Here is a 72089-nt window from a genome sequence, read left to right on the forward strand (position 1 = left end):
TATTGAAGAAAAGTTTTAGAAACCAACCTGTGGATGTGAGGTATGCCCTTTGCTGCTACTGAAGTGTCCTTCTAAGTCCTCTTAACTGACAGGTAAGGGAATCAATAGGTGTGGATTAACTCATGCATGTGCACATAAATATTTCTGTATGTAACCATCTGTATCTATGTTAATATAATATAGCTAAACATGAGTTCACAATGATGTCTCCAACTCTAATCCATTACTACTGGATTTTTCTAGCATTTTCCACTTATTGTGTGTTACTTCCTGCTCCAAGACTGAGACACTTGACCCCATTATCAGTGGTCCATTTCTTTATTTGGCCAGTTCCCATACACATATATAATGATCTAAGAATTGTAAACATGTAGCCCTTGGGCGGACTTCATCAGTTTGAATACAGTACTTATGTCCAGTTCCTCTGCCTTTAATCTTGTAGAGTTCACTCATTTCCAAAGTCACTTAGGTCAGCACCTTTTACACCTACACTGTTCAACAAGGTACTTTTTGTTTTCAACAAGGTACTTTTATATATTTATAATACACTTAATATTTTCTTGCCACATTCTCTCCTAAAATTTCCTGATCTTGAAATTATTTTCCTTAAATTTGCACATATTAAGATTAACTCTTCATGCTACAAAGTTATGTGGATTTGGGCAATTCATAGTGTCATACATCTACCATTGCAATATCATACAGAAAGTTTCACCGCCCTAAAACTTCCTCTGTGCATCACCTATTTAACCCCCTCCTTTCCTCCTACAGACACGGCCAGAACTCCCCTGTTTACTTTCTCTGTAGTTTTGCTTTTCCATATATAGTCAAGTCTTAACATTAATGGTAGTTAATGTCTCTATAAATCACTGGAGACAGTAGACTTATGAGTACTGGACCACTGTGCCTAGGGGACAAGGAGAGTTAGATTCTTGCAAGCCCCTTGTCACAACACTTTGGTCTCCCAGTCTATACATAACCTGTGTTCTGTGCATTTCAGTTTATAAAGAGTCTTTATTTAATACCAAACAGCACATCAGTGCTATATCGGAGGGCCATTTTAAATAGTAAAATTGTGAACAAAAAGCACAAAAATATATTTTAAAAATAAAGTGGCACCAAATGGATGTGGTCAGGATACTTATGAGAGCTAAACAGGAAAGCAGAATGTGGCCCCATCCAACATCAGCTGGGAACATGCATGTCGAGTGACTAAGTTTTTTACTGAACATGCACATATGTTTGAATAACTGCAGAATTACCACAACTGTTGATTTTGGAGTTACAAGTAAATTTTAGCAAGTTGGTGAATTCATAAATAGGGAATCTTTGAATAATAACGAAAAACTGTAATTGAAATCATATAGTATATTACTTTTTCAGACTGACTTCTTTCATGTAGAAATATTCATTTAAGATTATTTGTTATTTATTTATTTAAATTCAAGTTAGTTAACATACAGTGTAGTATTAGTTTCAGGAGTAGATGCCACTGATTCATCACTTACATATAACACCCAGTGCTCATCCCAACAAGTGCCCTTCTTAACACCCTTCACCCATTTAACTTATCTCCCCCCCCCAGCAATCCCCTCCAGCAACCATCAGTTTGTTCTCTGTATTTAAGAGTCTCTTATGGTTTTCCTTCCTCTCTGTTTTTATTTTAGTTTTTCTTCCTGTCCCCTATGTTCATCTGTTTTGCTTCTTAAATTCCAGATATGAGTGAAATGACGTGGTATTTGTCTTTCTCTGACTGATTTGCTGAGCATAATAGACTCTGGTTCCATCTACATTGTTGCAAATAGCAATGTTTTATTCTTTTTGATTGCCCAGTAATATTCCATTGTGTGTGTGTGTATGCGCGTGTGTGTGTATATGTGTGTATGAGTGTGTTTATGTATGTATGTATATATGTATGTATGTGTGTATGTATGTATACAACATCTTCTTTATCCATTCATCAGTTGGTGGACATTTGGGCTCTTTCTATAATTTGGCTATTGTTGATAGTGCTGCTATAAACTTTGGGGTGCATGTGCCCCTTCAAATCAGCATTTCTGTATCCTTTGGATAAATACATAGTAGTGCAATTGCTGAGTCATAGGGTAGTTGTATCTTTAATTTTTGGGGGAACCCCCATACTGTTTTCCAGAATGGCTGCACCAGTTTGCATTTAAGATTCTTTAATTCATTCGTGTTTTTTTTAATGGGTTGAGGGATCTTTTTTTTTTTTAATCACTGAATAATATTTCATTGTATGGGTATACCATAGTTTGTCCATTTAGCTATTAAAGACATCTTTGTTGTTTCCAGGTATGGCAGGTGTATATAAAGCTACTATGACTATTCATACACAGGTTTTGTGTGCACATACATTTTCATATAAGTTGGGTAAATTTGTAGGAGCATGATTGCCGAATCATGTGGTAAGACTGTTTAACTTTGTAAGTGTGATGGTTAAAATGTATGTGTAAACATGGCTAGACTACTATGCCTAGTTGTTTGGTCAAACACTAATAAAGGTATTGTGAAACTATTTTGTAGATGTGATTGATGTCTACAATCTGTTAACTTTAAGCAAAGAGGATGAACCTTGATAATGTAGGTGGACCTCATCCAATCAGTTGAAGTTCTTCTGATCAAAAACTAGTTCCTTGGAGAAGGAATTTTGCCTTAAGACTAACATAAAAATCCTTCTTGACTTTTCAATCCACTGGCCTGCTTACAGATTTCAGACTTATCAGACCCCACAACAGCCTGAACCACTTGCTTAAAGCAAATCTCATAATTTGTACACACAAACATACACACACATACACACGCACACACAATTTTAAAACTTTACCCATCTTTTTTATTTCTTCTTGTTGCCTTTGTTATTATGCACAATAATCTCATTTGCCTTTATCACCTTTTATTGAAGCACAATTTGAATGCTACATATTTCTAATTTTAAATGTTTATCATTCAATTGTTTTCAAAACTATGGCATTTATTATGGTATTCTAGGGCCTGTTATCTTTCTTTTGTTCCACATTACAATGGTCCCTATCTGTAGTTTTCCCTGTCTTTATATATCTTTGATTAACTGGGGTAAGATTCTGTATTGAGTTCACTGGACAGACAGTATCTTAAATTAGAAGACTCCTTAGAAAATAGAGCAAGGAGGATGAACAAACCAGAATCCACCCAAAACAAGGTCACTGCATTTTGAAGTAACTGTTATTTGTGGCATCTGATGAGTTGTTATAAATCTGACAGTTGTTTAGTTGGGAGAAGAAAGATGTTCAAAAGATGTAGCTGTCTAAATGTTGGCAGGGCTGTGGTTAGGGAAAATAATATTTCTGGATATACCAAAGTGCAGATTTCATCCCATAGTACAAGAAAACTGTGTTACAAAAAGAGCTAATGTACACTCATTTAAATTGCTGAAGAAGTTAGTTCCCCACAATAGGGGTTCCTATATAGCCAAATGTTCTATTGCCAAAGGGCCTTTTGAAACTGATTCCTCATTTTGATGGATATTTGCTTAGATGGCTTTTCCTACTATGAGATTATATGTAAAAGGCAAAAGGAAAATTAAGCAAAACTTGATTTTGTAATTTATATAGGCTTACTATTTGAAAAGAGAGGCGTTTAAAAATTTATTTTTCTTTATTTAAAAACCCACATTTCCAAAATGCTAGAGTTTGAGCCTAATGATACAGTTGATGAATGCAAATTGGATTCTGAAGTAATTATGCTTTCCAATCCAATAATCATAAACAGCTTTAACAACTTTCCTTTTCCTCTAGATCAAAGTAAACTATATTTAAGTCAGCTATTTAGAAGTAAAAGGCATGCATAAAGAATATATGTAGAAGAAAATAATGTCTTAAAAATTGAAATTTTATTTATTAGGCAGAGGCAGATCATTTCGCATGAGGAAAATGTGTGGCTGTCAGAATATTTATAAAAGTATTAACTATGCTTTTCCTTGTTTTTCAGTCATGCTTTTCTAATATATGAATTTTAAATTGCTACCTAAATTTCTACTCTAACCTAGTGTATTATCCTTCTCTTTTAGTTATAATATTGTCACCAATCCATTTTCTAAGATAAGAAGTATAATGTTTATTTTAATGACTGGCTTAAAGTAAATAAAAATTATATATATTAATGAACAATTATTAGCAAAATATAGTGAGATTTTGTGTGCTGTACTTCCTTCCAATTTAAAAAGCATTCACAAAATGTGTCTCATTTGAGATTATCCTGTGAGATATTACTTCCAGGTGCCTCAGAATAATTTTCCTTTCAAGTCAGTACCAAAGAGGCATTTTGGCTGTTCTTACAGCCAAAGAAGCTTCCTCCTTCCTTGCTGTAATTTCTACGTGTACATGGTTTCAAAAAATGCTTCGGCAATGCTCTCATTGCCCTGTGTCTGCAGGCAATGAAAACTACCCACGCAATTTTCCACTAAAGACTACAAAATTTAGATAAGATTGAAGTGGAATCTGGACTATTCAGTTTATGGGTAATTAAAGCTACATCTGAACATATGTGTGGTGTTTTCATTTAGCTTTAAGTGTATATATATTTATGTCCATTTTTATTTCTTTTTTATTTCTTGAATAGTGAATTAAATATACAGTGCTATTTGATATAAATGCAAATAAAAATTTAGTTTAATTTGATTAGATGTAGTTTCATATGTTTTCAAGTCAAGCTATTCAACATGTTTTATTAGCTGTTGAAGTTATTTTGACACAAAACATACAGATGAGGAAATTTTAGGTTTCCATTATGCATGTATCACATGGACACTTTTCCAAATCCCACTGCTGAATAAGAGAAAATGCTAGCATCTGAAGCATAGTGGGCACTTAACAAACATATTCCTTTATGAATAAGCCAGAATGGAGATAATAAACCCCTTAATTAGCAAATTTAATGTCATTAATTCCGTATACTAATATTCTGTACGTTTTTCATAGGATCGTCCCTCAAGTCCTGAATTACAGCTTACATGCTATCAGTGGGAAATTAACAAATGTAAATGACAAGTGTTAGGGTTTGGGAGTTTAGGTGGACCATAAATTATAAAAGGGCTATGTGGTCAAGGTCTCAAAAGGGAGGGCAGCTGTAGGCAGACACCTAACAATCCTGAAGGGTAGAAGCTGATATGGTTGAAAGAGATAGAAAACCTACAAGATGGTTACTAATACTAGTAAAACTTGGCATCATTGGGTGGGAGGTGGGGGACACTGTAGTGTCCTATGTATCTCTAGAGCTCCAGATTATTTCATTCATTACATTAATGCTTAAATTTAATAATATTTATCAAACTGCATTAAAGTTCAACATACTAAGTTTCTGAATGTAGAAACATGCCTGGCAATTTATAAAAATATATCTTTTAAAATCCTTTAAAATATTTACAAGGGATGAGTATAGCTCCTTTTGCCTTTGAAGTTTTCACATGAAAGATACCTCATTTTTTATAATGCTAAGCATGACAGATATGTATGTTTTATCACCTGTAAAGTGTTCTTTATCCTTTCTTTTTTCCCCAGTGTTCAAGAATAATGATGTCTGTCCTAAATACATATTAGTGATGCAAGCAGTTAAAGACAAAGTAGGCAATTTGCATTTATTATTCTCCTCCAGTTCTGGATACAAAATTATTTTGGCTTTGGGGAGTTTCACTAATGTTCATGATTTCATAGTCATTAAATAAGCCAGAAGATATTATTTTTTAATCATTTAAATTTTTTTTGAAGTCTGAGTACTTGAGATATCTGTCTCCTAAACGAATTTACTCTTTTCTTCTATACCACTGAATATAGTAACTTTGTACACATACTTCCACTTTTCATATTATTTTATATTAGTACACTGGTAAATGTTTCTTTTTGGACACCTTTCTTAAGTACAGTTTACACACCATAAAATTCACCAGTGTTAATCATAAATATCATAATTTTATACAATGATGATAATTTGCCAAAAACCAATTTAGGACATATCCATTACCCCCAAATTCCTTCATGTCTGTTGCAATCAATCACTGTTCACAGTCCGTTCCCAGTTATAATGTTGAGTGTGTGTGTGTGTGTGAATGCTACATTTTTTTTTCTTTTTCAGAAATTTTACATGAATGAAATTATCTTTTCTAACATTGTATTTTTTGAGATGCATTGATGTTTTTGTGTGTTCAGAAGTACTTGTGAGTACACATATGTATTTTATTTTGCTCATTCTCTAGTTGAAACAAATTAATTTTGTTGTAATTCTGAACTATTATGAATAATGTTGCTTTGAGCATTCACATACAGGTCTTTCTGTGGACATATGTTTTTATGTCCAGGACATATGTTTTTATAGGACCAGGAGTTGTCTGGTCCTATATAAGTGCATGCTTTGCTTTAAACACACACACACACACACACACACACACACACACACACTACCACACTATCCATTTTATATCCCCAATAGCAATGTTTTAGAGATTCAGTTTTTCCATGTGCTCCATTCCACTTGGTAAAATCAGTCCTCTTTATCTTAGCCATTTTAGTGGGTGTGTATTGATATCACATTGTGATTTTAATTTGAATTTTCCTAATAACTAGTGCTTCTGAGCATCTTTTTAATGTTCTTATGGGCACAATACTTGAAGTATCTCTTTTGATTATGTGTAGGTCTAAATCATCTGCCTATTTATTTATTGTTTTTTTGTCTTATCATTGAGTTGTAAGAATTTTAATGTATTTTTGATACAAGTACTTTATGAAATTTGTATTATGAAAACATATTCTCTGAGTCTGTGGCTTGCATCTTCATTTTATTAATCGTGTCTTTCTAACTTCAAGCATTGTTAATTTTTGATGGTTATTATTTTAACATGTAGTTATCCAATTTTTTAACGCTTTCATTATTTTTTATTATTTGAACAATTTATCAGTATTTCCATTTATAGTTCCAGATTTTGTTTCTATTTAAGAAAGTTCTGCATAACCCCAAAACAGAAAATAATTCTCGTGTTTTGTTCTAGAAGCTTTATATTTTTAGTTAATACATTTTACGGCTATGATCCATTATGAGGTAATTATTTTATATAGTGTGTGAAGAGCTAAGACTTTTTCTTTTTCTTTCTTTCTTTCTTTCTTTCTTTCTTTCTTTCTTTCTTTCTTCCTTTTTTTGCCATTTGTGGAGCCTATTGTTTAACACTGCTTATTAAAAATATTTCCCTATTAAATTGCCTTTGTACTTTTGTGGATAATCAATTGACCATATGTCTTTGGGTCAATATCTGACTCTTTTAATGTGTTCTTTTCACCTATCTTATCGTGTATAAGAATACATGTCTATCACACTGTCTTGAGCATTACAGAGCCCTAAAGCTTTATAATACATTTTGAAATCATGTAATATAAATTTTCCAACTTTGTACTACTTTTCCAAATTTGTTTTGGCTACTGTAGATTTTTTAGATTTTCATATAAATAGGAAATCAGCGTGTCACTTTGTGGCCCCTGGGTGGCTCATTCAGTTAAGTGACAGGCTCTTGACTTCCGTTCAGGTCATGATCTCATGGTTCCTGAGTTCAAGCCCCGAGTCAGACTGTGCTGACAGCGCAGAGCCTGCTTAGGATTATCTCTCTCTCTCTCCTTCTCTATCTTCTCCTCCCCCGTTCATGCTCGCTCTCTCTCTCTCTCTCTCTCTCTCCCTCAAAATAAATAAATAAACTTAATAGAAATAATAATAAAAAAAACCAGGATTTTGATAGGGAAAATTTTTAACCTGTATATAAATTTGGAGAAAATTGCTTTTTTAACAAGATTGAGTATTCCAGTACATGAAAAAGATATTATTGGCCACTTAGATTTTCTTTACTTTCTCTTAGCAAAGTTTTATTAATTTCTTATAATTTTTAAATAGAATTTTTTGTAAAATTTCATTTTTGAGTTAACAGTACATGAAAATATAATTGAATCCACATATTAATAGTGACTTCACTAAGTTCACCTTTAATTTAAGGAGCTCTTTTGTAAAGTGCTTAGGATTTTCTACATACAATATTATACCAACTGTGAACGAAGACATTGTCCCTTCTTCTTTTTCAATTGTATGACTTTTAATTATTTTCTTTGTTTATTTTATTGGCTAGAACCTCCTTTCAAATGTTGAAAAGTAGCATAAGAGCAGATTTCCTTCTCTTGTTCCTAGTTTTAGCTTTCTAGTGGTTGCCATAATGTTTGCAAATATATCTTTAAATTATCATAACCTATTTCTTGTTATTGACTTACATTGGTTAAAATACGACAGCTTTTTCTCAGAATAGCTCCATTTCCTTGCCTGCTCTTTCTGCTGACATGTGTGTGTGTATGGATGTGCAAACGCACATTTCTGTGTGTGTGTGTGTGTGTGTGTGTGCATGCGTGCATGCATGTGCACTTTTTGGCTTAAACAGTTATATGGATTTTAGAAGTCAAGAGAAAAATAAAATAATATATATCAATATTTGAGCATTTCCCTTATATTTACCCTTCCTAGTGCTCTTTATTTCTTCCTGTCTAGCTGATTACACCTAGTGTCATTTTCCCTCAGTCTAAACAGCTTTCTTTTCTAATTTCTGTAGAACAGGTCTTCTATAATTCACTCAGTTTATTACCTTTAAAATCAAGAACTATCTGTATTGTATCTTCATTTATGAAAAGTAATTTTGCTGAATATAGAAGTATTAGTTGACAGTTGGTATTATTCTGTGTGTGTGTGTGTGTGTGTGTGTGTGTGTGAGAGAGAGAGAGAGAGAGAGAGAGAGAGAGAATCATTTCACCTTGTCATTTCACTACTTTCTGTTATTTGTTTTATTGATTGATTGACTGATTGGGGGGGTGAGATAGTGAATATACAAGTGAATATACACTTTTCATCCAATATTTTTTTCTCTCTGATTTTATATTAAATAATTAATGTTAATATATCTTCCAATTCAGGGATTCTTTCTTCTGCCACCTCCAAAATGCTATTTAAAATATGTAGGGAAGTTTTGTTTTAATTATTATTATTCATTTTGACTCTAGGATGTTGTTTCATCATTCTTAGTGTATTTCCATTAGTATTAAAATATTCTTCCTTTAATTATTTAAAATATTTAAAACAGTCGATTTAAAGAACTTACTTGTGTGCTCAGTCCTATTTATGTGCTCACATTGGATCTGTTTCTAATGACTTGTTTTTCTTCTTGAGTATGAGTGACCTCATATTTTTTTGTTTGTTTTTGCTTTTTTAATAATTTTTTGTGAAAACTATGTTGTAGGTCATGCTTTGTAAAGACTCTGCCTTCTCTTTAAGTTTTTTTTAAGTTTATTGATTTTTGTTTGCAAGGACTCCAACAGCAGAATATCTCTCTCACTCTGTGTAGTCACTGATGTCCCTGTTCAGTTTTTTTCAAGTCTGATTCCCTAAAGTCTCCTCTTTTCTGTGCACCGTAGTCAGCCAACATAAGTCCATAAGATCTGATGATGGAGCTGAATCTGAATTTGAGGAACCTGCTCGAATTTGAGCAAATTTTGTGGTTCCACTTGAATTATATTTCAACAGGGCTCTCCAGCCCTTCTCATAAGGCAAGAATGACACAGATTTGCGTTAATTCCTGCCTGATGAAGTAACAGCTCTTCTGGAGTAAACACTTCTAGATTTGTTGTTTACTTTCCCCCCGACCCCAGTGCTCTGAATAGTCACTTGTGGACAGTTTAGTCTAGTTTTATATTTGATTTCTGTAGAAGAAAATTGGTCAGCTATCTTTATGCTACTATTAGAAGAAGTAGGTTACTAATTAAAGTTTTTAATCAATGCACTGAAAATATTTTGAACAGAGTAGCAACATATTTTTATTTATAGATCTTCTAGGCTAAAAAATGTATGATGTTCACAAATACTAAATAATACAGAATTAATCAATGTTTTGTTTTGATACAAAAAAAAATATAGAATTTAAGTGTATCCTCCAAAAAGCATTTCAAAATTACTTCATTCAGGACTATGAAATCTTTGTTTCAGGAGTGCTGTCTTGAAACTATCTGAATGTTATTCTTTTGAAGTTGGTTTTGTAATATTGTAGTATGTTTAGATTTCTTCAATTTTCTAAAATATCGTAGCAAAAATATCCTCATTATTTTCACATAAGAAAATGTGTTTTAATCTATAATTTATCTACAGAGATTCCTTGATTTGTTGGTCCAGTGGGTGTGGGATATAGAGATTATTTATATATATATATATATATATATATATATATATATATATATTTTTTTTTTCCTACCGTGTGTTTATAGCCAGGAACATACAAAGGAAATGTAAATCAGTCTATTTCCTAAGTTTTCTGAAGAAGTTTCCATAATTATTCTTAATATTTCACTTCTTGGTAACTTGAGAATTTCCCCTCAATCTTAAATAAATCTCTTAAATTTTAGGTTTACTTCCTTTTGCCATAATATCAATCTATATGTTAGGTGGTTTCTATATTTGAATTCAAATTAATGCATTACAAGTCAATTTTGCTTTATTCCAATAAGGAGTTATTGCTCTAAAATATTTTTTGGAAACAAAATGCTCACTATATACTTTTCAAGCTATCTGTGTGTGTGTGTGTGTGTGTGTGTGTGTGTGTGTGTGTGTGTGTTTTAAGGTACGCAATGCAAGGGATATTTGAAACTGTTTCAAAAAGAGGGGCATAGAACTAGTATTAAAATTAAAACTACCCTTGATTCTCCCATGAAAGCATCTTTCCAGTGAAATAATAACTTGTGTGTATTGAGCCAATATTGGTCTATGAGAAATAGTTTCTCAGATGCCATGTTTCCGCTGTGATTAGATCATATCCCCCAAGGAATTTGACTATATTTTTCTTCCACCAGCATAGAGAGAAGAATAGTTATAATCTTAGTAGAGATCTATGAGACATTAAGAGCTTAATCTTAGAGAACTAAAAGCAATCTGGGACCCCAGGGTTATCTAAAGATACATTCTCAGAGAAAATATTACACTTTTACTGTTAAAGAAGCTGTTATTCAGATAACTTTGTATTTTTATGTATTAACTTTATTTCGGGATTGACTTAAACATTTATTTATCATTCATCTTAAGCTTAGAAATTAATTGCATATAAGACATCTCCCCCAAATCCATTTTTAAAAAGTGTATGTATTTCTTATTCTAACTTGTGATTCCCCAAATGCTGGATTGATCGATTTAATCAAAATGCTAGTAATGGATCAATTTTTAAGCCATCCTTTCAATTGATCTTTAAATATAGATGTAAATCAGCTCACTAGATATCTTTTTCTCAGTGTCCTGTGGGAATCTCAAGCTCGTGATATAAAATGCCTCTTTCATGAACTATTAATGGCTAAGCTTGCAAACCAATGACCATTCTCAGATTCTCACTTCCAGTTTATTTTCCCCATCCACTTCAGAATTCTCTATTTAAAGCACAAATCTGAGCAGCCCTAGCACAATCAGGCTGGTCACAATTCCTTGGACATTGTATGCTCTTTTGTGTCCCCATTCCTTTATGGTGCTACTTCTATCTCTATATCCCTTATTTGTCCTTTGTGTACCAGAAAACATCTGTTATTCAAGACCCAGTTCAAATGTCACCTCATCTGAGATACTGTATTATTTATGGTCTTTAAATTTGCAGGAAAGAGACATTCTTTCAACAAAGTTAGTTTATGGTAAGCTTATGTGGAATGTTGGGGACATTGTTAATTTATCTGTACAATTACTGTAAATCTTCCTCTTTCCACATAAAAAGTGTATGGTTAATTAATGGCGTTATTAGCTTTTTTATAACCATAAAACATTTTGATATTTTTATTATGTATCAATTTCTGTAAATCCCACTCTAGATAAACCCAGGGTAGTTTATATGGCCAAAAAATATTAGAGAACAGTAACATTCTTATGGAATATATATTTCAGGATGTTTGAAGAATGATATGTCCATATTTAATTAATTTCCCCACATATGTCCTCATCCAGTAACTATTTCTTGAATTTCTCATTAAGATTAAAGAAAGCTGTTTTGGGGAGGAAAACATGGAAAATCTTACATAAAAGACTATCAAAACACAGTATTGGAGCCCTGACTTTATGTAGAGTAAGCACGTTCTAAAACCTGATTTAACTGGCTTGCCTGATGTATTGGTTAGGGTTTGACCAGAGAAGTATACAAACGTGAGTAATATGAAATATAGGGTTTACTTAGTAAAAGAATCGTATAATCGTGGAAGCTACTGAATAATCCTAGGGAAGACTTAACACTGCTGTGTCTGCTGGTGAGCATAAAGTTGCTGTAGGTCTGAACAGATGACAGGTTGGAAAAAGCTTGACCTGCTTTTACAGCAAATACAGATTTGAACTGAGAGGGACAAACTGAAGCATGTGCATGCCTTTAACTGCCTCCAACCTGAGTAAGGCAAGACTCTTGGGCCCCTCATGGCTCAGTCGGTGAAGCCTCTGACTCTATTTCGGCTCAGGTCATGATCTCAGAGTTCAGAAGTTCAAGTCCTGTGTTGGGCTTTGTGCTGACAGTGTGGAAGATGCTTGGGATTCAGTCTCTCCCTCTCTCTGTCCTTCCCCCGCTCATGCTCTCCCCCACCCTCTCAAAATAAATAACTAAACATTTAAAAAGAGCTTTAAAAAAATGCTGGTGTCTATCACCATGGGGCTATGTGTGTGCCTGACCCATGATTTGGAGCAGGTGATGTAGGAGAGTTGACGAGAGTTAGCATAGCTTCCAAGCCAGTAGGCAGTCAGTGTATGAACTGGCAATTTGTGCAAGTTCTAGCAGAGTGCAGATCGTCATAAGAACCTTCTGGATGAGTGGTTCACGCTTCTTGTCCATCTTCAGACTCGCAAAAAAATGTTGCTGTCCCCAACCGTAACATGGAATCACAGAGGGAAGGGAATTCTGGGAAAAGTGGTTTGGGCATAGATAAGCTGTCACTATAAAATCATGTCAACTGAGAAAAATCACGTCCTTTCTCTAGTAAAACATAATAAGCTTATTATACATGACATATCTTATGGTTTCTAGTGTTTGAATTTTTCACCAAATATTTCAAAACATAAGTGTGAAAAAGTGGTGTTTTAAAAACAGATACTTAATTTTCGAGTTATGATTACTTTGTTAATCATTTTTTTATCAGTGAGCTACAATAAAAAGCCTTTTCTCATATCAGGTTACATTGTTTTTCTTATATATCAATTTCTCTGCCTGTTAGAAGCATTATGTGACCTAGACATATTGAACATTATGAAGCTTAACTTCATAAAAATAAGTACCTGTTCTGTTCAGAATCACATGATGGTTTCAAATATATGCAGAGTTTAATCAGTGTTTAGTGCCACTTTAACTGTGGCATTAAATTCCATACTTATGTTTTGTAATACAAATAAGCAAATGCATCATTTATATTTATGTAGCCAAGTCAGGAGAATTATATATGTGTTTTTAATAAAGGTGCTACATTATTTAAGCATGGAGGGGTGCCTGGGTGGCTCAGTGGGTTGAGCATGAGACTCTTGATTTTTGCTCAGGTCATTATCTCACAGTTTTTGAGTTCGAGCCCATCATCAGTCTCTATACTGACAGCACAGAGCGAGTCTGAGTATGATTCTGTCTCCCTCTCTCTGCCGCTCCCCCTCATGCTCTCTAGGTTTCTCTCTCAAAAATAAATAAACATGAAAAAAAAAAAAGAATGGAACAAACTGAGCATAATCTGATTATGACTTTCTTCTGCCAGTTGCTGATATAAAATGTAATTCTGTATGAAAAACAACCCAGCTGTGCCATCTTTTGTTCCCATTCCAAGAATCCTTTATTTTGTTATCATGTTAAGTGAATTACTAAGCTTAACTGTTTAAGATTGACTTTGTTTTAAAATCAAGTCATGAAAGGAAATTAAATATTTCTTAATATTATACATTCTACTAACAGCCATTTATAATCAGCGGGATCAGTTAATTGCCGTATTTATTTCCACTTTGGTACAATAATTAAGATAATTTTCATTTATTGATATATTTTGTGGGAATGTGTAAGGCACTTATTTTCTCAAAAACTAAAATCAAAATTTTGATTCCTCCTGTAGCCCAAAGAAACAACAACAACAACAAAACAAACTTCACGTCTCTATGTTGAATAATGTATCTTTTTCTGGGGCACCTGGGTGGCTCAGTCAGTTAAGTGTCTGACTTCAGCTCAGGTCATGATCTCGCAGTTCGTGAGTTCAAGCCCCACATCGGGCTGTGTACTGACAGCTCGGAGCCTGGAGCCTGCTATGGATTTGGACTCTCTCTCTCTCTCTCTCTCTCTCTCTCTCTCTCTCTCTCTCTCTCCCCCTAGCTCTCTCTCTCTCTCTCAAAAATAAACATTAAAAACAAACAAAATATTAAATATATCTTTTCCTAAGTTTACTTGTTTGGTACTATAAGCTTAAACTGGACACAAAACAAAGGCATTTAGATTTCCCTCTAATTAAAATGTACTAGGGGCGCCTGGGTGGCTCAGTCAGTTAAGCATCCGACTTCGGCTTAAGTCATAATCTCATAGTTTGTGGGTTTGAGGCCCACATCAGGCTCTGTGCTAACAGCTCCCCAACTCATGCTCTCTCTCTCAAAAATAAATAAACATTAAATTAAAAAGTAAGTAAAATGTAGTAAAATTCATATAATAATTGTATAGATGAAGATAAAAATCTTAATATCTTAATCGATTGTTCATGCATATATATGTATGTATATATGTACATATGTATATTTTGTATACATCAGATGTAATACACATGTTCTTTTTTTCCCTTCTTCTTCTACAAGGATGGAATAGTAGAGTGGCTTAATAGTTTGCATTTTTCAAAGATGGGTAAAACAGTTTCCCCAATTGTATATTTTCTTCTTCTAATACAGTTTTGACACGTTTGTTATTGTGTAGTGCAGAGTATGTTATATCCTCCTGGATCTGGATAGGTGTGTGAATATGGCAAAAATGATGCTTTGTGACTTCCAAAGCTGGGTCATCAAAGACAAAATGGTTTCTATTTGACTCTCTTGAGAAACCTTTTCTTGTAGCAGAGTTACTGTGTTGGGTGAAATTTCAAATAGCCTGTGAAAAGTTTCACATGGAGAGAAACTCCATGAGGCTCTCCTCCCCCTACACCCCTCCAACCCCATGCACACAATGGCCTGGTTGAGTTTCTAAGCTGTAGCCTGTACAAGTTACCAGTTATGTGACTGAATCATTTGGCCCTCGGTCAAGCTGCCCCAGATGAATCCACATGGAAGGGGATGAACCAGCTTCACCAAGCCCTGCCCATATTCAGATTTTTCAACAAAACAAGTGACTGTTTTGTTTTATGTCATGAAATTGCACTTATGAAAGGCAACTGAATTTCCACCTGGTTCATGTGGAACCCTTGCCTTTAGAGTCTTGGGTGCCATGGAAGAAAGCCAAGCCTACCATTGCTGTCAGGATGCTCAGGTCACATATAAAGGCCATTTGTAGGTGACTGATATACTATCAGCTTATTCACATCCCACCTCCAGTGACAGCCACCATCAACTACCAGGCACATATGTAAATAAAGAAGTCCCTGGATGAGTCTTGCCCCCAACCTGGCCAGCCATTTCTAATCTGTAACTCCTTCCCACTCACTCCTTACATTACAAGCAACAGAGAGAAATCACTGTGCTCATTCTGACTTGCTGTTTCATAGAGTCTATGAGAATAATTAAATGGTTGTTTTCAGCCATTAACTTTCGAGGTAAATTTTTACACATAAATACATAGGTGGCCCAAGGATGCTATCAGTAATGGGAGGTTTCCCTTACAGGATCTATAATATGTTGCAGTGGTATTGCTCTTGGTCAGTGGGAAAAAGCTGGAAGGGCCTCTAGGAGACCATTAATGACAGCCTCAAGGGTATCAAAGACAGTGTTAGTAAAAGTATCAAAAGATTGTGAGGAGACTGTAGGTGAGGGTTTTTAAAGAAAATGAAAGATTTTAAATCTTAAATTTTAAAGAAAATGTTATTGGAAGCTGGAGGAAAGGAGAGCCTTTTACACAGAGGCAGCAAGTATAAAGCTGACAACTATAGTAATGTGGAAAGTGGGGGATATACTTACTAATGGACTTGATGATCTAGCTCAAGAGATTTCCAGGCAAAGTTTTGAGTGTACTGTCTCACTTTTTTTTTGGCTGCCAAATATACAAGGAGAAAGGGAAAAATTTAGTATAAGTATAAATGATCTTAGACTTGCAGAGTTTGCAAATGAAAGTTTCTCATTTCTAAACTCCTTTGGGGGAAAAATATTCATAAAGTAAGAAATAGCCACAGGTCATAGATTAACTCCCAGGCACTGTCAGGAAAATGCGTCATGGTAAAGATGAAACTAAGGGTACAACTTTAGAACTGTTTGTTAAAACCCAAAAAAGGCCTCAGAGACCCTTTAACACATACAAAAGACCTTCAAAAGGATCTTAATGGCATGCTCTGTGGTCATCTCTGTTAAAAAATAGGGTTTCTAAGAATCTTGAGAGGCTTTGTCTCATGGTAGATTCAAAGGGAGCCCCAGTGACAAGTGTTTGTGGACGTGGCTTTTGTCTAATGGAGTATATTATAAATTTTGATACCCAGGAAGCCTACATGTTATTTTAAGGAAATGATATATTGAGTTGATAGCAGAAAAGACAATATAAAATAAATGAAGGCTTTCAAACTTTAAGGAATACAGGCAGGAAGCCTGAGAAAACTACTCAGTTGCAAACGCAAGCCATTTCTTATGGTGGCGGGTGTAGAGGGGGAAGGGGTGCCTGAAAGGGCAAAACCATGAACTCAGAGCATGGAGCTTAGAGCCACCAAGAACTCCCAGGCAGAGGGATTTACCCCTAAACAGTGATATACCTAGCTGAATTCTGAAAACACTGTAGACAGTGTCTCCTGTTTTTGAATGGGAGTATCTGTATCAGCTTTTCCATGTCTGCCCCATCTTTGTATGCTGCCTGTGTGGAGGACAGATAATTTGTTTCCTTAGTTCACAGGTCATCAGTTTGAGAGAAATTATGTTCAAGGACTTTCTACATGAGGGGTCTCATATATCACTGAAACAGATTTACATGAGGATTATCTTGGGCTTTGATGAACTGATGCTACATTAGGATAAGGCTTAGGGGTTTGGGGGGCAGATATTATTATATTTTGTTTGTGAGAAGGAAGTAGATTGTTTCAGATAGAAGGCAGACTGGTAAATTTTATTTTCCAAAGGTGGTTATAATAATATCTCCCATACCATACTCTCTTTTTATGATGTGATTTTGACACCTCTCTCACTGAGAGTTGGGGTCTATATTCTCTTCCTTTTATTCTGGGCAGGCTTGTTAGTATGGCAGCAAGAAGGCTATGGTACATCCAAGTACAGATCATAAAAGGCAATATGGTTTTCATCTGATTATCTGGGAGCATTTGCTTTCATAGCCCTGAGCAACCATGCAATCAGTACATGTTGTGAACCTTTTTTTTTTTTTTTCCTAAATCAGTACTGATTTAATCTCAGACATTCCATAGCAACTTTGTGTGGTGATTTTAAAGAACAAGATAAACTAAGTCATTCAGTAGTCATTAAACAAAACAAAACAAAATAACTACAGGTACAAGAAAATAAAAACCAGCTTTAGAAGATGGAAAAACCAGGAGTAGGACACCCCACCTGTATGTCCCCCATCTTCACACTGAAAACCATGTTCTCAGTTGTCCAAAAGCAGCTCAAATTTGAAGTTTGTGCTATGAGATTGTGCAAATAACTTGCTGTTAAGAAGTGAAGAAAACCAATGCACTACCATAATCTCGCTTCCTAAGTGAGCTCAACCTCCACCTAACAAGCAACAGGTCTGAGAGACTCAGGTTAACCTAACTTACATAGAAACCCCACCAAGAAATCCCACCAAGAAAATCTTTCACTTTTTAAGTTCTACAGTCTGATTTAAAAACAAAACACAAATTTCAAAACAAATCACAGCATCTTTTCTTTATATGTAAACTTAAACTTGTGTCAAGGCCACAAGGGAAGGTGGGTCTAGGTGTCCTGGCCAACAACCATATGGCAAGGCCTTGCCTTTTTCATCATTAATATAAGTGTAAATTTAATTGATTTATATTTTTTAATAATCATTTCTATGTTAAAATTTATGTTTCATATTTTATATTCAATGCACTTACATTTTCTCATTTTAAAAAGAAAGTTTTCTTTTGCTGATTTGAAACTATTACATATATTTTAAAGTATGGTAGTTACTCATAATTTATTAAAACTGTGTTTGGATTCCCTTGTTATTTTTCATTCATTGCTTTCTGTATCTTCTCTGGAGTCAGACTTGCCATTATTTTAAGATTTTTTTAGCCACACTCATCTGTCCATCTCATAATATTATATCCTCTGGTTTTAGTCTACAGTGATAGGAATATAATTTCCATTTCTTTTCCCTTTCCAATCTTATTATTTTTAGATGATAATTTTTATTGAATTTCTTGCCCTTATTTTTACATATTTAATTAAGGATTTTCCTCAATTTATTTATATCCTTTAATGCAATATCCTCTAATAAATATTTTTTATAGGTTAAACTTCCTGAGTTCTTTAATTACATCATTATTTTAAATACCAGATTCGTTTGTGATAAAAATTATATTATCATACAATTCTTAATCATTTACACTTTGAAAATATTCCATTGTGTAAATATCCATTAGTGTTGTTTATAAATCAAATATGGATTTGATGAGATTTTTTTAAAGAAAATCTTAGTTTCACAATTATGTGTCTGTACAGATTTTTAAAGATTTTTATACTATGAGACTTTTTAAAAGATGAAATATTTTCTCTCCCTCTAATATTTGGATTGGTTCTCTTCACTGCATCAAGTATTTCCTTTTGCTCTGTATGTATTTTAGCTCTTTCTAGGACTTTTAGGGAGTTACGTCTCTATTTCTATGCTATAGGCACCTGAAGTTTGTATCCTTTCAATGTTTTTTTATTCTTTTCTGATGATTTATGGAAGGGTTTTTAAAACTTAATATTCCAATTCAATAAGATCCTGCTTTTGGCTATATTATTCTGTTATAGAATCCTCCTACTGAATTGTTTACAATTCTAATACAAATATGTTTTATAAAACCTACTTGCCTTTGGTTTCGCTTTATAATTTTCTCATTTTCATATTACCAATCATTTTTATAGTAGTTTTGCTTTCCTTTTCAAATATTTGATTTTTTAATATGGCCATTATAATCCTTATGATTATATTATTAGGATTATGAACAACTAGAGCAGAAAATATATAGAAATAGAGGCTAAAGCCTAAAAATGTGTTTGTCCTGGTGAATTTAATAGCTGAGTTGAATATAGTCAAGACAGACAAGCAGCTGCACTGAGAATTTCCATCCTCAGATTTTCTGCCACTCTTCCTAAAAGTGAACTGCTTATCAAGGAGATACTATGTGTCTACTTTTATGATATCACTCCCTTGTTTGTTATTACTCCAGCTCTTGAGAAATGGGGGTAAGAGGGAGAGAACACAGGCTAAAGCATCAGAAACTCATTTTGTTTTCGTTTCATGCTCCCTTCCCAGCCAGACTCTGGCAGCACCCAGGTGCCTCTCTGCATGAGGGTCAGTTTATACTATGCAATATTAAGCAACAGTAAAATATATTGTCTTTTTTACTGAAGTTTAATTGACATATTTATTTCAGGTGTACAATATAATGATTCAATATTTGTACATATTGTGAAATGATCATCACATTCTCAGCCATCATCTCTACATTTAGGTCAATTTAGACTAAGCAATAATCACCAGTAAAATACATGTTCTTTTCACATTACTCAGATGATTATTTAAGTAGAAAATTGCATCTTTCAAAATAACATATTTAAGCATTTACCACTATATTCTTTATTGGATTAGTTTTCTTTTTAGATTTAAAGAGCAATATACAGGAAAAGGAGAAACTAAGAGAAAACTAAGTACTAGTATCTCATATTTATTTAATTATATTTCATTGTGGACTGGTTCGTTCTTTAAATATTCTAGGCAATATTTTAATTTTAATATATTTTAATTATTTAATGTCTTTAAATTGTAATTTTAATATATTTTAAAAAATTAACTCTGTCCACAAGTTTCTTGATACTCCTCCTCTTAAGAGGTGGAGCCTAATCCTACACACCTTTTGTGGGGGCTGGATTTAAGCACTTGTTCCAACAAACAGAATTAATTTGGAAAAAAACTATGTTTTTAGGGACTAGATCACAAAAGGAGCTGTAACTTCCTCCTTGTTCTCCCTCCCTCATGGATTGCTCTCCGGAAGGGTGAGTTGCCAAGTGTGGAAGATGTTTAAGCATACAATGAAGACATCCACATTGTGAAGGCCTGAAGATTTTTGTTAACGCTATATAGATAAATCATTTTAGAAACAAATCTTGTAGCCCCAGTCAAGCCTTTAGAAAAAAAAGTAATAATAATAACATAGCCCTATGTGAAATCACGCCGGCAATCTCTGGAGAGATCCTAAACCAGAACCACCCAGAGAAGCTGTTCCTGAATTCCTAACAAACAGAAACTCTGGGATAATAAATGTTTTCTCATTTAAGCCACTAAAGTTTGGAGTGATTTGTTAGGCAGCAAGAGATAACTAATAGGGCATCTTGAAACTTAATATGCTAATGCAATTGAGTTTAATTTTTCTACTTTTAGAATATTTATAAATTATTCTTATTTTTTGTATTAAGAAGGATAGTAAGAGTATGCTTATTTTTGTAAGAAACCACCAAACTGTCTTGGCTATACCAAGAGGCTATACCTCTTTTGCATTGGCTATACCATTTTGCATTTCCACCAACAATGAATAAGAATTCTTTCTCCACATCCTCACCAGCATTGGTGTTCTCAGTGTTTTGGATTTTGGCCATTCTAATAGGTATGTAGTGGTATCTCATTGTTGCTTTAATTTGCATTTCCCTCATGATATAAGATATGAGACATCTTTTCATATGCTTATTTGCCATCTATATACTTTTTTTTGCTGAGTTGTCTGTTAAGGTCTTTTGCCCATTTATCATTTTCTTTTTGTTGAGCTTTAAGAATTCTTTGCATATTTTCTTTCTATTTTTTAATTTTTTTTTATTTTTCACTTTTTAATTAATTTTTTTTCAATATATGATATTGTCAAATTGGTTTCCATACAACACCCAGTGCTCATCCCAAAAGGTGCCTTCCTCAATACCCATCACCCACCCTCCCCTCCCTCCCACCCCCATCAACCCTCAGTTTGTTCTCAGTTTTTAAGTCTCTTATGCTTTGACTCTCTCCCACTCTAACCTCTTTTATTTTTTTCCTTCCCCTCCCCCATGGGTTTCTGTTAAGTTTCTCAGGATCCACGTATGAGTGAAAACATATGGTATCTGTCTTTCTCTGTATGGCTTATTTCACTTAGCATCACACTCTCCAGTTCCATCCACGTTGCTACAAAGGGCCATATTTCGTTCTTTCTCATTGCCCTGTAGTACTCCATTGTGTATATAAACCACAATTTCTTTATCCATTCATCAGTTGATGGACATTTAAGCTCTTTCCGTAATTTGGCTATTGTTGAGAGTGCTCTTTGCATATTTTCTATATCAATCCTTTATCAGACACATCTTTGCGAATGTTTTCTTCCAGGCTTTCTTCAGCCTTTTTGTTTATCCTTTTCTTTTTTCTTAAGTTTATTTACTCATTTTGAGAGGGCGAGAACATGAGCAGGGGAAGGGCATAGAGAGAGGGAGAGAGAGAATCCCAAGGGGGGTCTGCACTGTCAGTGCAGAGCCTGACACAGTGCTCAATCCAGGAACCGTGAGATCATGACCTGAGCCGAAACCAAGTGTCCAGTGCCTAACAAACTGAGCCACCCAGGTGCCCCCTTTTTATTTTCTTTACAAGGTCTTTTACCAATCAGAAGTCTATACATTTAATGAAGTTGGGCTTCATTAAAACTATCGATTGTTTCTTTCATAGGTCATGACTTTCATGTTGTATCCAAAAAGTTATCTCCATGTCCAAGTTTACCTAGATTTTTTCCTATATTATCCTCTAAGAGTTTGATAGTTTTGCATTTTACATTTAGGTATATAATCCATTTTGAGTTAATTTTTATGAAGAGTGCAATGTCTAAGTCTCAATTCATTGTTTTATCTAAGGATGTCCAGTTATCTATTACCATTTTTGAAAAGACTGTCTTTTGCCCATTTGTTGCCTTTGTGTAGCATACTTTTGTTTCTTATTTTATTTTTTAAATGTGTATTTATTTATTTTGATAGAGAGGAAGAGAGAATACCAAGTAGTCTCCGTGCTGTCAGCACAGAGCCTGACACATGGCTCGATCTCACACCTGTGAGATCATGACCTGAGCTAAAAATCAAGACTTGGAGTTTTAACCAACTGAGCCACCCAGGCACCATCCCCCCCCAAATCAATTTTATTTCGGTATAATTTATACATTATGAATTTAACCAGTTTTAAGTATAAAATTAGATGAGCTTTGAAAAATATGTGCAGCTACTAAAATAATTATAGTAAAGAATGTATTCATTACCTGAAACAATTCTCTGGGACTTTGTAGTTAATTCTATCCCCTAGATCCCAAGCAGTGATCTGATTTCAATCACTATGTATTTGTCCTTTTATAAATTTTATATAAAAGGAATTATGCATTCCATGATCTTTTGTGTGTATTTTCATTTAAAATTATGTTTTTGAGATTCATTTGAATTGAATAAATTTAATACAATTTAGGGAATTTTGGTATATGTTTGCTATAAAAATTTGAGGGCAGATCTTTCTGTGAATCATCCACTCATTTTCTTCAATGTATACCTACAGTGGAATTTCTGAGTCACATGATAAGTAAATGTATTACTGTGTGAGAAATGGTGGAAGAACCCACCAAGATTACCTTTCTGCATTCTCATCACTAGTGTATGAGAGTTCGAGTGGTTCCTTTCTCATCCACACCTACTATCTTGAGAGTCTCTAGTTTTAGCCATTTGCCAGGTATAGAGGCATCTCACTGTGGTTTTAGTTTGTATGTACCTAATGCCTAATGCCTAATGGTGCTGAGAACTTTTTAATGGACTTATTTTCCATTTGAATATTTTTCTTGGTAAAATGTCCAGTAATCTACTTTACCCATTATTTATTGCTTATTCAATTAATGGCTTATTATGATTATTAAAGAGTCCTTTATATATTTCAAATAGAAATCCCTTAGCAGATAGATGATTTGCAAGTATTTTATCCATCTCCGAAGTGACTTTGCATTTTCTGAACCATGTGTTTTTTGAAAAGCTAAAATTTAATTTTTATGAAGTCCAAATTTTGTATCCTATGTAAAGAATCTTTGCAAAACCAGGGACATGTTTTTTTTTCTTTTCTCTTTTCTTCTAAAAGCTTTACAGTTTGACCTCTTTCATTTCATATGGAATGAAGTTTATTCTTTTATATATAGATGTCTAATGCCTTCAGAATTTTCTTTTCTTTTTTAAGGACTACCCTTTCCTTGTTTTCTTGTCACTTTTGTGGAAAATAACCATATATATATATATATATATATATATATATATATATATATATATATAATTTGGATTCTGTAGTCTCTTCCCATTGATCAGTATGGTTATTTTCACCCTAAAACTATACTGCTATTACTTAAAAACAAGTTAGTTTTTAATTTCACCTATAAAGCAAATCATAACTCTACCAAAAGAAAGAAATGAACTCACATATACAATAAATATTGTAATGCTTCTTTGGAAGTGTTTAGAGTACCTTTGGGGGCTTATTTTCCCCCTAAATGTAGAAGGGGATGAATAATCATTTAGCCAATTTTAATAACTGGAAATACGATCATGTAAAAATGGATGTTTTACTCCTTTGTATTTCTATCAATGAAGGTTACAAAATATAAAAATCTAAGTATAATGATCGCAGTGATTCATTATGAATTATTAATATAAGATATAAAATCAGTTTCTGATTTTATAGGCTCTTAAATATTTTAGACATACTTCTCAGAAATAATCTGTTATAAAAGTCATTAAAATATATGATGGGTATGTATTTTTTCACACCAAGGAAATAAAATGTCACAAAATCACTAACATTGAACTTAGGTACTCTGTGTCAGATTTCCCACAAAAATTCTACATGTTTCTTAAAAGTTACATCTATATGTAATATAAGCACAAAATTAAAAAACCTTAGTGGTTTCCCTATTATTTGTCTTGTAAAACCTCATAATTAACTGTACGAATAAAGAAAAATGATGTACAGTCTTGTTTCGTATGAATTAGATTCAGATTCACAAGTCTAGATTCTGGCCTTGTTTTCCCCCAAAACTAGTGTTATTTTTGTTTGTGTTTTGTTTTGTTTTGTTTTGTTTTTTTCAAACTGGCAAGTAATAAAAGCTGGACCTCAGTATAATTTTTCAAGTAATTTTTAGGGTTAAATAATTTATCATTAGTCCAGTTCAGCTCAGACATGTAGAAATTGAAAAGAGGGTAATTGCCACACTTACAATAAAATGGAAGGACAAACTTCAAATTAATTACTCTTCTTGAAGTTTTAGAAGAGACTAAGATCACAAGTTAAACAATTAACCTGAAATCCAGAGACAGATCTTCAGGGAAAAGCAGAACCTGAGTATTTTCCTCCTTGGCACGGATAATACCTGCAACCATCTAGTCCAGTAAGAAGATACAGCCAGAAATTTTTATTTTTTTTCAGCTAGAAATTTTTAAAACATCTACAAAAGCCAAAGGGAGCCACACACAGAGCTCTTGCAAGCTTTCCCTCCAGGAATACCACAAGAAGCTCAATGGACTCTTTGGGAAAACTGTGGGAAAGTTTCCATCATGGTGCTGGCTAGGGGTTGAGAATAGCAGCCACTGTCAAATCTGCCTGCAGCCCATCTCCCTCTCTTCCCTGTGGACCAAAGTATTTAATCTTTAGGGTGAAGGACAACCAAACTGTATGCTGAGGGCATTGATGGGAACCCACTGCAGGTGAGGTTAGGGAATAGAGGAAAAACAAACCTCTAACTTTCAGGGGAGGGGATGGCATGCCTTCTAGAGCCAACATATATCTGGAAGAAAGACGGGAATATTTCTGAAGGCCATATTCTTAGACCCATGTTCAGAATAGAGAACCCTCCTCTCTTCTCCCTCTACCCTGAAAGGGGACAACCACCACCAACCAATATTAGAATACAGCTGGGATATTTGTAACAGAGTCTCCTGAGGAACAGCACAGAGAAGAAACCCAAAGTCAAGCAAATATACTTAAAATTTAGTAAACTTCAAACCATTACTAACTTCTGTCTAGGTGAAAACATACCCCATAGGAAAATCCTAAAAGCCTTTTAAAAAGGCCTGCAAAATGTTTGTATATGTGTATGCATGTATGTATGTATGTATATGTCTTTATGTGTGTATATATTAGTATTGACTGACCTGACCTATACAACATTTTTAGCAGTCAACAAAAATGTATAAGGTAGATGATAAAATTCATAATCTAAAAAGGCAAACCAATTATAAAACCCATATTAGATATGATACAGATTTTGGAATCATCAGAAAGGCATTTAAAAATAGCAATGATCAGGGGCACCTGGGTAGCTCAGTCGGTTCAGTGTCTGACTTTGTCTCAGGTCATGATCTCATGGTTTGTGGGTTCGAGTTCTGCGTCAGGCTCTGTGCTGACAGCTCAGAGCCTGGAGCCTGCTTCCGATTCTGTGCCTCCCTCTCCCTCTGCCCCCCCCACCCCCCCGCTCACACTCTGTCTCTGTCTCTCTCAAAAATAATTAAACAATAAAAAATTAAAAAAAAATAGCAATGATTAGTATGTTAAAGGCTCTAATGGAAAATATAGGCAATATGAAAGATCAAATTGGTAATTTTAGTGGAGAAATGGAAGCTATAAGGAAAGAATTAAATTGAAATTATAAAAATTTAAAAGACACATGAATAAAAATAAATAATGATTTAGATGAACTCATCAGTAGACTTTGAACAGACTAGGAATTCAACCTAGGAAAGAATTAGTCAATTTGACTATAGGTCAATAGGAATTCCTCCCTACCCCCAGAGGGGGGAAATGAAATGCAAAAGGAAAGAATTGGGGAAAAGATAAGACAGAGGATCTGAGACCTGTGGAATATCATATACTTTAAAACAAACCTAGCTGTAACTTCTGAGGAAGAAGAAGAAGAAAGAGGGAAATGGGATGAAAATATACTTGAAGAAATAATGGTTAAGATCATTCCAAATTTGTGACAGACACCAAACAAAATCTCTAGTATTCTCAGAGAGCAAGAAGTTAGTTGCAATCAGAGAAGCATTTAGCAAAATAAAACCAAGGAACAAAACAAAAACCAAGTATATCAGATTGAAATCTAGAATGCAAAAGACAAAAAAAAAATTAAGGACAAGAAGAAAAAAGAGTAAAATTGCTTGGAAAGAAACAGGGTAAGAATATATCAGATCTCACACCTGAAACCATGCAAAGATAGAGTCACATTTTTTTAATGTGCTGAAAGAAAACCTCATCCATTTTTGATGGGAATATAAACTGGCACAACCACATTTTCAGTTAGTCTTTTTCTTTATTTACTTTTGAAAAAAATTATTTTGAAATATATTTTAACAAGAACTTGCAAAGATAATAGTACAGAGAGGTCTGTATCTTTCACCAAGGTACCCTAAATGGTTAGGTCTTACCTATAACTATAGTACCATACCAAAACCAGGAAATTGACATTGGTGTAAGATATGTATATAGATCTCTGCCACTTTATAATGTGTTGAGTCATAAAATCACCACCAAAATCACGGTAGAAAACTATTCCATCCACAAATATCATACCTGCCTCCTACTGTCCCTAACCCTTGAACACCACATTGGTTTGTTTCCCATCTCTATATACTTTTGTCATTCAAGAATGTTATATAAGTAGAATGGCAAACATTTTGATATAAGATATTTTCACTCATCAGTGTCCTTGAGATTTATCCAAATTTGTTTAAGTATCAATAGTTTGTTCTTTTTTAAAAACACTGTTTAGTATTCCATGCTATGGATTTACCTCAGTTTTTTTTAACCATACACACAATGTAGGGCATTGGATTATTTCTGTTCTGACTGTCACAGATGAACCTACTATGAAAAATCACATACAGTAGTGTTTTTGCATGGACTCAAGTTTTCGTATCTCTAAGAATAAATGCGCAGAAGTATGATTGCTGAGTCATACCGTAAATACGTGTGTAGTTTTTTTCTTTTTTTTTCCAGAGGATCTGTACCATTTTACATTCCTACCAGCAATAAATAAATAAATAAATAATTAGGAATAGACACTGCGAATTTAAGGTATATAACCCACTAACAAATTGAAGAGAAAAAAAACACAACTCCTCCAAAATGGAAATATATATATATATATATAAAAACATATATATATATATACATATATATATATATATATATATACATATATATATATATATATATATATATATATATGACAAATCAACCAAGAAACAAATAAAAGTGGGAACTAAACATTTTAAAAGATGGTCAGTCACTAATAATCAGGGAATCACAAGCTCACATACAGTTAAATACCTATTTACAATAACAAATTGGCAAGAAATTTAAAATCCTTACAATAGAAAATATTTGTGACACGGTCAAGCCATTGGAACCTTTTATTTTTCTTCCAAAATTGTCTTTGGGCATCACCACCTTGGTAGGAACCATTTTTCTATATGTGGTGAAGTTGAAGATGCAGTTATAAGATAATTACCAGAAACATGTCCTTTTGACCTACCTGAGTTTGCCTACTGGCTACTGTAAATAGCTACTGATCTGCTGCCATACTGACTCTAACCTCATTTGCCTGGGTTAAAGCTCTTTTAACTGGTTGAGCCCTTTTATTGGAAGCAAATGAGGCATCAATAATGGATGCAGGAGCCATTAGGAAATGCCTGTGTTAAAGTTGCTGAGGACAACTCTCAACATAGGAGATGAAGAGGCGGTGGCTAAATGTTCCAGCCTCCTTGTACTCTGGCACGATAACCCTGAGGCATGTTTCATACACTCCCCAGAAGTTTTGCATCCCAGTTGCTCACTGTGGTATTCAGCTTGTTAAAACATACTTTTTTTGCCCATTCTCTCTCTCTTGTTTTCCTTTCCCTATTTTCTCATTTGTGGTGCCAGGGATATTCTCCAAAACAAATTGTCTGTATCCAAATTCTTGACTCAGTTGGGTTGGGGTGGGGGTGCTCAAACTAAAACGAAGTATAAGAATATTCACTGCAGCATGGTTTGTAATAGTGAAAAATTGAAGCTGTTTATTTTGTTGTTTCACAGTAGCTTAGCAAAATAAATAAAGAATTTTTTTCCCATCTAGAAGAATTAAGAATATGTATCAGTTTCATATTCCCTGAATCTTTTAAATCAAATTTATAACCTTATATGGGGTCAATACAAGGTGTACCACAATTTGGTAGAAGTGTAGATCACACGTTCAAGTGACTACCAAGTAATGAGATTTACATGCTTGCTTGGAAATAAATACAGATATCAAGTTTTGTGTGAGTGACCATGGTAATGTTCATTCCAAGACAATTCCAACAAATCGAGTAGAAAGTAAAAGTGTATTTGCTTTGGTGACTCAACAATTCAATTTTATTATACACTGTATTAGTCTGCTCAGACTGCCATAACAAAATAGCACAAATTGGGTGGCTTAAACAGTAGAACTTTATTTTCTTGCAGTTATGGTGACTGGGAGTCCAAAATCAAGGTGCCAAAATGGTTGGTGTCTGGTGTGAGCTCTCCCGTGGGGTTGTAGCAGCTGCCTATGTGCTTTGAGTTTACATGACCTCTTTGCGTCCTTTCTGGTGAGGGTGGGGCACAAGAGAAGGAGGCAGAGAGAGAAGGAACCCATCACCCATTGATTACTATGAGGCTTTTGAAATTATACAGATTGTTATTTTCTCTTTTTTCCTCTCAAGTTTTTATTTAAATTCCAGTTATTAACATACAGTGTAATATTAAGTTTAGGGATAGAATTTAGTGATTCATCACCTACATATATTACCCAGAGCTCTTCACAAGTTCCCTCCTTACTACCCATCATCTACCTAGCCCATCCCCCAGCTCACCTCCACTTTTGTTCCCTGGTTTGCTTGTCTTTTCTCCCCCCATGTTCATCTTTTGTTTTTTCTTTCTCTTTTTTCTTTTTAATTTTTTAATTTTTTGATTTTAGAGAGGAGTGTGAGTCGGGGAGAGGAGCAGAAGGAGAGAGAGAGAGAGATTAAATCTTATGCAGGCTCCACACTTAGCATGGGGCCGGAAGCAGGACTTGTTCCCACAACCCTGGGATCATGATCTGAGCTGAAATCAAGATTTGGACGCTTAACTGACTGAGCCAAACAAGCACCCCTTAAATTATTTTTTAATCTTGATCTTGGCTTCTAAGAATTTATTACAACTATAATCATATGTAGAATATAAGATTTGAAAGAAAACTTTGAGATTATCCAGTATAACCACCCAATGCAAGAGCTACCAGTATGTGTTCTTGGTGAGGTATTAAAATTATACTGTATCTCTAGGCACTGGAAGCAGTGAATCATATTTCCTTGGATATTTAGAAAGTCATCCTAATATTGGCCCATAATATATATTCTCATAATATCCATACTTTAAACCTAAATCTGCCATCTGGGAAATGCTGAACATACATGTTCTCTGCTTCCACATATCATACAATTTATGTTCATGGTATCTCTAGCCCTAGAAGAACTCAAGTGCCCAAACTGAACACTGTGATATGCATATTTCCTGCCAATTAATAATATCTTCCTATGATCTTGTCATAAAGAATTTTAGCACAATATAGAAACTCTTTTTCATTTGATGCCATATCAGATGTTATTGCCATTTCAAAATTTCAGTTGTTTTTTTTTTTTTTTTTTTTTTTTTTTGGTTGGTTTTTTTTTTGTAAAAAAAAAATAAGGGGGAAGAGAAAAATAAATCACGTGATTTTATTTCCCACTTCTCTCTTTTGGTATATACTATTGCTGCTAATGTTGAATAGTTGATGGAGGGTGAGTCCAAAATATTATGGTATTATGAGAAAAAATTCAATGACTATCTCATTGAACATGAGATATCATTGTTATTATTTTTATTACTTCACTACTTTCAGGATTGGATTCTGATTGTATTTAAATGTAGTTTTTCTAGATAATGTTCTTAATTTATAATCTCTAACTTTGTAAGTGATTCCCTATTTCCCAAAGGCATAAAGACTGGAAACTACATATCCTGACCTTTCTTGCCTTTGGGGTTCAACTGGTGAGAGGTTATCTCATGAGATTGCAGAAGAGTAGAAACCATTGCTGTCAGGTGGTGGTGGAAATAAAATGGCTGGGCTTTGGCAGATGGCAGATGTGGGTTTGTGTCCTTAGGTTCAGGGGATCTGCCTCATAATTATCCTCTGTGGTGTAGGCAACTGAAGTCATGAATGGCTTCCTAAGATTCCTTCACTTAAGGATTTGTTAATATGTATTTTAAATGTCTATTTATTTATTTTGAGAGAGAAGGGAGGGGCAGAGAGAGAGAAAGAATTCCAAGCAGGCTCTGCCCTGGCAGTGAAGAGCCTGATACAGGACTCAATCTCACAAACCACAAGATCATGACCTGATCTGAAATCAAGAGTGAGATGCTTAACCGACTGGACCATCCAGGCACCCTTCACTTAAGGATTCTTAAAGCAACTTTTCTGATCTTCACCCCCCATTTCCCAACAGTTGTTTTGGCCTCCAGTTTCATCTACATGTGTACTAGTTACAGTGCTTTAGATTTTAATGACTGAGCCCTGACTATTCAATGATGGATATTTGATATTCCTTGATACTGCTACTGAATGCTTCTGTTTTATTCATGGTTTATATGTTACGTGAGAAAAATCCCAGAAAAAAAATGGTCCTATTAACTGTGTACTCATCATATCCAAAGTTATCATTGTTTTTTCTCACTATTTCAAAAATTCTTTTCTAGAATTTCAAAAACCCAATGCTAATGGATTTTGTATTTCATAATGTCAAAAACTGAGAAATATGTAATGAAATAAAATTAATATAATGTTAATACATTTTGACAAAGACTGTCTTCTGGGCCAAACTCTAGACTGGCTCCTCTGAACCTGACTGGGCCTCATACTTGGACATGTCCTCAAGACTCCGGTTTTAGCTAGAATCCTGCTAAGTGGGTTTACTGAGAATCCCCCATCCTGAATATGTGATCATCCTTGATATCTGACCAAATTCTTCATTTCCCCCATTTCCTGAGTGATACCTGTTCATTCTGGACTGTCCTTAGCAAGATCATGTTAGGGCAGAATCTCCACTTACCTCTGATATTTGATGTTGTAATTTTCCATCCCTCAATCCCCTCAACCTGCTGCTTCATTATAAATCCCCTCTTATCCATGTTGTATTTGAAATTGAGCCCAGTTATATACTGAGGTCTCTTTTCCCCTAGTGTAGCAGTACCTGAGTAAAATCTGTTTTCTTTTCTTTTTTTCTCCCTGCTTTAACTACTATCTAGCTCTGGTTTTTCTTCAACAACTTAGTTTTATATTATTTCTTTTTATACTTTATATTATAAAGGTCACAAGTGAAATTAATCTAAAATTGGAAAAAAAGGAAAAAGTGAGATAAAAATATGACCCTAACCTTAATCTTGGCAAAAGTAATATTAAGAGATGATGGACCATGGAGGATTTTTCAAGTCTTCCACATAAAATAGCAAATGTAAAGCTACACTGTATCACCTGAGGGATGACAGAGGTTAGTGTTCTCATTCAAGACTAGAAGAGTCATCATCCGATGAACACTTTTGTGGTTAAGTTGAAGGGCAAATATTTAATAAATGACAGCAGAGACTGGCTTTTGCTGAAATAACCCTGGCTTTTATAGTTCAATTATTTTTTTAAACTGTGTCATTGGGAAAAAATAAACTTATTTTAGGATTTCACTTTACTATTGTATAATTGTTAATGTTCCTGACTTCACCTAAATTACGGTAAGGGTTCATTGGAGACCCTAAACTCTGACGGAAGTAGCTTAACTCTTTTTCCAGAATTCACTAACCACAAGTCCTAGAAAACTATGAAGAGTAAGTTTCACATTTCTGGCCTCATTTAAGACTGAAATCATTTTGGGAGGAAATTCTGAAGAGCTTAGGAAAAACATCCAAAATTTCAATTTCTACTTTGAAACCTTGGAATCCTGCCTGTTAATAATCTTCATGCTCTTTGCTTAGAATTTACCCACAGCATCAACTGACAGGAAACTGCCCATCACCCTCCACCCTCCCAGCAAGATTGTGCCAAAACACTCATCAGAAACCACAATCACAAAAATAGGTCCAATTGACGACTCTGCAGTGACTAAGAAACGGATGTACCGATTTAAGCTATCTTTATTCTTTTTTCCTTGTTTTGATGGTGGTGGTATAAAGAAAGAGAAAGCTACGTAATAGCATCTGGGCAAACAGCTTGTACACCAAATCCAGCCCTATGTAATTTCAAATATTTGAGTTCTTATAACATCCCTGAAAAGCATGGCTTACAATACAAACACCACAGACATACAGTATGGAACATCTAACTATAGTCCTGCTGCTGGACAGAGCTTTCAGCAACAGCCACAATAATAAAAGAAAATTCTCTTTGTACAGCTGAATGGCTGCACTAGAATTTTCAGTGTTCAGATGTAATTAGAAAACAGCTGTGAAGGAAAATCAATTGTTCTTGGTAGTCAATGACTAATTTTCTACAATCAAAATAAAGAATGCATTATGACATGTTTGTAATGAGCAAGCAATTGTTTCTCTTTCGTTTATTTTTTTAACATTTTTCCCTTTACTTGTGGGAGCTGTCATTTGCTTGCTTTAGGACAACTTCTCCAAGTCTTTGCTTCTCCCACTCATATTTAAATGCTAGCAACAGCCAAGCAGGCTATATTGTCCAGCCCAGTTTATTCAGGACTGCCTTGCTTATGTTGGTGATTTGTGGACTAGCAAGGCAGTGCTGTCCTTGGTTTTCTGAATTCACAATAAAGCTTCCATAAATGGAATGATTATTAAACACTAGCATTTATTCATGGGATTTAACTTTGATTCATCCTGCAAAGGTCTCATGTGTCAAAAAGATGCAGTTCCCAGAATTCATTGACCTGCTGCTCTAAGTGCCTCTGCATTGCAAAACAAAACTAAACTAAAACAACCACACGACCCTTTTTTATATCCTTCTTCTTTCATTAGCATAGACGGGAAGGGAATGCCACAGCAGATGGATAGAAAAGTAAACCTCTATGGTGCGCATTTGGAATAGAGATGGATAGGAAATAAACGAAAAATGCTACAATAGGCTAATGAGAGTAAAATTGTTTTATCATGCAAAAGAGCCTGTTTGAAAAACACCAGGAGGAATAACACTCCTATGCTGCTTTCAGCTGATAAAAAAAATAAAGAAAAAACACTTATATTATTTGGTGAAATTAACCTCTATATTATTCCTTTTTTTATGCTTATATTTTTCTGGAGCATTCTTTGAAAGCTAATATAATGGCAATTTAAGAGAGTGAAATGAATAGTAAGTAAGAGCTGAATCTCAGTTGCTGTGTGATTTTGGGACCATGCCTAAGTCTTAGTTTCCCTCTATTTCTTTATAAGAGAAAGATGATAATAAATAACTGAATATGGGATCTTCCTTTTCCTAATTATGACATGAAGTCTACCAGTATATTAATTAATATTTGCAAAAGTTTAGAGTTCTGGAGGAAAGACATCCTTCAACCTTTCAAAAGTGCATGATTATCAAATAATAACCGATAAGTGATAACTGTTTTCATCACGTCCATTTATGTCTGTGATTGACAAACATTGGAAATTATAGTTGAATTCTTGTCAATTATAGTTGAATTCTTGTCAAATTATAGTTGAATTCTTCTGGAGCAGAGAGCCTGCTCCAGAATTTGTGTGGTGGTTGTTAAATATACCATTTTATAGGCTCAAAAAAAGACATTATGGACCAAAGTAGCAGGAAACTATTTTTATGAAGTAATCTAAATTATTGACTAGGAACTAAAATTTTAAAACCAGTGGCATAATTCAAAGTTTGTGAATATTATAAACTTTAAACTGAAATGCATTTTTTAAATGGTTAAGGCACCATGTGACTTAGGAGATTTTGGAAGGCACTATACTCTGTGATTATGTATCTATCCACCTTTTGTACTTTCCCATTTTAAGGAGATTATCAGTAAACTTAATATTCACAATACTCCAAATGAATCTCAAACTTCCACAGTTCTCCTTACCTCTGCTTTTCTTACCCTCAGCGCAGAATGCCCTTTTCTCCTACTTTCCTTTTTTTCGGAAAAGCCCTGCAGGCAATGTCAAGAGATGTTTGATTTTAAATTTGTTTTAAGACTAGAATGTCATATGTCACAGTTTTAGACTTGAGTAAGAAAGCCAATGGAAATCAGGTTGGAAGATGAAACAATAGAAAAGAGATGACCCTTGTCATCCCAAGAATATAGGAAGGAGCAATATATTTGAAAGTTATATTTCAAATATAACATATAGTTAGATGGCATAATTAAAATATGTATTATAGAAACTGACAACCAATTGAAGTGAAGGAGGAAGACAAAAGACAAAAGGAGGGTGGAGTTCTCTAAATTTTCTAGGATGGCAGCTGTTATATTATCACATATAACATGTATGTAGTATATCACATACTTCCTATGTGTAACCACAAGCTCCCCACCTGCCACCCTGGCCAAATATCTGGTAAAACATCTTCTCTCCTGGTCACAAGCATATGACTGATGTTGCGTCACTTATAGTTTGTCTTTCAGGATTTAAAAATTGTGAGACAATACACAGAGAGTGAAGGCCTTTAGAGTTAAGTTCAAATTAGAGTTATCTCATGACAATCAGAAAAGGAAGCAAACATCCAACACCCGCTGCTGAAATTCCCAGATCTTTTCTTTCGTTTGCTTTTCTGAGGGGTTATCTCTTCAGCTCTTCCTTTGATTTTATGATCAACCCAAGAACTTTTCCAAGAAGTTCTTATCACTCAACTTTCCCCTTTATTTTATTCAGTTGTTTCTGGTACTTGGATCTCGTATAAGTTAAAGTAATAAAGTAATAAAGAAATTAGTACCTGGGAGCTGGTTGCCAGCAATGGATTCTCAGCAAAAAGTGTATGGTTTTGGAATCCTTCATATCAAACCATGAGTGCCTTAAGGGAAAAGAGAAACAAACAGGAAAGAACCCCCTGGATTAGTAATATAGTGGTCATGATTGGCAGTGGTAAAATATCCAGCCACATCTTGAGTTCTAATCCCTTGAAACTATATTCCCAGTGACAGAAGCTCTGTGGGAAAGATAGCTGTTTCCACAGACCATTTTTATAGGATATAAGCAATGGCAGAACCATGGAGAGAAATAGTTGCTTCAGATACAGTGGAATATTTAACATAAAGAAAAACAAGCCCAAATTTTGCAAATATTGCTTGAAATAATGGAATGAAACCTAAGTTGTACTCTAAGCAGGGCAAAAAATAAATAAATAAATCCAGACTTCTTTGATAATAGAAGAACAGGGATAAGATCCAGATTCAGAGATTCATTCTAAATGTGTTGAAATATTATAGAAGTTAGATGTAGTACACAGCTCAATTAGGTTTGTTTTGTAAAATTTGGGTGTTGATTAGAATATAAGATCAGTTGGGGCGCCTGGGTGGCTCAGTCGGTTAAGTGGCCAACTTTGGCTCAGGTCATGATCTTGCGGTCCATGAGTTCAAGCCCCGCGTTGGGCTCTGTGCTGACAGCTCAGAGCCTGGAGCCTGTTTTAGAATCTGTGTCTCCCTCTCTCTAACCCTCCCCCGTTCATGCTCTCTCTCTGTCTCAAAAATAAATAAACGTTAAAAAAATAAAAAAAAAGAATACATGATCAGTCAAGTATGTCTTGGAATATGCAGGTAATTTGGAGAGGCCTCTCACTTCCAATGATCTGTATTCTCCAGCTGAAGAAGTTTCTATTTTACACTCTTTGTTAACAAAAGATGTGATTCTATGCTGGAAGGAGACAATTATTCTCTAAAATTCCATATCCAGGGCCATATCTCCCACTGATGCTCTTTGCTGGCTTAATGAATTCCAATTTCAAACATGGTCATAAAAATAACATGCATCACTAACTTGTAAATAGAGTTAAATATATAAGTAATTGCAGAAATTTGGTACAGTATGTCATCAAAAATCTTATGAGATTTTGCTCAGTGAGGGTGAATATAATTTTTAAATTGGTTGAATTTTTTTTTTTTTTTTTGTACACAGGCACTTGGTAGATAATAATTATTTGCTTGGGAAACTGTGGCTAAAACAAACTTAGAGTGAATACTGATATCCATTGTGTTCCATATTTTAAAATTTAAAACTCTCCATGTAATATAGAGAATGCAGGGCAATAACAATAGGAAATAAGGGTGTTGACTTAAGTCCTTCTTCTGCACACCCCACCTGATCTATGTTCAGTTCCTGTAGCCCTACCCATATGTCTTCTGCTGCATAAGTTGAAATGTTTCTGTTGCTACCTAAGGCCCAGTCCTCCACATATACTCTGGTTTCTGTCTCATCTACTCAAGAATGTTGCTCGTGCAATTAACATTTCACACTCCTTCATAATTAATGTTTACTGCTTACAATGTCATTTTTGTCACTTATAAGCATTTCCAATATTAAAAATATTAAAAATGAATCTCACCATGTAACCCCATCAAAAAATTCAACACTGATCCTTATTAGCTTTTGTTTATAGCAAAATGATCAAAATATTGTCTTACACTCTCTATATCTTCTCCTCCCATTCTTTTTCGCATTCTTTCCAATTAAGATTTTATGTCACCGCTCAATATGAACAGCTCTTGTTAAAATCACCAATGGTATCTGCATTGCCAAATTTGAAACTCAAGTCTCAGTCTTCATTTTAATAATTTAAAATACCTCTTCGTACAGTTCATGTAGTGTCAGGACATCACTCTTTCTTGGTTCATTATTCCTTCCTAACCTTCTTAGCTTGTTTTTCATCTTATTGAACCTAAATTTAGGAATGCCCAATTCTTGACCATCTTTACTTTTCTTTTAAAATTTTTTTTAACATTTGTTTATTTTTGAGAGTCAGAGAGAGACAGAGCATGAGTGGGAGAGGAGCAGAGAGAGAGGGAAACACAGAATCTGAAGCAGGCTCCAGGCTCTGAGCGCTCAGGACAGAGCCCAATGCAGGGCTTGAACCCATGAACTGTAAGATCATGACCTGAGCTGAAGTCGGACACTTAACTGACTGAGCCACACAGGCACCCCAACCATCTTTTCTTTCTATATTTATTTTCTAGCTGATTTTATCCAGCTTCATGACTGTTATGCATGCAAAAAGTGATGTCTTCTAAACTCATGTCTCAATTTCAAATCTAATTGCCTTATTCCAATCCTGAAATTCAGCTTCTTATTGCCAAATAATGTTTGCTTGAATGTCTGATAGACTTATTAATGTTACCATGTCTAATATAAAATTCTGTATTTTTTTTCTTACATCACAAAATCTTTCCCCAAGACTTAAACCACATTTGTATATCCATTCAATACTTGTCTTTTTTCCAAATTGGAGCTCTTACAAATAATGCTAGCATGAACATTTTTTGAAAATCTTTGGAAAATATATATGCTTTTGTCCTAGGTTTGTACCTTGAAATGGAATTGGGAGGTATGCATAAAATAAACTTTAATAGATAAGGGCCAAACAATTTCTGAAATGGTGTACAGATTTACACACCATCAGCAGTGTAGGAGCTCTTAACCTGAGGCATGCTCTGACCAATACTTGGTACTTTGTCTTTTTAGTTTGTCATTGTAGATGATTAATAGTATCTAGTTGTCATTTAATGTCCATTTCCCTCATCACTATTGAAGTTGGATATCTTTATGTATGTCTGTTGACCCGTTGACACCCTGTAAGAGCCTGTTTAAGGCTTTTGCCCAGTTTCTATAGAATTGACAGTTATTTTGTAGGGGTTATTTGACTATTATGGATCCAAGTCCTTTGTCAAAATTGTTTATGGCAAACATGTTCTCTAAGACTTGTCCTGTCATTTTTAAAGGTGTAAGTATAGTTAAAATTATATTTTTCCTTTATTGTTATTTATATTTGTGTCCTGTTCATTAATTTGTTTTCTAATTCACAGTTAAAATACTATTCACCTATATTTATATTTAGATCTACAATCCACTTAGAATTAATTTTTGTGTATAGTTTGAGAGTAGGGGTTAATATTAATTTCTTTTCATTGAGATTACACTGACCTTACAGATCACTTTTAGAAGAGTATAAATATTAACACCATTAAATCTTCCAATCTATGTGTTTTTTTTAACCTCTCTTTTTATTTAGGTCTTCTTTAATTTAGCTCAATAATATTTTGTAATTTTAGTGTAGATATTGGTTTGTCTTCCATTAAAGGTATTGCTAGGTATTTAATGACTAACAAGCTTATTATAAGTTGATTCACTTCTAAATTTTAGTTAATTTTTGTCTATTGCTGATAATATAGATAATACATGCAAATTGGTCTTCTAAAAACTTGCTAATTTATACTTTCGAATAACCTGTAGATTCTGAGGCATTTTTATATTATGACCATATACTCTGTGAAAAAATAATTTTACTTCTTCCTTTCTAATCCTTATACCTTTAGCTTATTTTAATTGCCTTATTGTAGTGTCAAGAACTTGTACAATGTTCTAGAAGTGATGATAGAGAGTATCCTTTTGCATTCCTGACCTCAGGGTAATGCTTAAAATTTGTTTTATTAAGTATGTTGTTTGAAATAGGCTTCTTGTAGTTAGCATTTAAACAGAAATTTAAAAAAAATCTTTCTATTTACTTATAGCTAAGACTTTTAAAGGAAATCATGTTAATTTTATCAAGCCCTTCTTTTGTTCGGGTATTCAAAGAATAATATCAGTTTTAAAGTTTATTTTTTTGCATGAGAAGAGTTGTCACATTGATTGAATTTCAATATTTTTATTAACTTTTAATGTTTATTTATTTTGAGAGAGAGAGAGAGAGAGAGAGAGAGAGAGAGAGAGCGCGCGCCAGGGAGGCGTAGAGAGTGAGGGAGAAAGAATCCCAACCAGGCTCCACACTGACAGTGCAGAGGCAGACATGGGGCTTGATCCCAAGACCAGGAGACTATGACCTGAGCCAAAATCAAGAGTCAGATATTAACTGACTGAGCAACCCAGGCACCCTGAATTTCATTTTTTATGCAATCTTGCATTCCTGAAATATAAATAACTTGCTTTTTTATGCATAAATGGATTTGGTTTGCTAATATTTCTTTAAGCTTTCTGCATTTATAGACAGCTTTGTCTTTGAGGTTCTTTTCTTTTGTAAGTTTATTTATTTTGAGACAGACAGAGAGTGAGTTGGGGGCAGAGAGAGGAGAAAGAGAATCCCAAGCTAAGGTTCTGTCAGCATGGAGCCCAATGCATGGGCTCAAACTCACGAACTGTGAGATCATGACCTGAGCTGACACCAAGAGTCAGACATTTAACTTACTGAACCCCCCAGGTGCTCCGAGATTCTTTTTTTATATTTAGAAAACTTTTATTAAGTTTTTTATTTTAACTCTAGTTAGTTAACATACAGTGTCATATTAGTTTCACATTTACAATATAGTGATTTAACAGTTCCATACATCCCACAGTGCTCATCACAAGAGCACTCCTTACTTAATCTCCTTCACCTTTTTCACCCACCCCCCCACCCACCTCCCTTCTGGTAACCATCAGTTTGTTCTCTGTAGGTAAGTGTCTGTTTCTTGGTTTCTCTTTCTCTCTGTCTCTCTGTCTGTCTGTCTCTCTGTCTCTCTTTTTCTCCCTTGTTTTGTTTCTTAAATTTCAAATATGGTTGAAATTGTATGGTATTTGTCTTTCTCTATTGACTTACTTAACTTAGCATTACACTCTCTAGCACCATTCATGTTATTATAAATAATAAGATTTCTTTCTTTTAATGTCTGAATACTAGTCCACCGTGTGTATATGTGTGTATAGTATGGATATATTACATCTCCTTACACTTGGGCTGCTTCCATAACCTGCCTATTGTAAATAATGCTGCAATTAACATAGAAGTGCATCTTTCTGTTTGAATTAGTGCTTTTGTATTTTTTTGTGTAAATAGACAATAGTATGATTACCAGATCATAGCATAGTTCTATTTTGACTTTTTAAGAACCTCCATATTATTTTTCACAGTGGCTGCACCAGTTTGCATTCCCATCAACAGTATAAGAGGGTTCCTTCTTCTCCACATCTTCACCAACACTTGTTTTTCATGTTTTTGATTTTAGCCCTTCTGAGAGATGTGAGGTGATATCACATTGCAGTTTTGATTTGCATTTCCCTGATGATGAGTGATGTTGAGCATCTTTTCATTTGTGTATTGGCCATCTGGATTCCTTAGAAAAATGTCTGTTCATGTCTTCTGCCCATTTTTAATTGAATTATTTATTTTTTGGGTGTTGAGTTAGATAAATTCTTTATAGTCTAGATGTTAACCCTTTATTGAATATGTCCTCTCCCATTCAGTAGGTTGCATATTAGTTTTGTTGGTTGTTACTTTGCTATGCAGAATCTTTTTATTTTGATGCAGTCCCAATACTTTATTTTTGCTTCTATTTCCTTGTCTCAGGGGTCATACATAGAAAAACGTTGCTACGGCTAATGTCAGAGAAATTGCTGCCTGTGCTCTCTTTTAGGATTTTCATGGTTTCTGGTCTTATACTTAGGTCCTTGATCCATTTTGAGTTTATTTTTGTTTACAGTGTAAAAAAAGTGGTCAGTTTCATTCTTTTGCATGTAGCTGTCCAATTTTCCCAACACGATTTGTTGAGGAGATGATCATTTTCCCATTGCATAACCTAGTCTCCCTATTCGGGGTCTTTTGTGGGTCCATTCAGATTTTAGGAATTATTTGCCTTAGTTCTGTGAAAAATGCTTTTGATATTTTATTAGAGATTGCTCTGAATCTGTAGTTTGCTTTGAGTATTATAGAATTTTAACAATATTTGTTTTTCCAATCTATGAGCATGGAATGTCTTTCCATTTGTGTAATTTTCAATTTTTTCATCAGTGTTGTATAGTTCTCAGAGTACAGGTCTTTCACCTCTTTGATTGAGTTTATTCCTAGAATTTCTCTTTTTAATAATATTTTTATGACATTTGAGCAATAAATGTATCCATTTTCAAACAATGACTTAGAAAATGCTTTCATTTTTTTCTAACCTCAAAAGGAGTTAGTTACGATTGCTGCTACTCTCTCCTCAAAATATGGAAGCATTCTCAAGTAAAACTAAATTGTTTTGAAGATTGCCTTCTGGTGCATTCGGAAGATTCAATTTCTTTAGTAAATAATGTCTGTTTAGATTTTCTATTTTTTGCCAATTATAGAGAATAATGTTTTTTTGAGAATCCACTCATCTCATCTACATTTTACAATTTTACGTAAACATGTTTGTACCTGCTTATCATCTTTTTGTTCATTGGATCTGTAATGATATACTCTTTTTCATGTCAGCTATTTGTGATTTGTGTTTTTATTTACTTTTCTTGATTAGTCTTGCTGTGAGTCTATAATTTTTAAAAAGTATTATTTAAACCATATTTGATAGCTTTTCATTTTGTCAGCATGTTTTATTATCCATCGTTTTACTGAATGTGCCCCCTCCTCTAAATTCCTATGTTGAAACCTAATTCCTGATGATACTACTTGAAGGTGGGACCTCTGGGGAGTGATTAGGTCATGAAGATGGAATTCTCATGAATGGGATTGGTCCCCTTCCAAAAGACCACAGAGAACTCCTTCACCCTTTCACCATATGAGGACACAAAGAGAATATGACTGTCTATGAACCAGGAAGCAGGCCCTCACCAGATGCTGAATCTGCCAGTGCCCTGATCTCAGACTTTCCAACACCCAGAGCTGTTTATTAGCCACCCAATCAATGGTATTTTTGCTATAGTAGCCCAAATAGACCAAGACACTCACCAAGAGTGTAATAAATTTTCCCAACATGATTATTTATTTGTCTAACTATTTTGAAGCCATTTTTTTAGGTGCTTATAAATTCAGAATTACTTAATCTTTCTGGTGAATTAACTATTGAAAAGTATCCTGTTTTATCACTTCTTAACTAAAAATTAATGTATTTGACATTATTATAGATTTTGGTAGATTAATATTTGTACTGTCATTTATCTTCAACCTTTTTTGAGGTCAGTTGGAAAATCTGCAGAGCACAGGCTCAAACTTACTTCTTTGCCTTTCATTCCTGAAATTTTAAGTTATTTCTATGCCGTGGCTTTATTGACAGCTCTTATCTCTAATTTTGCCTATTAGTCATGGGAGATGTCCAAAATTATTCTGGTTTTATGGCTCTTGACATTGGCTTTCTGTAGCATATTTGCTGAGGAATCAGCAAATTTGCTTGGAGAAACAGATGTAAAATATCAGCTTACATCTCTGTGATTCCTTTATCTCTGGAACCTTGACTCCTCAAGTTCTGTGAAATTCACCAGTTCTTTTATGTCTTTATTAAAAAAAATACTCAGCTTTTCCTATTGTTCTTGCTTAGAACATTGGTCTATTGCAAACATTTCTATTATGGTCAGAAGAAGTTTTAGAGTAATAATTTAAAAATACATTAATCACATCAGTCCTTTACTCAAAACATTAACATCGCACTCAAAGTCAAAGTCATTACTAAAGCATAAAGTCTCTCTCTGATCTTAACACTCAGACCTAATATGCTAGCACTCGTCTCCTACTTCACTCTTCATTGTACTTCAACCATTTTGACCCTTTTTCCTACTCCTTGATATTCCAAGATTAGCACATACTGTTTGCGCTTCCTGAAATGTCATTCTCAAATATTTGCATGACTCATTTTTTCTCTATATTTAGTTCTCTGCTCTAAAGCCATTTTATACAAGGCCTGCTACATTAGTTTATATGCCTCTGATGCTGTTTTATTTGTCTTTTTAACCCTATTTCCATCTATCATAATAGATAATTGTTTGCATTTATTCAGTGTTTCTCTCTCTCTCTCTCTTTTCAGTAGATTATATACTCCATGAAAACAGGGACCATCTCTGCTTTGGTCACTGCTCAATAGCCAACATTTGTAAAATTTCTTGGTAGTATATCCAATGTATTTAATGAATACTTGTGCATTATGTCAGCTCATCATTTCACCTTATTTTGAACTGATTTACCTAGAAAACTGTACCTTATCTCTAGGCATACAAGAATAGATTAATGAGCAAATCCTGGAATATATAATAAAAACAAAAAGGAAAGGAAATAAATACAAAGCACATAAGAACAAAAACTAATAATCAACCAAACAAATGAACTTTACTGTAGGATATGACAGAAATGCTGGTATAAAGACCAATTAAACTGAGTTCCTGAATAAAGTTATGTCAGGACATGTGATAGATAACATAGTAGGTGATAGTTCGGACTCTATGTGAGGGGAGAAAAAGACATTTAAAAGTGACACAAGATTTGAGACATAAAGCAGAACTTTACACAAAATAAATTCCATTATAAAATAGGCAGCAGAAATATTTGATTTGTAATCAAATAATGTTATGTAGCACTTTTGGGATATGTAAAAATGAAGACAATATTTGGAGATATTTTAAATGAATTTTCTCATCATTGAAGATAAACACCTTAAGAGTTCAATAAAAGGTGCTAATACAGGAAGAGTAAATGTAGAATACTCTCTTCCCAAGTTTTATTCTATTTATTTTATTATATTTTATTTTGTTTTATTTTATTCTATTTTTCAGGAAAAAGAGTGATGAGATGGCTTTTCTGGGGGAGAAGCGAAGGAAAGTTGAATGGAGAGATTTTTTTTTTTATATATGAAATTTATTGTCAAATTGGTTTCCATACAACACCCAGTGCTCATCCCAAAAGGTGCCCTCCTCAATACCCATCACCCACCCTCTCCTCCCTCCCACCCCCCATCAACCCTCAGTTTGCTCTCAGTTCTCAACAGTCTCTTATGCTTTGGCTCTCTCCCACTCTAACCTCTTTTTTTTTTTTTTTCCTTCCCCTCCCCCATGGGTTCCTGTTAAGTTTCTCAGGATCCACATAAGAGTGAAACCATATGGTATCTGTCTTTCTCTGTATGGCTTATTTCACTTAGCATCACACTCTCCAGTTCCATCCACGTTGCTACAAAAGGCCATATTTCATTTTTTCTCATTGCCACGTAGTATTCCATAGTGTATATAAACCACAATTTCTTTATCCATTCATCAGTTGATGGACATTTAGGCTCTTTCCATAATTTGGCTATTGTTGAGAGTGCTGCTATGAACATTGGGGTACAAGTGCCCCTACGCATCAGTACTCCTGTGTCCCTTGGATAAATTCCTAGCAGTGCTATTGCTGGGTCATAGGGTAGGTCTATTTTTAATTTTCTGAGTAACCTCCACACTGTTTTCCAGAGCGGCTGCACCAATTTGCATTCCCACCAACAGTGCAAGAGGGTTCCCATTTCTCCACATCCTCTCCAGCATCTATAGTCTCCTGATTTGTTCATTTTGGCCACTCTGACTGGCGTGAGGTGATATCTGAGTGTGGTTTTGATTTGTATTTCCCTGATAAGGAGCGACGCTGAACATCTTTTCATGTGCCTGTTGGCCATCCGGATGTCTTCTTTAGAGAAGTGTCTATTCATGTTTTCTGCCCATTTCTTCACTGGGTTATTTGCTTTTCGGGTGTGGAGTTTGGTGAGCTCTTTATAGATTTTGGAGACTAGCCCTTTGTTCGATATGTCATTTGCAAATATCTTTTCCCATTCCGTTGGTTGCCTTTTAGTTTTGTTGGTTGTTTCCTTTGCTGTGCAGAAGCTTTTTATCTTCATAAGGTCCCAGTAATTCACTTTTGCTTTTAATTCCCTTGCCTTTGGGGATGTGTCGAGTAAGAGATTGCTACGGCTGAGGTCAGAGAGGTCTTTTCCTGCTTTCTCCTCTAAGGTTTTGATGGTTTCCTGTCTCACATTCAGGTCCTTTATCCATTTTAAGTTTATTTTTGTGAATGGTGTGAGAAAGTGGTCTAGTTTCAACCTTCTGCATGTTGCTGTCCAGTTCTCCCAGCACCATTTGTTAAAGAGACTGTCTTTTTTCCACTGGATGTTCTTTCCTGCTTTGTCAAAGATGAGTTGGCCATACATTTGTGGGTCTAGTTCTGGGGTTTCTATTCTATTCCATTGGTCTATGTGTCTGTTTTTGTGCCAATACCATGCTGTCTTGATGATGACAGCTTTGTAGTAGAGGCTAAAGTCTGGGATTGTGATGCCTCCTGCTTTGGTCTTCTTCTTCAAAATTCCTTTGGCTATTCGGGGCCTTTTGTGGTTCCATATGAATTTTAGGATTGCTTGTTGTAGTTTCGAGAAGAATGCTGGTGCAATTTTGATTGGGATTGCATTGAATGTGTAGATAGCTTTGGGTAGTATTGACATTTTGACAATATTTATTCTTCCAATCCATGAGCAGGGAATGTCTTTCCATTTCTTTAAATCTTCTTCAATTACCTTCATAAGCTTTCTATAGTTTTCAGCATACAGATCCTTTACATCTTTGGTTAGATTTATTCCTAGGTATTTTATGCTTCTTGGTGCAATTGTGAATGGGATCAGTTTCTTTATTTGTCTTTCTGTTGCTTCATTGTTAGTGTATAAGAATGCAACTGATTTCTGTACATTGATTTTGTATCCTGCAACTTTGCTGAATTCATGTACCAGTTCTAGCAGACTTTTGGTGGAGTCTATCGGATTTTCCATGTATAATATCATGTCATCTGCAAAAAGCGAAAGCTTGACTTCATCTTTGCCAATTTGGATGCCTTTGATTTCCTTTTGTTGTCTGATTGCTGATGCTAGAACTTCCAGCACTATGTTAAACAACAGCGGTGAGAGTGGGCATCCCTGTCGTGTTCCTGATCTCAGGGAAAAAGCTCTCAGTTTTTCCCCGTTGAGGATGATGTTAGCTGTGGGCTTTTCATAAATGGCTTTGATGATCTTTAAGTATGTTCCTTCTATCCCGACTTTCTCAAGGGTTTTTATTAAGAAAGGGTGCTGGATTTTGTCAAAGGCCTTTTCTGCATCGATTGACAGGATCATATGGTTTTTCTCTTTTTTTTTTTGTTAATGTGATGTATCACGTTGATTGATTTGCGAATGTTGAACCAGCCCTGCATCCCAGGAATGAATCCCACTTGATCATGGTGAATAATTCTTTTTATATGCCGTTGAATTCGATTTGCTAGTATCTTATTGAGAATTTTTGCATCCATATTCATCAGGGATATTGGCCTGTAGTTCTCTGTTTTTACTGGTTCTCTGTCTGGTTTAGGAATCAAAGTAATACTGGCTTCATAGAATGAGTCTGGAAGTTTTCCTTCCCTTTCTATTTCTTGGAATAGCTTGAGAAGGATAGGTATTATCTCTGCTTTAAACGTCTGGTAGAACTCCCCTGGGAAGCCATCTGGTCCTGGACTCTTATTTGTTGGGAGATTTTTGATAACCGATTCAATTTCTTCGCTGGTGATGGGTCTGTTCAAGCTCTCTATTTCCTCCTGATTGAGTTTTGGAAGCGTGTGGGTGTTCAGGAATTTGTCCATTTCTTCCAGGTTGTCCAATTTGTTGGCATATAATTTTTCATAGTATTCCCTGATAATTGTTTGTATCTCTGAGGGATTGGTTGTAATAATTCCATTTTCATTCATGATTTTATCTATTTGGGTCATCTCCCGTTTCTTTTTGAGAAGCCTGGCTAGAGGTTTGTCAATTTTGTTTATTTTTTCAAAAAACCAACTCTTGGTTTCGTTGATCTGCTCTACAGTTTTTTTAGATTCTATATTGTTTATTTCTGCTCTGATCTTTATTATTTCTCTTCTTCTGCTGGGTTTAGGCTGCCTTTGCTGTTCTGCTTCTATTTCCTTTAGGTGTGCTGTTAGATTTTGTATTTGGGATTTTTCTTGTTTCTTGAGATAGGCCTGGATTGCAATGTATTTTCCTCTCAGGACTGCCTTCGCTGCGTCCCAAAGCATTTGGATTGTTGTATTTTCATTTTCGTTTGTTTCCATATATTTTTTAATTTCTTCTCTAATTGCCTGGTTGACCCACTCATTCGTTAGTAGGGTGTTCTTTAACCTCCATGCTTTTGGAGGTTTTCCAGACTTTTTTCTGTGGTTGATTTCAAGCTTCATAGCATTGTGGTCTGAAAGTATGCATGGTATGATTTCAATTCTTGTAAACTTATGAAGGGCTGTTTTGTGACCCAGTATATGATCTATCTTGGAGAATGTTCCATGTGCGCTCGAGAAGAAAGTATATTCTGTTGCTTTGGGATGCAGAGTTCTAAATAGATCTGTCAAGTCCATCTGATCCAATGTCTCATTCAGGGCCCTTGTTTCTTTATTGACCGTGTGTCTAGATGATCTATCCATTTCTGTAAGTGGGGTGTTAAAGTCCCCTGCAATTACCACATTCTTCTAAATAAGGTTGCTTATGTTTATGAGTAATTGTTTTATATATTTGGGCGCTCCGGTATTCGGCGCATAGACATTTATAATTGTTAGCTCTTCCTGATGGATAGACCCTGTCACTATTATATAATGTCCTTCTTCATCTCTTGTTACAGCCTTTAATTTAAAGTCTAGTTTGTCTGATATAAGTATGGCTACTCCAGCTTTCTTTTGGCTTCCAGTAGCATGATAAATAGTTCTCCATCCTCTCACTCTCAATCTAAAGGTGTCCTCAGGTCTAAAATGACTCTTGTAGACAGCAAATAGATGGGTCTTGTTTTTTTATCCATTCTGATACCCTATGTCTTTTGGTTGGCACATTTAATCCATTTACATTCAGTGTTATTATAGAAAGATATGGGTTTAAGTCATTGTGATGTCTGTATGTTTTATGCTTGTAGTGATGTCTCTGGTACTTTGTCTCACAGGGTCCCCCTTAGGATCTCTTGTAGGGCTGGTTTAGTGGTGACAAATTCCTTCAGTTTTTGTTTGTTTGGGAAGACCTTTATCTCTCCTTCTATTCTAAATGACAGACTTGCTGGATAAAGGATTCTCGGCTGCATATTTTTTCTGTCTAGCACACTGAAAATCTCGTGCCAATTCTTTCTGGCCTGCCAAGTTTCAAAAGAGAGATCAGTCACGAGTCTTATAGGTCTCCCTTTATATGTGAGGGCACGTTTACCCCTTGCTGCTTTCAGAATTTTCTCTTTATCCGTGTATTTTGCCAGTTACACTATGATATGTCGTGCAGAAGATCAATTCAAGTTACGTCTGAAGGGAGTTCTCTGTGCCTCTTGGATTTCAATGCCTTTTTCCTTCCCCACTTCAGGGAAGTTCTCAGCTATGATTTCTTCAAGTACCCCTTCAGCACCTTTCCCTCTCTCTTCCTCCTCTGGGATACCAATGATGCGTATATTATTTCTTTTTAGTGTATCACTTAGTTCTCTAATTTTCCCCTCATACTCCTGGATTTTTTTTATCTCTCTTTTTCTCAGCTTCCTCTTTTTCCATAACTTTATCTTCTAGTTCACCTATTCTCTCCTCTGCCTCTTCAATCCGAGCCGTGGTGGTTTCCATTTGTTATACATTTCGTTTAAAGCGTTTTTCAGCTCCTCGTGACTGTTCCTTAGTCCCTTGATCTCTGTAGCAAGAGATTCTCTGCTGTCAGCTATACTGTTTTCAAGCCCAACGATTAATTTTATGACTATTATTCTAAATTCACTTTCTGTTATATTATTTAAATCCTTTTTGATCAGCTCATTAGCTGTTGTTATTTCCTGGAGATTCTTCTGAGGGGAATTCTTCCGCTTGGTCATTTTGGATAGTCCCTGGCGTGGTGAGGACCTGCAGGGCACTTCCCCTGTGCTGTGGTGTATAACTGGAGTTGGTGGGCGGAGCCGCAGTCACACCTGATGTCTGCCCCCAGCCCACCGCTGGGGCCACAGTCAGACTGGTGGGTGCCTTCTCTTCCCCTCTCCTAGGGGCGGGATTCACTGTGGGGTGGGGTGACCTGTCTGGGCTACTTGCACACTGCCAGGCTTGTGATGCTGGGGCTCTGGAGTCTTAGCTGGGGTGGGTAGGCAAGGTGCACAGGGGCAGGAGGGGCAGGCTTAGCTTGCTTCTCCTTAGGTGATCCACTTCAGGAGGGGCCCCGTGGTAGCAGGAGGGAGTCAGATCCGCTGCCGGAGGTTTGGCTCCGCAGAAGCACAGAGTTGGGTGTTTGCGAGGAGCGAGCAAGTTCCCTGGCAGGAACTGGTTCTCTTTGGGATTTTGGCTGGGGGATGGGCGGGGGAGATGGCGCTGGCGAGCGCCTTTGTTCCCCACCAAACTGAGCTCTGTCGTCTGGGGGCTCAGCAGCTTTCCTTCCCTTTGTCCTCCAGCCTTCCCGCTTTCTGAGCAGAGCTGTTAACTTATGACCTCCCAGCCGCTAAGTCGCGCTTGCTGTGGGAACACAGTCCGTCAGGCCCCTCCGCTTTTTGCAAGCCAGACTCGGGGGCTCTGCTTGGCCGGCGAGCTGCCTCTCCGCCCCGGCTCCCTCCCACCAGTCCGTGGAGCGCACCGCCTCGCCGCCCTTCCTACCCTCTTCCGTGGGCCTCTCGTCTGCGCTTGGCTCTGGCGACTCCGTTCTGCTAATCCTCTGGTGGTTTTCTGGGTTATTTAGGCAGGTGTAGGTGGAATCTAAGTGATCAGGACGCGCGGTGAGCCCAGCGTCCTCCTACGCCGCCATCTTCCCTCCTCGTCTCCTATTGGAGAGATTTTATTTAGAGTGGTTTTTAGGAATGTGTTATGGGCTGAATTGTGTCCCTTCAAGTTCCATTTGTTGAAGTCTTAACGTCTAGTGCCTCAGTATGTGACTGTATTTGGAGATAGGGTCTTTAAAGCACTAATTACTATTAAAGAGGTCATTAGGATGGGTCCCAAAACAATATGACTGATATTCTTGTAAGAAGAGTAGATTGGGACATAGGGGGAAGACCATATGAAGACACAAGGTGAAGATGGCCATGTATAAGCCAAGGAAAAGAAGAAACCAACCCTCCTCATACCTTGATCTTGGAGAGAAAATATATTTCTGTTGTTTTAGCCACCTAGTCAGTGATAGTTTGTTATGCAGCCCCAGAAAACTAATACAGCATGTTTTCAAATGAAGAGGAAAATATGGAAGAAACATGATGAATTAAACAGTATAGAAATGGAGGCAATTTTTATACCAAAGATGGAAAGATAAAGGGATGTGTCGAGGGAGAGGAGTAAGATAGGAGCTGGAGAACATGTTTATTAAATCTTGTAACAGTTTTTTAGCGAGTGTAATTAATAGCCATATCAATGCACAGATTAAACTTCAGTCACTGTTTATTAATCTTGAACATCTCAGGCTAATTTCTAACACTCCACAATTTACTTACTGCTCAGGGAGTTTGGACTTTAGACTCTGTCACTTACATAGATGCACTCACAGGAGAATTTCTTTTGTCATTGATTATCCCTTAGTTGCTTTCACATGTATCCAATTCAAATTCATTGCCATTACATTCATAGCTTTGAGTAGGAAATATGGTCAGTAATAGTGAATTAACAGTTTTAACAGTTAATACATTTGCAGGAGAAAATTTATTTATTTTATTTTTTCTTCCCATTTTTTAATTAAATATAATTTATTGTCCAATTGGTTTCCATACAACACCCCGTGCTCATACCAACTCCGGGAAAAAATTAAAAAAAAAAGTAAAAATACAACAATAGAAGTGAGAAGTACCAAAGAAACCAGGACAAAAAAAAGTAAATAATTTAAATAACTTCAGTGACCTTTAGCAATTTATAAACCTCTACTACCATCACAACAACAAACAGAGACCTAGAGGTTTAGTAGAATTAAGTACAGAGCCAAAAAGTAGTAGCTGAATAGAGCAAACAACATGAGAACTTTCAGAATGAAAATAATATAGCTTTGTGTTTGGTCAAAAAGAAAGTCAAAGGAAAAATCTGAGGATCTGGATATTGGGTCAGTATGGACAATTGCATTGGGCCAGTACAATATAAACCAGAACTTACCTTCTCAACAATGGTATAAACTCCACCTGGATTGACTAATTTTGGTACATGCTCATAGTTGCACACACATGTGCAGGTTTATCACATCTCTAGTTTTGAATCATATCAAGATACCTTGTTTGTCATGTAGATTGTACAGTAATATTTGGTTATGACATGAGAACTCTTAAAATCCCTATCTTATTATAAATAATGCAAAACTAAGATATTTTCTCCCTTTTCTATTTACTCCCCACGCTGCTGATTTATGTTTACCAATCTATTAACTAGACAGATGTGCCACTGGTTTCTGAATAATTACTTTTGGAGGAAAAAAATCATTGTTTACAGAAATGTTTGAAAAATATTTTCTGCCTTTTTAATTAATTTGCATCAGTCGGGAATTCCAAGTTCAGAGTGACTAACTTCCTCCTTTCTGCGTTTTCTTCTGTTTCTTACAGAATTTTGACCTCTCTGTCTTTTGCAGGTGATGATAGTTAGATTTCAAAATGTACAAGAGGGTATTGTAATTCTCTGCAGGCAGTGAATCTCTAGCCATTGATATGTGTGTCACTGCGCAATACTCTCAGGCACAGAGATGCTACAGTCATTCGGCGGATTATGAAGACCTAAAACAGCCTCCCATTCTGACTAATAAAGCAAACACTATTTACATTTTCTTTATTTTGTGTTAGATGTAGCCTGTAGTTGAACATATATATTACGTTTTGAAAATCATCAAAAATATTTAGTTAATCCCAGCAGCACTTAGAATGGTGGATTCATATACAGAATATTGAATTAACAACAACAGAAAAAGCAAGCATCTAAATGAAAATATTGAAAAATGGTGCAAAATGAAGAAAGCAGGGGTGGGGGTGCATAAAACAGACACTTGAGAAATTTTTCAAGCATGATTCTTTGTCTTCTTGAACTCCGATTTAAAGGTTGCTTAGCAACAGTGGCAGTAACAGCTGGGACACCCTTGATCTTGTTGTGTAAACTATTAAAAATAGGTGATGGAAAGTGGCACCATGGAAACAATGAGTATACTGAAGCAGGTGTCTGTGATGCTGCTTCTCAGTTTAATGTTGGAGGTGTAAATTACAAACAGAAAAAAAGAAAATAACTATATCTTTCATCCTCTTGGACTTTGGCAAGGGATATTTTCTTCCTTATTCATATTGTTCTTGTGACTTCCCAAGCATGTTGGTTCAATAAATGTTGATATTTTAATGGATTACTTGATACTGTATTTTGATTTCTAAATTCATTTCAAAATGAAATGAATGTGTTTCTAAATTTATTTAAAAAATGATTCCAGTATTTTTATAACCAAGTTCTCATGGAATCTAGATCTCAAGTATCCATATTAATATGAATCAACACAGAGTGCTATATAAATGTTACTGTGTATACATTTTTTAGGTTTCTTATTTATTAACATTAATTTTCAAAGGCTGATCATCTTGTACTTATTTTTTTTTAAATATTTTTTTTCAACGTTTATTTATTTTTGCGACAGAGAGAGACAGAGCATGAATGGGGGAGGGGCAGAGAGAGAGGGAGACACAGAATCGGAAACAGGCTCCAGGCTCTGAGCCATCAGCCCAGAGCCTGATGCGGGGCTCGAACTCACGGACCGCGAGATCGTGACCTGGCTGAAGTCGGACGCTTAACCGACTGCGCCACCCAGGCGCCCCATCTTGTACTTATTTTAAATGAATAGAAATCACCCTTGAATAATCCCTGGATCTTGTTTTATAAATAAGTGTTTGTAATAATAATAGAATTATACTTCTATTATCTATTTCTCATGGACTTACTCTCTTATGTTTATAAAAACAACAGTAAACAATGCCTCAGTTCTCACTTTCAGATAGTTTTATAGGATGCCACACTTGATGACCTAGAGGGTCAGTATAAACCTCAGTGTTGGTTAGGAGGCCACCTTTCCAACAATGTCATCTAAATCAAGCTTTTTATGCCCTTCAGGTAAATTTGCTTTCTGAATACTCAATTGAAGAATCATTAAAAGGGAATCAGTGTTAAGAGATTTTGTGTTTAGAGCATTTATATAAAATATTTAATAACTAGAAGGGTCTATAAGACAATTTATATTCTTATTTGGACATGAGAAACTGAACCCCAAAAAGGTATTAATCCTAACTAAGGAGACTATAATTTGTAAGCTAACATGTCTAATTAATAATAAAACTGAGATTTGAACCAGAGCACTTCTCTCTGTGTTATAATGCTAAGTTTAGCCTATTATACTGAAAGTTTTGATACCTTGCAAAGATTTGACTATTATTAAATAATACATTTAAGTGATAAGTTTCATGTGAATTTCTTCTCATTTCAGTTTTGTAAATTCAGGCAGTAAATCTTTTTCTTCCTAAAACTTATAGAAACAAATATATGACATATAGATAAAGAAAATTAAGAAAATCATATTCTTGTTAGAACATAAGAGAATCCATTGACTAGTGTCAATTGAAGGTAAACAGAAAGCAGTAAGGAGTGCTGAACCCTCTGGTCTTCCAAACTCCATGTCTGGAAGCAAGAAGATATTACCAGAAGTTTTGATTATATAGAACAATGGCAAAAATAATTCTTCTATTGAGATGGGTATTTGGAGCAGGGCTGAGTGTATGAACTCAAAGCACACAGTGGGACTCTTCATGCAAGAAGGGAGGCAGAAACCACTGCCTATGACTACAGTTTACATTTTCCACGGGGAAAATACACTAAAAAATAAATAACCATTTCAACAAAGTTACTACATGAGATATTAATATGTGTAAAGTTCAATAGTTTTCATACAAGACAATTTATAATTATAAATTGAAATGTAGTATATGAAAATTGTGTGCTTTTCAGTATAAGGCATAAATAATATGGAAATAAATATGATGTAAATGTTTTTAAACTATGTACAGAGTATATGATCAGACATTACTGAAGACCACTTAAAAAGTAACATATAAATGGAGAGAATATATGATTTTTATAAAATAAGACTCATATTACAAAGATACCCATTCTCCCCCTAAAATTATCTGTAAATTAAATAGAATTCCAGTTAACCTCTCAGTAGAATTTTCCCCGGAATTTGACAAGCTGACATTACTAAATCATATAAGGGAGTGTGAATATAAAGACCTCATTTTTATTTATTTATTTATTTATTTATTTATTTATTTTACATTTATTTATTTTTTGGGTGAACACAAGCAGGGGAGGGGCAGAAAGAAGGGGGCAGAAGATCTGATGCGAGCTCTGAGCTGACAGGCTGACAGCAGTGAGCCCGATGTGGGGCTCAAGCTCACCAACCAGGAGATCGTGACCTAACCTGAAGTCAGTCGGAGGCTCACCCAACTGAGCCACCCAGGTGCCCCTAGGAAACTTCATTAAAAAAGAATTGTTAGTGTTTATTCTTGAGAGACAGAGAGAGAGAGAGAGAGAGAGAGAGAGAGAGAGAGAGAGAAAACATGTGCAGGGGAGGGGCAGAGAGAGGGACACACAGAACCGGAAGCAAGCTCCAGGCCCTGAGCTGTCAGCACAGAGCCGGACATGGGGCTTGAACCCAGAACTGTGAGATCATGACCTGAGCCGAAGTTGGACACTAAACTGACTGAGTCACCCAGGTGCCCTGGAAACCTCATTTTTAAATGGAGATGGCAAGACTTGAAGGGAGAGCTCTCTCACACTATCACTGACTAAGAAACTTATCTTCCCCAACTATAGAAAGCTTGCTTTTTATGTACCCAAGAGAAGGAAGGAAGAATTTCTCCTTGTCCATCAACAGCTCAGCCAGTGAAACAGCCCTTCCAGCTTCCTCCTTTCCCCTATAAAAGGAAGTCAGTCTCCTCTGTTCGCCAGACTTGTCTCTGGTTTGCCATAGTTTGCTTGTCCTATTCCTGAATAGACTCATTTTGCTGGTAAAATAACTGGCTTGTTTTGTTGTTGTTTTTTTAAGGTCAGTAGTTGTAAATGATCATTAAGTGCCAAGATAATTTTGCAAAAGGACATGATGTGTGTAATGGCCCTATTTTACCCAGTATTTTCTGGTTTGGCTCTTTTATCATAATAAGTGCTCTATCAGAAAAGTTATTTAATTGGATACATTTCTCAAATTAACTGATTTGAAAAATATTCACTAAACTCGTAACTATATTTTAAAACATAATCATATTATTCATTGAAGTTGTCAGTGGGTGAAACTTAACTACTAAGAAGCCAGACTGGGTTGGCAGAATTTAAAATAGTCATCTACTGTGGGGGCACCTGGGTGGCTCAGTTGGTTGAGCATCTGACTTTGGTTCCAGTCATGATCTCATAGTTCTGAGTTCAAGCCCAATGTCAGGCTCTATGCCAATAGCCTGGAGCCTACTTTGGATTCTCTCTCTCTCTCTCTCTCTCTCTCTCTCTCTCTCTCTGCTTCTCCCCTGATCACACTCTGTCTCTCTTTCTCAAGAGTAAATCAACATTAAAAAAAAAAAAGATAGTCATCTACTGTTGCTATTCCTATTACATTGTAAAGCAAAGTTTTCAATAATTTTTTTTCTAGGACTAATTTTAAACTTGCCATTATTTTGAAGAAAAAAATTAACACAATAAAAACAATAGATCCCTTTTGAATTGTTTTATAAAATGGTTGGATATTATCTTGCCCTGATTGTGCAGGTGTTTCAGAAGAAACACTTTTGTTCTGTGCTATTTTCAAATTAGCAATCCTATTTTGCTTATGTAGTTTTAACGGGCGTTTGCAACTGCTGTCTCTGTATTCCCCTCATAGACAGAATCCCTATTGTTGAAGTTACCTAGGATATCAGGCTGGAGTCCTTTCTGATTTAACCCTCTATGAATCTATGATCCACTTCATATTTTTAATTTATTCATATGGTGTATACAGTATACTAAACAACTATTTAATTCATCTGAACTGAATTTCTTTCTCTCCTAAAACCATAGGCCCAGGTACCAATACAAAACACATGTATGATAAGCACTCAAACAACAAGTAAAGAAAACAGTTGGGTCTTTCAGTATTACAAATGTGTTTTAAAAATATCTGGTATTGGGGAGCCTGGGTGACTCAGTCGGTTAAGCATCTGACTTCGGCTCAGGTCATGATCTCACAGCTTGTGGGTTCGAGCCCCGCATCGGGCTCTGTGCTGACAGCTCGGAGCCTGGAGCCTGCTTCGGATTGTGTGTCTTCCTCTCTCTCTGACCCTAACCCACTCGCATTCTGTCTCTGTCGCTCTCAAAAATAAATAAACATTAAAAAAATTTTTTTAAAATAAATAAATAAAAATATGTGGTACCTAGGGTTATCCACCCGGACAAGCTGAACTTTTTGTCAGGTTTTAAATACTATCAACTTGCCTAATTCGGTGCTCAAGCAAAAATTCAAAAAAAAATTCTAGGCATATTTTAATTGTTCCTGAAAAAAGTGACTTTGTTTGCAGTCGATGTGGCAATATACCACAGCTATGTGACATTGGGCAAATTTTTATTTTTCAATTTTCTTATTGGCAACATGGATGCTACTATTACTAACTTCTTCATATGGTTCTTAGGAGGGTTACATGAACTGGTGTACATGAGCCTCCTATGAGGAGTGTCTAATGCAGCCAGCACTTTCTGCATGTCAGTTGTGATGATCTGGTTGACTGAGTTGATGGTCTTCCTGAAGCTCTAGGCTTCCCCTTCAGAGGTATTTGAGATCTTTAGGATAAACATATGAAACCTAATGAAACAAAATGAGAACTTCCCTATGGTCCAAACTCCAAATATTTATTTTATTGAAAGGAAGGGCTAATCTATATACAAAATATATGAATAAATTATAATCATGCCCCAAAACCCATTTTAATTTGGCTTTTTACCCTTTTAATTTAACCAAAAGTATTTAATTTATATCAATTCTATATCGTTTGAAAGTTCTTGAACACATCCCAACAGAAAATATCTACACACACAAATGAATATATATGTATGAATATATATAGGTACAAAGCGTCTGGTGTTTACAGCAGCAAACAACTGGTAAGTACACATACAAAATAGTTTACATATGTATTTGCAAAAGAATGTTCCAAGGAAAATGCCATGTTTATATATGATTTTTAAATACAGTTTTATATGGAATTGCTATGGACTAAATGTTTGTGTTCTTTACTGAAACCTAACGTCCGAAGTGATAGTATTGGCAGATGGGGCAATGGGGAGTTGATTAGATTATGAGGAGCAGATCCCCTTATGAATTATATTAATGCACTTTTGTAAAAAGAGGCCAGAAAAAGCTCCCTTGCTTCTTCCGTCATTAGTTGCAACTAGAAGACACATTTCTGGACTAGGAAACAGGTACTCACTTGACACAGAACATGACCATGTGGGCACTCTGATTTTGGACTTCTCAGCTTCCAGAGCTAGAAGAGGTACATTTCTGTTGTTATAAGCCACCCATTCTGTGGTATTCTGTTATAGTGGCCCTAGTAGACTTAAACCATAAATAGCTTTAGATTTAGAGAAAACTTCCAAAGGTGGTCAAAGAACTTCTGTATTCCCTTCACCCAGTTTTCCTAATGTTAACTTCCTATATGACAGTGATACACTTGTTGAAACCAAGAAAATAACACTTGTACATTAGTATTAACTAAACTATAGACTTTATTCGACTTTTACCAATTTTTCTACCAATGTCTTTTTTTCCGTTCTGAGATAAAATCCAAGATATTGCATTATATGTACTCATCATTTCTCCTCAGTCTGCTCTGATCTGTAACTGCTTCTCAGTTTTTTTCTTTTTCACAATTAACAGTTTGGAAGAATACTCGTTAGAATGTAGAACGTAGAATGTCCCAGTTATAAGTGATTTTTATCTGGCTGATGGTATCGTCAGTTCTTTTCATGTTCTGGCTGGTCTCTTTTGATTGTCTTTATTATACCTGTATAATGAACTATAATTAAAACGTGTTACTTTTTTAATCATAATGTTGGACAGACATGTCACACCATGTATCACAATCTCTTAGCTCACCTTTGTTCCATATTCCTGGGGCATCTAGCTGCACACAGGGATAAGCGATAGACACACGACACTTCACCTTGATATTCCTCTCTTAAGGCTTCTGTACTTCTGTGCATGGGGATCCTGCCAAGCCTGCTCAACTCTGCTAGTACATGTGCACCACCTCACTCATCCTTAACCAAGAAGGGACAGGGTATGATGGATATAAAACTCCTGTGCTTCGGGCGGAAACTTAACAAGTGTATTTTGATTGCTTCATCCTATCCTATCCTATCCTGTCCTGTCCTGTCCTATCCATCTTTAGTCCTTTCTATTTGTATATTCTGTGCAGTGTCTCCAGAGGGATCAAATTCCAGGAGATTAGAGTGGTAACCATTTCAAAAAATACTCTTGGATTGGCATTTATTCTTTTTGGGTGTCACTGTTGCCAGTTCTGAACTCAAGTTCCTTTGTTACAGCCTTTTTCTTTCCTTCCTTCCTTCCTTCCTTTCTCCCTTCCTAACTTCCTTCCTCCCTCCCTCCTTCTCATCCATTTCTTTCTTTCTTTCTTTCTTTCTTTCTTTCTTTCTTTCTTTCTTTCTTTCTTTGGGTAGGTGGTAATACAAACTCAGACACAGTAAAACAGAATAATTATTAAATTGTATGTGGGTTCATCAAACTTGTGTACTATCCTTGGGCTACACTCATGTTGTTAGTCTAACATTCACTGCATCTTCTTTGTAGACATAGGAGAATAGACCGAAACAAGGAAAAGAAATATATCTGATGCCCTTTCAATTTATTCCTTTAAAGACCTACTTAGGGAAAATGGAAAGATTAGAAATTTGACCATTGAAATTAATTAAGCACTATGAAGTCTCTTGGGCCTATAAAATTAGATAAAGTGAAATCAAAAGAAAAAATCTCAGTAGACACATTTATCTAAATGTTAGCCTCTAAAATTAATCCACAAGGATAAGAAAACTTTAGACTAGGAAGATAAAAATTGGTCTTTATTTTGTATTTACACTAAGACTGTTGGAGGAGATAGTAATAATAAATTATTCTATCAAACACAGGCATCCTTATCTTTGGCAGTTGGAAGAACTCAGTAATAGCCCAAATGCTATTACTTAGTAAGTAATAGACAATTGTGAAATATTTATTATGCAAGAGAAAGTCGCAAACAAGGGATAGGATTTTCCTCATGTGATGGACTATAAAACCCAATGCTGATTCATTTCTAGAAAACATCTTTCACACTCTGTATAAGACATTATGATAGACCCTGGATAGAGAAGAATAAACAAAACACATATGACCACTGACATTATTAACGTACAATTTGTAAAGGAAGGTGTAAACTTAACAGTTGAGGACTCACACAAGCAATACTTATAAATGTGACAGATGGCTTCAGGAAAGCATTAGTGTACTCTCAAAGAAAATAATAATATGTGTGGATTCATATTTAAATTAATTAGTCAGGGAAGACTTCTCTTAAGAGTTAGGATTTAAGCTGATACCTTGAAGAATGGTTGAGTTTTTTAATGGAAAGAAAGAAAAGGACTTTTGAAAATGAATGAAGGAAAATGTGAGAAACAAGGAGATGATTGGGTGGCTGGGTGGCTCGTTCGGTTAAGCTTCAAACTCTTGATTTCGGCTCAGATCATGATCTCACATTTTGTGAGTTCCAGACTAGCTTCAGTCTCTGAGCTGACAGCACATAGCCTGCTTGGAATTCATTCCCTCTCTCTCTGCCCCTCCCCTAGCTCATGCTTGTGTAAGTGTTCTCTCTCTCTCTCTCTCTCTCACTCTCTCAAGAAATATACATTAAAAAAAAGAAAAGAAAACAAACAAGGAAATGTTGTAATATGTATTTTTGTAAGAGTAGTTACTAGAAATACTGCATGATGGCTGGAAACTTTGAGCATGTTAGAGATTACTGAGATCCTGAGTGTTTAACTGTTAATAACTTTTGATCCCTTTGACAGAGTGAGGTGATACATTTTCAGTGAAGAAAAGAAATAGAAAATACTAGAAGTGTAATTATGTCTCTTAAATCCAATGATTGAAAAAAATGAGTTTATACAAAAGATATTAGTTGTTTTGCTTAAGGAAAAAGCAAACGTTATAATAGGATTTATTATCAGTTGATTTTCTTTTTCTAGAAGCTCTACTAGAGTAGCTTATATAAATATGATACATGTTCAGCAAAAATTAATATAAACAAAATAATTGAAAGGTACACATGTTTTTCTTTTGTGTATGGCTTTCATAAAGTGAAGAACTTAAGCATATAAATATTTATACTTTTATTAAGAATATTCACATATTGTTCTACAAAGGCACACCTCCCAATGGTATATTTGAGAAAGAGGTTTGATTTCCACCCACACTAGAGTTATCCATTTAATAATAACTCTATAAGTTTCATAATCAATTATTATCTTAAACTATATTTATAATTTGGCTTACATGCTATTTTTGTCATCTGCTCTAGAAAATAGGCTATATTTTGTTCACTGCATTGGTCCACTATCTTTAATACGCCTTTATATTTCTTAAATAAAAGGGGTGCCTGGGTGGCTCAATCAGTTGACCATCTGACTCTTGATTTTGGCTCAGGCCATGATCTCATGGTTTGTTAGATTGAGCCCCAGGTGGGGCTCTTCCCTGAGACTGTGGATCCTGCTTGAAATTCTCTCTCTCTCTCTCTCTCTCTCTCTCTCTCTCTCTGTCTCCCTCTCTTTCTGCCTCTCCCCTGCTCATGCTCTCTCTTTCTCAAAATAAATAATCTCTATTGTTTGTATTTCTTAAACAAATGAATGAAAACATTGCTTTTTGTTTCAAGTTTTTATTTAAATTCTAGTTAGTTAACATATAGTGTAATGTTGGTTTCGGGGGAGTAGAATTTAGTGATTCATCACTTACATACAACACTCAGTGCCCATCACAAGTGCTCTCCTTAATACCCATCACCCATTTAGCCCATCCCCCACTCATCTCTACTATAGCAACCCTTGGTTTGTTCTCTCTAGTTAAGAGAATCTTTTTTGTGATTTCTCTCTCTCTCTCTCTCTCTCTCTCTCTCTTTTTTTCCCTTCCCATATGTTCATCTATTTTTCTTAAATTCCACATATGAGTGAAATCATATGGTAATTTGTCTTTCTCTGACTGACTTATTTTGCTTAGTATAATACTCCCTAGCTCTAGGCACATCATTGCAAATGGCAAGATTTCATTCATTTTTATAGCTGAGTAATATTCCATTGTAGATACAGACCATGTCTTCTTTATTCAGCAGTTGATAGATTTTGGGTTCTTTCCATAATCTGGCTATTGTTGATAATACTACTATAGACATTGGGTGCATGTACCCCTTCAAATCAATATTTTTGTTTCCTTTGTGTAAGTACCTACTAGTACAATGGCTGGGTCACAGATTAGTTCTACTTTTACCTTTTTGAGGAACCCCCATACTGGAAAACATCGCTTTTTAAGATTTAGCATTGATTTAACAATAGACTTTCACTGAACAGAAGCAAATATAAGTGTACATGTTAGCTTCAAAGAAAATTCAATTTTAGACCTTTGTGAGAAAAAGACTATGTACCTTTGACTGGAGCAAAGGTGGTTCAGTTCCTTTCACACAAATAAAGAAACCAAACTTTGAAGACAAATGACCCACTTATTATTATTCAGCTTTAAGAAGTAAGGTTAGAAGTAGATTCAGAGTATTCCATCATACACTATGGTTCTTTCTATTAAAATGACTCATCTTCATTCTATTCATTGAATTTGTGTAGATTCTTATGCAGACTTAAAAGAAAACTGATTGTTTTCATCAAGTAGATTCAAGCCTAGTTATACATTTTTCTTCTTTTTACTCTTTTCCTAATTCAGGAGGTCGCTGCATATTTGAGTTATAATTATTATAATTATACTTCTCTCCTGAACTATCTTTACTGTTCCCTTGATGACTGTTGCTTAATCAACATGATGAGACTTGCCTAATAAACTCCTCCTCTTGACATTATAGTTAGGTTCTCAGTGGGGGATAGTGTATTATAGGGGTTAAAATGGCAGGCTCTGGCACCAGACTGAATAGATCCCACTCCTGACTGTATCACTTACCAGTTGTGTAACTTTCAGCAAGTTATTTAAGCTCTCTGAGTCTCAAGTCTACACAAATAATAGGAATGTAATAAAAGTATAAAGCTCATACAGTTATTTAAGGACTACATAAGATAATTCATGCTAAAAACCAGAAAAAATTCTGATATACAATAAGCACTACATATAATGTTAAGAATGAATCAATTAATTCCTCAAGAATACTTCCCTGATCTTCCTACAAGGTTAAATAGACTGCACTGTAAGCTCTCAAAGTGTAATGTAGCTCTCTTTTATAGCACTTATAACACTTGTACATTTCACATTTATTTGGAGAATTGTTATTACGCTTTACACGCTCCTAATACTATAATCTCCATGACCACAATGTGTCTTTTTGTCCTTTTCTTTTTCTCATTAGTGCATTACATGACAGCCAGCATAATGTCCAACACATAGCATATACTTATTATATGAGTGCTAAAAATAATGAATGGGTAGATTAATGAATGATTAAATTTACATATTTGGTAGTGTCCTGAATTTGTATCATGGTCCCCATCCCATTTTACTAAGACCTGCTTGTGGTAGGCAAAGTGCCATTTACTTCCTTCCCCCTTCCTGGTCTAATGCTATTTCCATTGTTCTGACTTTATTACATTCAAATTCAATTAAGAGTAAAAAGATAAATATTTATAATATTTTATATACCTCTGAACTAGAAATATGCACACAAAATCACATTCCCTCTGGAATACAGATGCAAGTGACATTTGATAATATGTATTTAGTGAAGGTAATAAAAGCAATTCTTGCTTCTATCATTATAAAAACAATGAACCTTCGTGCTAATGAATGCATTCTTCAGAAATAATGTTTACGAAGTTAAGAAAAATGTTCTCAGGGGACATTAATTTAAGTGTAGATCAAAGCTTAATTTTCATACTTGAAGACAAGCAAATATATGTTTCCTTTCTTTTATTTATTTATGTCTGAATGAAATTCCTTAGGTCAAGTCACACTTCAATCAATTCTTAACAGACTTTAAAAAATAATTCTATGCTCCTTAGTAGGTAGAAGTCCTTATGGGCATGCTCTAGTTTGAAAATGTAAAAATAAAATAAACAATATAGCTTATCATTAGGCAGGTGTTAATTGCTTTTTCTAATTGAACAACAGTAAATACATGTTTCCTTGTAACTGAAGAAATACATACTCTTTAAACTTGTCTGCCCATATAATCTTAAAGAGAATTAAAAGTTTAAAAATGTTTCATAATTTCCTTAAGATATTTTAAAAATTAGTATGTCAAACACTCAAAGGTATATAAATATATATATTTTTAACAGAAAATTCATACATCAAAAACTTTAATAAGTTTTGGAATGGGGAAGAAGAAAGTATTTTGACTCTAAACTTATCTGCACATATTTATGGTACTTATTATATAAGATAATATCTTTTGGACTCATTTAATAAAAAAAAATAAAAATGAAAAGTTAAGGAAGTCAGTAAAATAAATCATCTATGAACCAGTTAGGTAATGGCCAGTTTTTGTTGGGATCCAGTGTACTATAAAATACAGGTTTAATAACTCTATCAGAACCAACTGACCAAAAAGAGAATTAGGCATATAAGAGACTTTGCTTAGGAAAAATTTTAAAATATTATCATTTTTTTTCCAAATAAAACTTTCCAAGGTATACATTTTACTAAAATGTCTTTCAAATTCTCAGGGGACATGTTTTACCAACTTTATCTAAGTTTATTCCAGATTATAGTAAATAATGTAAGATTGCCTATCCATTTTATGTAGCCAACATAGCTGTTAACAACATCAAAGATTGAGTAATAAAAAAACTAAAGATATTTATAGACCAATTTGACTTTATTAATACAAATGAGAAAAACATATAAATATTAGAAGCCAAAATTTAATTTTTCACTAAAATAATTATTGGCCAGGATTTTTTAGGTTTTAATAGTAAAGATCTTTTTGCATTCAGGGCATTTTTGTAATAGTGTATATGACTCTATCTAATTTTTTTTTTGTTTATTATTAAAAACATATAACACATTATGGATCTTTCAAAACCTAACTATTCTTCTCTTGAATGACATCCATGTTATTTTAGAACAGAAGTGTATTTCCTTCATGTGTTTATTGGCTAATATTGTTTCATACACAAGTAAGAGAAAAATCAGCACAAATTATGGAAATGTTATATCATTTAACTGGAAGCTCAGATACGTAGATTAATTATATGATCCAGTTAGTGCCCAAGCTCCACTTCTCAGTTTTTCATGGCCTGCTGTCCTTGGTAGCATGGCTTTCATCATGATACCACAATTCCTGACAGCTGCTGGAACAAAATGCATTGTTATTTTTGTCCTGTAAGGCACCACCTTCAACAATTCCCAGCTGTACACTAAAATATCTTCCCTTCGATATGGATAGAATCAGCTTCCCCTATCTCACATAACTTGCATAGAAGAAGATTAGATATCTGAACGAATATGTCATTCTCTTAGGGAAGATGATTTATTGTGTGAGTGAAGTGTAGAGAAGAAACCCACATAAGCTATAACAGCAACAGCAGCGGTAGCAATGATGATGACAACAACCACATGATCAGCACCATCGTCATGATAAAGCTAGTTAGGTAGAAAGTATAGTGCTCAATGCTGCAGTATTAGCCTTATTCTTTTATAGAGTAATTATATTCCATATATGTTATTATATATATATTAGTGTATACTACCCAAAGTAGAATTTAACATCGTTCTAGAAGTACAAAGTAATACAATAAAATGTAAAATATAAATTATTCAAAAGAGAAGATAGACATAATCAACAAATGGAAATTAAAATGACCCAGGGGATTATAAATATTCTGGGAAATGATCTTTTCTCTAGCGTTAACTCTTTAATTGATGGAGACACAAGGAGGGTCTCCATCTCTCCCTGCTCCTGGGTCCATCCTTCCCTGTTTTCTGAGCTGATACTGAGGAACTGTAAGTGAACATTCAGTGTTCTCAGGGCTTCTGATGACATCATCGTTCCCAATGTTTCACATATCTTTTCGTAGAATTGGAGATAGCCCACTGAATTCAGTGGGCTGCTGTGTTTTAGTCTGCCCCCTTAGATTGAGAAAAAAAGTCTCTCTTCACATTAGAAGACCTACTTTAAATTACCCATATCTCACAAACCTACAGCCATATGCACACATAATTATAAAAGAGTCATGGGTCATATCTGGAGCTAGGAATTGTCACAGTATGTCCTATAACTCTAAATATTCTTTTTTCCTGAATAAAATGGATCAGGCTCCAAGGACAGGCTTCTTGATGTTTCTTGTTCTATATCTTAGAATCAAATTGCTGTGGAGTTTTGTGGATGATGCCTCTGGAAATCTTGAATATGGATGCTGATGTGAAGTGCAGGGAGGATTTGAACAGCAGAAATGCTTATGTAAGAAAAAAGATTAAAAATAAATAAAAAAAATCAGTGAACTTCCAAATTTTCTAGTAGGCAAGAATACAGTAGATTCTTGCATAAGGAAGAATCATTTCCAAATAGTGCTGTCAGCAGTGCTGTTAGTAGTCCAAGTTTCCTGTTTAATTCTTGTCACGGTTATGATTATACAAGTATTTGCAAATTAACAAATCATTTGCATCTTAGTAAGTGATTTCCAATAATTCATGGATAAGAATTATTTTATAATATTAATTTCATATTACATCAAATATTTATATATATATATATATATATATATATATATATATGGAGGTCGAAATTAAGTACCTTTAGACTATGATTCTGATTCTTTGTATTGACAACTAGGTGATTATTGCCTGCTAAAAATGTTATTTTTTACAATATGTTCAATATGTTTGAAATAAAATACAGGAAAACCTTGGTTTGTGAGCATAACTCATTCGGGAAACATGCTTGTAATCCAAAGCACTTGTATATCAAAGCAAATTTCCCCATAAGAAATCATGGAAATCAGATGATTCATTCCACAGTATTATAGGAATACTGTAATATAATACAAAATAATAAAGAAAATACAAAATATAAAGAAAAATAGACAAATTAACCTCCACTGACCTTCATGGTTGATGTGAGGGAGACAAGAGAGAGGAGGGTTATTGTGGAGGACAACTTTCATTATCACTAACGGAATCACTGCTATTGATTGGCTCAATGGAATCTTTTTCTTGTCGTGCAACTTTAACAAGAAACCTATGCAGTGACACTTGCTTTTGTCTCCTTTTGAGGATTTTCACGGAAATGTCTCATTGCATTGTGGTTAAACAGATTCATCGCTCCCACTGCTATAGCTTTATTCTGGTGGTGCTTTCCTACAAAATGTTGCACTGTTTCCCACATTTTACTAATCTCCCTAATCTCATTTGAAGTGAGGGATTCTTCTGCCTTGTTCTCTCCTCCTCTGCAGACGAGATGCAGACATAGACTTCATATAAAAAGTGGCAATTTCAGCCACTCCCATACCTCGTTTGTACTTCTTTATGATTTCCTTCTTAACTTCCACTGTAATCATCTTCTTCTTCTTAGCACCTTTCTTTTCAACCTGTTTCTGCATGGGGGACATTGTATACACTGGCATGGATGTTGACTACAGTACAGTATTCATTATCTCTTGTCATATACTGTGTTTAATGTAACTGCTAATAAGGCAGCAGAGGATAGAGTCTGCAGGCAGCCTGACCTAGAATGAAGCATAGCATTCATAAGCTTACTCTTGTATGGAAAAGCGAAGGACTGCCCATAGGTGCTTTGAAGTGACAAAAAATACACTAGTTTTAGTTGTGGGCACCTTCCAGCATTCTGAAAAATCACTGATTCCTGCCAAACACCACAGCCTAAGACCAAGCATCTGAGCATGGGAAACGATCACCCACATTCCTGCAGAGAGAGAGAAAGAGAGAGAGAGAGAGAGAGAGAGGAACCATTGGCTCAGTTGTGATGATGTGACGTTCAGCAAGACTACCCATGTTGCGAGACATCGCTTATTTAGCAAGTTAAAAATTATTAGAAATGTTTGCTCATCTTGCGGAACACTTGCAGAACAAGTTACTCGCAATCCAAGGTTTTACTGTATTTTTAACCCAAAATAAACCTCTAACTTTTTTATTAAATAATTTTGATTTATAATTTTAATTCCTAATTTGCCTTTTCTTCAATCATAATGGATAACTTCGAATATTTTAGAAAGAATATTTTTGAAGACACTTGAAGTATAGTTTTAAAACTTTACATCATCATAGTTTCATTTTATGAAGGTATGTGTATAGTTCGCTCAAACATCTATAACTAAATATCATAGCGTAGGTGGCTTAAATAACAGAAATTTATTTTCTTACAGTTCTGGAATTTGAAAGTTCAAGATCAGGGTGCCAGCATCCTTGGGTTCTGGTGAGAACTCTCTTCCTGGCTTGGAGACAAGACACCTTCTAGCTGTGTCCTCATATGGTCTTTCCTCAGTCAATGCTCATGAGAGAGAGAGAGTGCTTTCTTCCTCTTCTTTGTTCTTTTCCTTTCTCTTCTTTCTTTCTTTCTTTTAGAGAGAGAAAGCATGAACAGGGGAGAGAGGCATAGGGACAGAGAGAGAAAGAGAGAGAGAGAATGAGAATGAAAGAGAGAGAGAGAGAGAGAGAGAGAGAGAGAGAGAATCTAAGCAGGCTTCATGGAGCCCAACCTGGGGCTCGATCCCACAACCCTGGAATCATGACCTGAACTGAAATCAAGAGTCAGATGCTCAACTAACTGAACCACTCAGGTGCCCTGAGAGAGACATCACTTCCTTATAAGACCCACCAATCATATATTAGGGCACCACCTTCATGACCTCACATGCCCTCATAAAAGCCTTATCTCTAGATATAGTCGTCAGGGCTTAGGGTTTCAACATATACATTTTGAGGGGGACACAATTCAGTCAATAGCATATATCATTTCAATCACTTTTCTTTATAATCACAGAACTCATATGAAAATCTTAATTAGAACAGCATAAGTAATGATTTTTCTGGAATGAGGAAAATAGATTTAGTGAAATAAATGTATAATAATGCTAAAATAATGGAAATCTTCATTTTATTACCATTGCTAATATATCTGTCCCATCAATAGAATACACACAGGGGCGCCTGGGTGGTGCAGTCGGTTAAGCGTCCGACTTCAGCCAGGTCACGATCTCGCGGTCCGTGAGTTCGAGCCCCGCGTCGGGCTCTGGGCTGATGGCTCAGAGCCTGGAGCCTGTTTCCGATTCTGTGTCTCCCTCTCTCTCTCTGCCCCTCCCCTGTTCATGCTCTGTCTCTCTCTGTCTCAAAAATAAATAAACGTTGAAAAAAAAAATTAAAAAAAATAGAATACACACAGAAAATGATTATGTTCCATAATCTTTAATATTTTATTAACTCTTGGTCATTTAAAAATATTTTATGTATTTTGTCATTATAATACACATTTTTCAAGATAAGAGGATAGAATAAAATTTATTAACAGTTTGTGAACTTGATTTAAAATGAAAAATATATAGACATATGATATGAAGTCTTCTAGCCATACCCTTTCTTGATGACTACAAAATTAGGGGTGGACCTGATTTTACCCATGGCTTTAACTGAAACATGGCTAACGTGTGTACTTTCAAGCTGTTTTCCTCTCTCTTTTCAAGTACAATGGCTTCTAAAACAGGACCTTGTGCTTCTTGCTGTTATTTGAAGTTATTCATTCTCCTTCACAGTCCTCTCTAATAAACAAACAAACCCAACAGTAAAACAAACCAGACATACCTCATCATTTCCTAATGTATTTATTACTCACCCAGTTAACTATCTCTCACTCTTCAAAGGCTGAAAACTGGTTTATTTCTTTCTATCATTATTGTCACAATTCTTAGGGATTTGATATTGATGTAAAGGATCACACTTGTAGTTTGACTTTCCCAGCTCACATGACCTCATTTTCCACCACATCTCAGTCACTACTCCATAAGTCATAACCTAGATCTGCAATCCTTCCACAGTCTTAAATTAAGGGCCTGACCACAACATCTTAATATTTCAACTAATTTCTTCCAGTTATCCAATGGCAGTCCCCACACTTCCAGACTTCTGATTGCCTGATTTAACATTTTATTTTTAATTTCATTTACTGATAGTCTTATATCTCACCTATATTACATTGTCTTAAATTATATTTTAGCAATAAATCATCACCCTAAACACACCATTAATTCCTTATACTTTCTTCTGCTTATCATTTATTCCTAGTCAACTCTACCCTATTTATATTGAACTTTGTACACACCACATCAGCAGCCAAGAAGTTGAACATGGCTAGAGAAAATCACAACTCCATGTTGATTTGTTTCACATTAAATTAGGACCACAAGTACTAAGCAGGTCCTTAGAGCTGACAAATACACTCTTGGTTCCCCTGTTAACCTAGTAGCCACTCCCATTGATGACTCTCATGCATCCTCTTTTTTTCCCAAAACTCCAGCTTCATGTCTTTTCTTATGATCATCAACCAATAATCTTACTTTACTGATAGCAAATTCTTCTATATTATTCTTGAATCCACTCCCATATTTTACTGTGTCAACAAATATTCATCTACATTCATACACCCTTCTTTCCCTTCTGTTTTTTAAAGTGAATTAAAGTGAACTCCTTCATTTGTACACGATTCTATCCTTTCCTGCTTATTCACTTTTGACTGACATTTCTTTTCTCCAAAAACCAACATTATTGGCTCTCTACTGAATTATTTTTATCACCATAGAAACCAAGTATAACATCTCTCATCTTAAAATAAATATGTCCTTGTGCTCACGTCTCTTTCTGGTGACCATTCCATTTTTCTGTCCAATATTAGAACAAACAAAGGATTTTCCATATTTTTGGTCTCTACCTCTGATTTTTGGAGCATTCCTAGAACTTAATTTGTTAAGGTTTTAACTCACCACTTCATTGACATTCCTCTTCTCAGATCTTAGTCCACATCTTACTGGTCCTATTAGCAACACTAAAAGTTGACCTCTTACCCCTCCTTGAAGTACATCCTTCACTTGACCTTCACAACAACACTCTTTCTATTGAAAACCATTCAAGCCTCCATTTATTTAAGGAAATAAACCCAAAGTCCTTATAATGCTTTACTAGTACCTACAAAATTTAATTATCCTACAAATTTTCTGGCCTCACATCTGTTCCTGTTCTCCCTAGGGTTCACATTGTCCTATTTGTTGTAGCCATTTTCTATTTCTAGAATACACCTACAACCTGGCTACAATTTAGAAGTCACTCACTTACTGTTCACTTTGAATGGAGAACACCGCTAGGAAAAATCTACAGAGCCCACACCATTACTTCATTCGATCCCTATTAAATTCTTACTTATTAGACAGACTTTCACTAATAACCCATCAGAAAAGCTCACAGGTCACTGTCTATGTACTGTACTATGTTGTTATTTTTATCTAGAATGGATACTACCTGTTCTGCTTTTTGTTTGTCTGTTTTATTTTATACTAATTTTCTGTCTTCCTACTAGAATGTATGTTCTAAGACATCAATAAATTTTTGAATAAATTTATGAGTGAATACACATTTGAAATTAGCATACACTTAGGCAACTCAAAATCATTAACTTATAATTTTTAAAATTTAAAATACTATTGAAAAAGATAAACTAGGATGTGAGGGGAACACTGAGATGGTATACAGAGGGCAGATGAATCTAACTGTACTACAGATATTTTATATGACCATACTGAAGAGGAAGGGAAAAAAGAAAAAGAAGAAAAGGAGCTTACCTATATATCTTTGGAAGACAATGTTTTGACTAGAAACTGTAAAACTAAAAACAAAAGGATCTGTACATACACACTGTACTATAATTGGTAAATTTGGTTTTGATGAAGGTATGAGTTAACAATTCTGAGACCATTGAACATGTATATTAGGGTTGAGCAAGTAAGTACATGAGTAATGGGCTTCGGGAGCCAGGTTTCTCGTTTTCTGAAAGGGAAGTTATAAGTATTCAAGAAAGGAAGGCTAGAATAAACCTCATGGTACTTTATTAGAGTAAGACACCTCTAATGAGTTTATGTTTAGCTTAATATGTATATACAGATGGATAGATACTGAATCAAATACTATATAGTGACTGTGTATAGATTAGTATAATATATATTCTCTGACCACTGACAGATCCTAAAAGTGATGGCACTCCAGCAGCAACAAGCACACCAGTGTCCAGACTTGGTTTCTAAATTACATTCTCCAATGAAAGGAATTAGAGAGACTTGGAAATAATGAAGCATTCTAGGCCTGGGACAGGGAGCATACAAGATGGGCCTTGAACGTTATATAGGACCAGAAAGCAACGGGGTGTTCAAACAACAGCAACAACAATGTGGGAGTAGAGAAAGGACAGAAGAAGCAACATTAACCATTTCCAATGGCCATAGCTTAACAAAAATTTGAGCAAAAAA

Source organism: Herpailurus yagouaroundi, unplaced genomic scaffold (assembly GCF_014898765.1).
Source record: "Herpailurus yagouaroundi ecotype Mexico unplaced genomic scaffold, PumYag 198, whole genome shotgun sequence".
NCBI classification, from domain to species: Eukaryota; Metazoa; Chordata; class Mammalia; order Carnivora; family Felidae; genus Herpailurus; species Herpailurus yagouaroundi.